The sequence below is a fragment of the Adiantum capillus-veneris genome, chromosome 17 (genome assembly GCF_014529385.1).
Source record: "Adiantum capillus-veneris isolate H3 chromosome 17, ASM1452938v2, whole genome shotgun sequence".
NCBI lineage: Eukaryota > Viridiplantae > Streptophyta > Polypodiopsida > Polypodiales > Pteridaceae > Adiantum > Adiantum capillus-veneris.
In genome coordinates this window covers 141,151,973-141,224,061 of record NC_140947.1, presented here as the reverse complement: position 1 = coordinate 141,224,061, position 72,089 = coordinate 141,151,973, and the positions used below count along the sequence as shown (strand labels likewise).

Here is a 72,089-nt window from a genome sequence, read left to right as displayed (position 1 = left end):
GGAGTGTGCGGGATTGCTTTCGATCCACAAGAGGCCGCTCCAAAGGTGCTACAGCAGGCATGTGGGCCCTACATGATACATCACACTAATAAATGACATAATTGTTCCTTGTTGCCACTTGTGTGCAGGTGAGTGAGTGAGTGAGAGACAGAGAATTTGTGTCCAAGATATTATTATTATGAGCATCAATTCTTCCTTGCAAAAGAAACACGTTGATTTACTTACTTAAAACAATTTGCTTATTGTACACCACTTTGCAATTGATTTAAAGGACTTTTTTTAGAGCCGAGCCTCGTTGTGTGCTAGTGAATTTAGTGAAATTATCAAAATCTCCTTGTTTGCTTTTAGGAAATTTGGAAAGACGGGATCCTTTTTATCATAAACTAGCTTTTCGAGGGATTAACGTGAGAGTAAGAAGACTAACCAACAAGAAATGGTTCCAACTCCTAAAAGAGAGGAGAAGATTTAGGGAAAGGTAAAGTGGTCACCTCAATAAGAAAAGAAACGTTTCGTGGAGATCATGCAACCTCATCCTTTCTATATTTTGACATTTTGGAAACACTCGTGTGCCTATGATTTAATGAAGTCAAGTTTTAAATTCATTAATCTTACGAGTGCAATGTGAGACTCTACTCTTAAACAATGAATGAAACAACATTGAAAGTATTGAAAACCTTCACTAACTCCCGTTGCACCCATACTTGGTGTCCTACAGTTGCCATTTTAAGACGGTTTTCATTATCGTGAGCTCATGAGCACTTTATAAAATCTTGCACCTGTCGGCTTTGTTGGCTCAATCTTATTTATCTATTATCTACCTACCATCCAAGAAGAGTGGAGAATTGAGGTACCCTTTGAAGTTCGAGATCAAGCATAAAAAATCCTCTCACAAAAGCCACCAAAGAACCTATGGGGAGAGAGAGAGAGAGTGTATTAAATATGGAGCTTGATTTATCTCTTGTAAATTTTTATTTTTAAAAACGCATATTTGCAAGGCCTCCGTGATGAGGAGAAGCCATCGTACATGAAAAAAATCACTCGTTGAAAAATAAAAAATTCATGCCCAGTCAAAAATATTATGGTCGGAAGATGACCAAAAAGTCCAAAAAACGATCAATCAATGGTCGGTAGTCGAAAGCCTATGGTAGGTGGCCAAATTCAATGGCCGGTGGTTGGTGTTCAATGATCGATGGCTGATCTCTAGGCGGACTTGTCTACCTAAGGGCTCATGGGGGAGTTCTACTTGAACTTGTCTACACAAAGGCGGCCAGCCGACTACACACGGGTGTATCTCATGAGAGAGAGGAGCCCATAGAGCCTACTTTTGGCCTATAAAAGGAGGCCTCTTCTACACAGAAAATGGTTGTAAGGTGTGGTGACGGTGTGTGAGGTGGTGAAAGAGAGTGAAGCAAGGAGAGAATTCCATTAAGGGTTGTTAGTCCCTTTGTAACTTACTTTTAGTTTGAAGTGCAAAGTCATTGAGTGGATGCTTTCCTGTGGACATAGCCCACACTTGTGTAAACCATGTATATCATGCTCTCTCTCTCTCTCTCTCTCTCACACACACACACACACACGCACACACACGCACACACACACACACACACACACACACACACACACAGAGTTAGGAATAAAGGAGTAGCTAAATAGAGATTAGAGTGGTTTACTCAGTGGAGAAATAGTTAGAGAGAGAGAGAGATTCGTCAAGGTAAAGATGGAGGTCAACAAAGGTGCCACGAGGTGAGCATTGGATAGTGTTTGGATTTTAAAAATGTGCAAGGTCAATGAGTGGGCACTTGTTGGAGTTGTGAGTTTGAAGAGAGCCACACGGAGAGAGAGAGAGAGAGAGAGAGAGAGAGAGAGAGAGGCAAGTAACAACGATGACGCTACCACTTACCAAGGTTGTTGACTTTGGGTTCTTGAGTAGAAATGAGATCCCTATAAGGGTCCACTACAAGCCCTCAAAGCTTCGTAACTAGTACTTAATATTTAAGGGCAACGGCTTTGCTACATAGCATCCAAGTTATCCAACTACCATTGTTCAATGGATCGGCCATATGCAAGAAATGTCACCACATGGCCAATCCAGAAAGGGTTTACTCGATAACACATATGAATGATCCTTTTGGCATGCTAGAGCATGCATGAGAGAAGGACAGCGAGATGTTCTTCTGTGTGTATATGTTTGGCTTTGCCTAGCCAAGGCTTATGGAATAACTCTCAAAGGCAATTCACTTTTCATTCTTGGTTATTTTCTATACTCTCTCTCTCTCTCTCTCTCTCTCTCTCTCTCTCTCTCTCTCTCTCTCTCCCCCCCCCCCCACAAAAAAAAGGAGCGGATGTCTATTACTTGAAAAAAACCCTCAGATGCCCAAACGATGCGCAAGTACATGATTGAAATTCATAGCAAGCCTGAAGACAAAATCTTAAAATCCATATACAAGTAGCCATACATGGGCAAAGAATGAGATAAAAGCCTGGGGAAAACACCTCTCCTCTAGAGAGAGGATGGCAGTGCCTCTGCATGAGAAGGACTTCCTATCAAAAGGACTCTCAATGAATGTATTCCAAAATCACACAATAAATAGAAGGCCACAATATTATCATGGAAAAAGGAAATGAAACATATGTCAGTAGCTCAATGCCAAGCGAAAGCCCACCAACTAGTACTATCTACAACCATGGAATTAAGGAAGCATAGTAGAAGGGTAATAGTCAATGATGAAGATGCTAGAGAAGAACAATTGGCATCGCCAAGAAAGCTATTGAGGGAGATCCAAAGGAAGAATCCTCAAGGATATTCTACAAGAACTTCCAAGAAGGCCTTAGAGCATGATAGAAGACAATCTAGTTGTTGAAGATGGCTCTTGTATCTAGATGTTGTTGAGGCTAGCATCAAGGAGATAATATAAGGAGCTACAAAGCTGACAAGAAGGTGTCTGCTACCAGATGACCTAGTAGAGAGAGTAGAGCTCAAACTTGAGCATGCCCCACCGAAGCCAACAAAAAGTAAAGGAGCCACAAAATTAAATCAAAAACCACAAAAAAGAAGGGTGAAAATAAAATATAGAAGAATATAAAAATGGAACCAAAAAGAAAACAAAAGCAAGCTTGACCCACCCAGCCACCCACACACCCAAAAGCAAGATTCAAAGCATGAAAACAAAGAAAAAAACACAAACCAACAAGCCCCATGCGCCCCGCGCCCACATAGCTTACACACCACCCCAAAGCAAGTTTGAATGTGAACATAAATTGCATACACACACACTACTACTTGTAAGAAGAGCATGGGAAACTCCCCCGTGTATTGACAACCCATTGGCAAAGGGCATTCCTTGGTTTGAATAGTTTTCTTGAATCATGTGCCCCCAACTATACCTTTTCATTATCTTACACTCCTCTTTCACGTGCTTCCACTATCCCACAAAAAAGTGATGATTTGCACGTATAGGGATGTGAACCCCCCACTTATCTACACGGATGGACCACTCCCTTCTTATTGACAACCACATCAATACATTTTTGAAGGAACCTCTATAATGACCAAGACCAGCCAACTTTGAATTCCCATTCTCATAGTTTGATGATATCTTGTGGATCTATAATGTATGTCCTCGCTTCTTCTTGTAGCAACATCCTCCTATCTATCCTCCCTATCTAGTCATTGATGGTAGTGCTATTTCACTCATAGAAGGGGTTAGGGTGCAAAAAAAACTTTTAAGCACGAAGCTAATTGTCAAGATTTTAAGATCAAGGGTACACAAAGAAGAAATAACAATGGTGTCAGTTCATTCACAAGAGTAGGAACCAACCAATCATTAGGTGCATAGAGTAATAGCGTAACTAGTCAAACCTATGTTGTTATTTTTGAGAATATATACCTACAAACTCTTATTCAAAAGCAAGAGAAGTTCTTGCCTTTCTTGATGGTGGGCATAGCTTCCTAATGGGGCCTAGTGCCCCATCAGTGGAGCCTCTAAAACCTAGTATGGATTGGATGGAGGGTTACACACACACACACACACACACACACACACACACACACACACACACACACTCCAATACTTGTAAGGAACTCCCTATGTGTTAATAAATGTCGTTTTTGAGGTGTTCCCTATCATTGGGGTATAGGGATCATCCCCCTACCTTGTATACTTGCCCTACCCTCATGTGCCTCTTCTCCTCCCCTATTAGCCTTGCCTCTCTATCGTACTAGCCCTATAAATAGGCAATGGCAAAGCTACCTACACGAAAAGCTGATGTCCTTAACACCACTTTTATGGTCTTAAAAATTCCATGATCTCTTACCTAGTAAACTATCAATGTAAGCATTTTCAATCTGTGATCAAATTTAAGGTATATGTGCAACTCATGAGCCATGCAAGTTATACAGACATGCATTGTGCAGTGGAATATGTGGAGAAAATTCTTAAGAGTAAGTGTTTGAAAGTACAAATATTTCTAGGAGAAAATTTTTACATGTAGCTCTACCATTGCCTCTTGTGACTGTTTGAACAATGTACACACTTTTTGTATATATAATAGAGAAAACAACAAACTTTTTTTGGGCTTGAATTCTATCTTCATTTAAGTAGTTTCTTTTGGTTCTGAGGTTCCCTATATTTACAATTCCTAATGGCTTCACCTACTCCTACTCGGTCCAAATTTATTAAGCGGAATCTAGTCAAATTAGTTGTTTTGTGCCCTTTGCAAACTAAATGCCCCCCCCCCCCTTCCCTTTGCCGCCATCATGTCAACGACGGCATGTGACCTGATGTACTCCTGCGATGCCCAGCTATGTTGCCCTACAAAAAATCCATCTCGTCCCTACTTTGAACATCCACGCCCTCCACAATCGCTTCTACTACACACCCACCGCTACTCCTCCATCAGCCAAAAAAGTGTATCTGTCAGCATCACTGTCCTAAAGATTTGCCATGCATTGTCGTCGCTGCTGCATAGGCATGTTCCACCCTTTGACGATTGCCCCTTCTAGGATCTCACTCTCTGCATCACTTGCTCACGACTTGGCTGCGTCCAACTCGACCATAACATTCTGAGGGAGCACGGTACACATGCAACAAACAAAAACATCTCTCTCTTTCCTTTTTCCCCCTCAAAATATAAGAGTGGAATCTCCATCTTTGCAACTTGCAAATGCAAATGCTTCTTCTCCACTCATCTCCCCACCACCTGCATTAGCATGGACTCAATTTGGCAACTTGTCGTTATCATTGCCTCTGTGTTGTCGCTAGCTCTGTGTTCTCTCCTTGGCCTTTCGTTGACTCTTTGCATAGACCACCTACCAAAGCCTCATGGTCATCGCTCCTTCTATACTGTCCACTCCCGTTTCCCCTTCCCAAAGCCTACCTCTACTTGAGAGAGAGAGAGAGAGAGAGAGAGAGAGAGAGAGAGAGAGAGAGAATTCCTCTAGATTGCCTTTGTCTCTTGCTCCTCCTGATGCACACCATCACTCTCTTGTAGCCTAGACACAGAGAAACAATCAACACTAGTGCCAGTGTGGCATGCTCGTTGTCCTCTACACGAGCGATACAACATTTATTAAAGAAAAAGAAAATTGTTATGCCTTCCTCCCTCGCATGCTCCGCGTCCCCTACAACTGGCATCCTCGCGCCCCAATCTTTTCTTCTCTTACATTAAATTTCAACTTTAACTTTGTTCACTTCAAGGTTAATACCTTTTACATCTCAGCTTTAACTCCCCCCCATCGCCTTCCCCCCTCCCCCCACCACCACCCCCAAAAAAGAATTGTTCAATCCCTTAAGGATACTTGTGAGCAAGGTTTTACCCTTAGTTTTACCCTTAGTGCAATTGAAGACTATTGATAAATGAGCCTTTGGGGGCGTAGGCTATGACCCTTGACTAGGGCATCTAGAGATTTTGAGTGGTTCGTGGAGAACCCTTGTTGGCTAGGGTTTAGCAAGCTTGTGTTTGAAAACTTCAAGTGTGTTGAGCATACTTTAAGAAACATGACAACTGGTTATTGAAACCAACATAACCAAACCAACATACTTTATCCTCTTTACATGGCCTCTTAACCTACAGGAAGCCTTGTTGCAATAAACTTGGCCTCCTACAGAGTCTTGCAGCAAAGCTTCTTGCAATGCTCTCCACACTATGGTGCTACATGACATCAAATGACTACCAAATACAGTGCATGCATGCAAAGAACATAGCTTTCCATTAACTAACAAGTCTAGCTATAATCATCGTTGTGAATCAAAAGCCTTGCAAGAAGGAGCACCAAGATTAAATGATGGGGACAAAATAATACAAGTGAAATGCAAGAAATGATCCTCCCAAGGCAACTACGTTTTCCAATGCCATTTCTAGTTTATTGTAAATGCTTCATGGATTTTAGTTGTAAATTTTTTATGGACTACATATTTAATTGGTTGATCACAATGCCTATTTATTTTTGCATGGTCATTACTACTGGTAGAATGTATTGTTACACTTTTTTAGAGAAGTTGAATAGAATTTCGCAAAACAAACTCTTTTATCTCATGATGATAGACATAAATTTGATCGTCTATAAGTGGTTTCATATAATTTAAAGTAGTTTATAAATTGCTAATTAGTATATTGCCTCAATAACATGACTTGCATTATTATGTTTGAATTGCTAATTATACTGCCTCAATAACATCTCATGTTGGGGTAAAAGCATGTATATGTGGTACCAAAAAGGAGTGTTTTCGACACTCCTTTTTTGAAAAAAGGAGGGGAGAAATGAGGTTGGCGTGCTTAATTGCAAGTGTCATGTTAAAAGGTAAAAGCCATTTTTATAAAAGAGAAGAGGGGGGGGGGGGGGATGAGGAGGGCTGTAATTATTTACAACTTCAAATTGTATTCAATGGAAATGTAATAACTTTAAAATATTCAGTTCTCTTGTGATGAACATGAAAACCATCCTATTGTCTTTCTTTTATAAAAGGGGGGAGAAATGAGATTGGTGTGCTTAATTGCAAGTGTCTGTTGGAATTAGGGTTGCAGAGAAATGCACATAGCTTGGAGAAGACAAAGGAAGCTCAAGGCACACAACAAAGAGTCTATTACTTAGTGTGCAATGGAAACATAGATAGCCCTAGAATGATGGGTGTATATACAATGCACGGGGGGAAAAACCTCCTAGTGAGGGAAAAAATGGGCCGGCAGTCCTAAGCATCACACATGTATATGGTAAAAAATCCCCCCCTGGAGTGATGTGGTGAACGAGAGCTGGCACATGAGTAAAGGAAGGGAAGTGCCATGCCCTAAGGACATGATCAGTGCACAAAGGGGATTAAACCTAAAGCTTAGCGAAAAGCTTCAAACTTCTCATGAGACAATGCCTTTGTGAAAAGGTCTGCAAGGTTGTCTTGTGTTGGCACATAAGCCAAGTTGATCTCTCCTGCTTAGAGCCTCTCCCTGACATAGTGGTAATGCACCTCAATGTGCTTTGTGCGAGCATGAAAAAATGGGTTCCTCGTTGCAACTGCCAATGCGCTCTGACTGTTAGTGTAGATAGTGTTGGCAGTGTCTTGTCCAAGACCCAAATAAGCCATAAGGCGTCTGAGCCATACACATTCAACCGTAGTTGTGAAGACTGCCTTGTACTCAGCCTCACAACTAGAAGTGGCCACAATAGGTTGCTTCTTGCTCAACCATGATATACATGAACTGCTAAGCATGAAACAAAAACCACTTCTAGACACTCACATGTCAAAACAACCACCCCAATCCGAGTCCAAAAAAGCATGTAATTCTGGCGGCAATGATCCCCCCTTGGGATAAAACAAGCCAAGATGTAAAGTGCCACTCAAGTAGCGGAAAATCCTCTTGACAGCCTGCCAATGCTTAGACCCTGGGCTGCTGACCTGTGAGACTGAATATCCAGCCTTGTGTTGCATACATAAATGAGGCAGCCAACAGCAGTTTGGTATAGAGTGACATCAGCAGGATCACCAGCATCATGTAGACTCAACTTCAAACCTGTTTCCATGGGAGTGGCAATAGGTTGGCAATCCTCAAATCCAAACTTACATAGCAATGTCTCTATGTAAATTTTCTGACACAAGGCAATACCACCATCACAATCTTAAACTGTATGCCCAAGTAATGATGCAACAACCCCAAATCTTTCATCTTGAAAGTAGCATTCAAATCAGCCTTAAATTCAGCAATATGTGCCTCATTGGGACCAGTGATAAGCAAATCATCCACATAAAGAACAACAATGAGAAGTACATCACCCTCACGCTTGACATACAACGTGATTTCTATTGGACTGTTACGAAAGCCTCGTTTGATCAAATGAGTGTTAGCCTTCTCATACCAAGCACAGGAGATTGATTCAACCCATACAAAGCTTTGTTACATTCGCACACCTTATTTTCTTGTCCTTTCTTGACAAAACCACGAGGCTGTGTTACATAAACTTCCTCAAATATGTCACCATTCAGAAAGTAGTAAAAATGTATGATTGATGTACATCCCCCAACCAAAATGAGTTGCTAATGCACATAAAAAACGCACAACAGTCATACGACAAGTGGGAGAAAAAGTCTCTTCATAATCTATGCCTTTTTGCTGTGCATAACCCTTTGCAACAAGTCAAGCCTTATAGTGATCAGTCTCACGATCTAGCTTGCGTTTCAACTTGTGAACCCATTTTGTACCAATGGCCTTTTTGGCAGGAGGCAAATCATATAAAGTCCACGTGTCATTTTTTTTATAAGTGCATCATATTCTGATTGCATGGCAGCCATCCAATTTTTGAATTTGTGCTTCATCAAAAGACAGGCTTCTCAACATCATGTACGCTAGACACAGCCAAAGCATAAAAATGTGATGCATAAGATGCATGGCAAGATCCTGAACGAGTACTACACAAAGGTGCATCCAAGTTACTGTCACGCAATGTATGCACCAACCATTTTGGCATACCTCTAGCTTGCTCATTTTCAGCCCTTTCCTCATCAAGTACATCATGTACATCTACATTAGTAATAGGATGATCTATAACATTTTCAAAAACCCCCATAGGCTGTACATTTGCCTCAATGGCATTTACATTCGAACTTCCACCACTGAAAAGAGGCAAACAAAGTTCATAAATGTCTTGTGAGCTGACGTTACTGTCTTTAGTACATGACAGCAAGGGTTGAACAGAATCTTCCACAAACACAACATCCCATGAGACCAAGATACGCTTTGTTTGCGGATGATACAACCTGTAACCTTTGCTTTCAGCACTATAACCAACAAAAATGCATTTGATAGCCTTATCATCCAAACAGCCAAAAACACGCATGTGCTCAATAGAAGGCTTTCTATCATGCCATACTTTATATGGAGTAATAGATTGCAAAGCTTTAGTAGGACACCTGTTTAGTACATAAGTGGCATACATGATGGCATCAAGCCAAAAACAATGTGGCAAAGCTTGACTTTTGACCATACATCGTGCCATTTCTGTAAGTGACCCGTTTTTCCTCTCATCAACACCATTTTGTTGAGGCGTATAAGGCACTATACATTGGTGTTTTATCCCACGACTAGCCAGAAATGCATTAAATTCATGAGACATATAGTCCCCCCTCGATCGGAATGGAGGGTGCCCATAGTACATTTTGAGACATTTTCAACCATAGCCAAAAATTGTTTGACGCACATAAAAACTTCGGACTTTGCTTTAAGCGAAAATACCCATGCATGCTTGGAGTAATCATCAATACAAGTCACAAAGAAAAGGTAATTGCCCAAGGTGGAGTTTGCATGGGCCCACAAACATCACTATGCACAAGATGCAACTTGCATGTGGCCCTAACTAAACCATCCTTTGGAAACTTCGAATGCTGCATCTTACCCAAAATACAACCTTCACAAACATGTTTGACAGGTGCTTCAAGAGACGGCAAAGAAGCAACCATATCGGATTTCTGCAAACGCAGCAAATTGGCAGAATTCAGATGACCAAAATGTGCATGCCAAAGTTTTTGCATCTGAAATAGCCTTTGAATCCAAAACTCCATTTGCAAAATTATCCACACTTGTCATACAAAGTGAGCTTATACAACCCACGACATATAATGCCAGATGCAACAATTTAATCACCAAAACTGAGATAATGAAGTGTATATATGTCATCCACAAATTTGACCACAAGACCAAGTCTAGCAAGTGCAGATACAAACAAAAGATTCTTCTTCATCCCAAGTACATAAAGTGCATCAACAAGTGTGAAAGAATTGCCATTTGCAGCAGTAAGCACAATCTTTCCAACTCCTTGAACCGAATAAAAGACATTGTTGGCACAAGTAACCGAATTCCCATGAGGGATAGACTCAAGAGAGGTGAACAAATCACAATGTGAGGTCATGTGCTTTGTAGCACCACTATCAGAATACCACACATGTGAATCTGCAGCAATTGACATGCATGCATCATGGACAACAGGATTATACGTACACTCTGCACTAAAAGCCCATTCTACATCAACATCAGCATCACAGTCTCCTTTCACAGAAGACTCAACAATAGCTGCAATTGTAGTGGAACCAGCATTTGCAGTGGAACCACCATCTTTCTTCTTAGCCTCTTTGGCCTTCAACTTAGGACATTGCTTGATCAAATAATCATTAGCTTTACAATAATGGCAACGCATCTTCTTTTTGCCCTTATCACCAAAATTTCCAGACGAATTATTTCCAGTAGAAGCATTAGGAACATGTGATTTTCCACTCGCAGAAGAACCATAAGAAGAGGCTGCATTGCTGTTACCACCCTTTCTTTGAGCAACAATAAAAGCCTGTTCAACTGCACGCTGTCTAGTCCTGTTTTTTCTGGAAAGTGACTCTTGCAACAGCAATGTGCATAATGCATCAAACTTGACAACTTCAGGATTTCCTTGGGCCATAAGTCCCCAAGTACTAGCAAAAGGATGGTAAGAATCTAGTAAGGCATCAAGAACTGTCTGCACAAGGAAACTGTCAGAAATGAATTCACCTACAAAAATAAGTTGCTCATTGATGTCCTTGACACCAGCAAGGAAAGTGTCCATATCATCTTCCTCATGCATAATCTTTGACTCCAGCTCTTTATGTAGCAATGCAATTTTTGCCTCATTGCGGCTTGCATAAAGACTAGCCAGAATATCCCAAGCCTATGTTTGTGAAGGCTGTATTTTGGGTAAGATGCAGTGTTCAAAGTTTCCAAAGGATGGTTTAGTTAGGGCCACGTGCAAGTTGCAGCTTGTGCATAGTGATGTTTGTGGGCCCATGCAAACTCCGTCCTTGGGCAATTACCTTTAGTTTGTGACTTTCATTGATGATTACTTCTACATGCATGGGTAATCAGCTTAAAGCGAAGTTCGAAGTATTTATGTGCTTCAAATAGTTTATGGCTATGGCTAAAAATGTCTCAAAATTTACTATGGACACCCTCCGTTTCGATCGAAGGGGGGAGTATATGTTTCATGAGTTTAATGCTTTTTTGGCTAGTCGTGGGATAAAACACCAATGTACAGTGCATTATACGCCTCAACAAAATGGTGTTGTTGAAAGTGAAAATAGTTCACTTACAAAAATGACACGATGTATGTTCAAGAGTCAAGCTTTGCCTTATTCATTTTGGCTTGAGGCCATCATGTGTGCCACTTAGGTACTAAACATGTGTCCTACAAAAGCTTTGCAGTCTATGACTCCATATGAAGCATGTCATGATAGAAATCCTTCTATTGAGCACATGCGTGTTTTTTGGTTGTTTGGCATATGCTTTGGTGTCACAAACGTAGCGTAGGAAATTGGATGATAAGGCTGTCAAATGTATTTTTGTTGGTTATAGTGCTAAAAGCAAAGGTTATAGGTTGTATCATCCACAAACAAAGCGTATCTTGGTCTCACGAGATGTTGTGTTTGCGGAAGTTTCTGTTCAACCCTTGCTATCATGTACTAGAGACAATAATATAAGCTCACATGACATTTATGACACTTTGTTGCCTCTTTTTAGTGGTGGAAGTTCGAATGTAAATTCCAATGAAGCAAATGTACAACCTATGGGGTTTTGAAAAATGTTACAGATCAATTTATTATTGATGTAGATGTACATGATGTACTTGATTAGGAAAGGGATACGAATGAGCAGGGTAGAGGTATGCCTAAATGGTTGATGCATACTTTGCGTGACAGTAAATTGAATGCACCTTTGTCTAGTTGTACTCCTTCAAGTTCTTGCCATGCATCTTATGCATTAGATTGTTATGCTTTGGGTATGTCTAGCTTACATGATGTTGAGGAACCTCTGTCTTTTGATGAAGCACATAATTCAGAAAATTGGATGGCTGTCATGCAATTAAAATATGATGCACTTATAGAAAATGACACATGGACTTTATGTGATTTGCCGCATTGTGGTTCTCTATGTAGATGATACGCTGATCACTAGACCAAATGAGAGACATATTGCTGAATTTAAGGCTGATTTGAATGCTACTTTCAAGATGAAAGATTTGGGGCTATTGCATCATTACTTGGGTATACAGTTTAAGCAGTGTGATGGTGGTATTGCCTTGTGTCAGAAAAGTTACATAGAGATATTCGACCAAGACAGTGCCAAGCACTCTGTTTTTTTCCAACATGCCTGACTATTAACATCATTGTGAATCCTTTTGCCGATAATAGCATCTTGCATAATTCCACACTCCTGCAAGATGCAAGCGTAGGTGATTGCAACTGGAGAGACATCCCTTGGGTTACATCTGCTAAAAAGAGCCCAAATCTTCCTGGCCCTACCGCTATTGGGCATATCCAAAAACCAATGCACTCAGAAGAGTTGACATCCCAGATAGTAAGCTCCTCAAGCACTTATCATGCTTTCTGAAGTGCACCACACCTGGCATACATATCACGAAAGGCAGTGCCAAGCACTACATTTTTTTTGAACAGCCCATAACAATTGCCACACCTTCAAGATGCAAGCATAGGTTATTGCAACTAGAGAGATGCCCCCGGTTTGCATCTGCTGAAAACAACCCAAAGCTTGCTGGCATTGCCCTTGTTGGTGGGTATATTTGGAAATCAATGCACTCCAAGAGATGACATCACGGACAGGAAGCGCCTCAAGCACTTTTGTGCTTTCTGGAGTAGACCACAATTGGCATACATGTTGACCAAGGCATTGCCAAGCACCACATTTCGTGAATTCTTTTACCCATGTCAGTGCCTTGCGTAGTGCCACATGCCTCCAAAATTCAAGCGTAGTTAATTGTACCTTGAGAGATGTCCCTCACTTCACATCCTTTGAAAAGAGCCCAAAGCTTCTTGACCCGGCCCCTATTGGGCATGTGTTGCAATCAAAACACTGTAAGAGAGGGTATCTCGGACATGGATCTCTTCAAGCCCTTCTTGTGCTCTCTAAAGTGTTTGATTTTTGGTAGACATATCGACCAAGAAATTTCCAAGCACGATGTGTTCTCTCAATAGCTCCTAAGTAACAATTTGATCATGAATTATTTTGCCCATATCAATATCGTATGTAGTAATGACTTCAAGAGAAAAGCTTAGGTTGCATCATCTTAAGAGATGTCCTCGCTTTACATCCGCTGAAAATAGCTTGGAGCTTCTTTGCCCCACCTCTCTTAGGAATATCCCTTAATCACTGCATTCCAATAGTCAACATTCCAGATAGGAAGCTCCTCAAGCACTTTTCGTGGTTTTTGAAGTGCACCATACTTGGCATACATGTTGACCAAGGCAATGCCAAGCACTATATATTTTTCCAACAGCCCTAACTATTAATGTCTATGTCAATTCTTTTGCCGATAGCAGCATCTTATGTAGTCCCACACCCATACAAGATGCAAGCATAGGTGATTGCAAATGGAGAGATGTCCCTCGGCTTGCATCTGCTAAAAACAAGCCAAAGCTTCCTGGCTCTACCTCTCTTGGGCATATCCAGAACTCAGTGCACTCAAAGAATCGACATCTCGGACAAGAAGCTCACAAAGCATTTTTTGTGCTTTATGAAGCACACCACAATTGGCATACATGTTGACAAAGGCAATGCCAAGCACTACATTTTTTTTGAACAACCTATAACTATTGCCACATGCCTTTAAGATGCAAGCATAGGTGATTGCAACTAGATAGATGCCCCTGGTTCCCATCTACTGAAAACAGCCCAAAGCTTCTTGGCCCTGCCCCTGTTGGGCATATATGGAAGTCAGTACACTCCAACAGAGGGCATCTTGGAGAGGCATCTTCTCATGCACTTTTTATGCTTTTTGAAGTAGATGTCATTTGGTAGACACGTCGACCAAGACATTGCCAAAGCACGATGTTTTCTTTCAATAGCCCTTGACTAACAAAATGATCATGAATTCCTATGTCCCCTGCGTAGTGCGACATGCCTTCAAGTAAAAATCATAGGTGGCTTCATCTTGAGAGATGTACTCACTTTCCATGTGATTTAAACACTTAAATATGCAATTAAGACTCACAAACACTTAGTCACAAACCACAACAAAACTGACAATGGTTACACTTGAATGAAAGAGCAAAGATAGAGGAACATAATGCAAGTTTTGAAATAAAAAACAAATTACCCAATCATCATTAAAAAGTTGGAGTAGCTTAGTCGCTTGAGTGTACGTTCTGCAGAGCTCCTTCTTCTTCTAAAGATAAGCCTCTTTTTGCATTAAAGTTATTGACCTTTATACCTAGGGCTTTCTAAATGGCGAGTGGCCGACTCACATGGACCTTTACAATCATCGTAAAAGAATTACATCTTAGGGAATTGACCTTCTACTCTAGAATTAGGATTTATACAGGAGTATCACTACACTAACTCGAAAAAATAATAGACTACAAATATGTTGTTCAGCTATGTGTCGAGCCAAGTGGACACCCGTTTGGTCAATCCACTAACATTCTCCTCTTCATAGCTCGTGTCGTCCCTTGACACGACCATGTGCAATCTTGTCATTAGGGTTGTCTTCAACTGTGTCTTCAAGGTTGATCTTTAGCTTTGTATGCTTTGTTGTTGGTGAAGCTGCCCCCTTCCTCGAGTGGTTCATATCTACTTGGCTATTGTTGATGCGTATTTTGGAATTCAATTGTCAAGGCAATGTTACATTTTGTGTAGATGCTCCTCGTTTATGCCACTTCTATCCATAAAGATGGATTTTCATGTGCGTGTTGTTGCCACTGACTTAATGATGGACCTACGCTTGGTATTCTACAATTTGAGTTGTCTACAATATGTTGCCAAGGTTGAAGCACTGCATGAGCTATTATGGTTGTTGTGGATTGCTCGCTTTTACTGAATTTGTCATTGCTTGTGGTTGTAGGCCATTCTTTAACTTGCCATTTTTTGATAGATCTTTATTGTCCTTGAATGTAAGATTTGCTCCCGATAAGCATGTTGTGATTTACAGCTATTGCTCCAAGTCGTTGATGATTGATTTGTGTAGTAAATTTATTATTATTGATATAGAAGGAATATATACAAGAAGATGATGAAGAGGGTTTCTAGATTAGGGTCTTAATACCTGGATGACCAAACGGAAAATGCCTGATGGAAAAAAAAAGTGCCTTTGGTATACACTCTTATTGGAATTGAGCATTAGAACTTGAAGTACCTATCATGCAAGGTGACTCGTTGGGAGAAACAAAGGAAGAATGACTAATGCAAGTGCCAATCATGGTACACTCTATATGCATATGAGAAATTTGTCAAACAAAAGCATGCAGTGTGAAAGAGGGATTTGATGGGTGCTTCAAGGAACAAATGTAGCACATTTGATATCAAAGGACGTCGCAATAGCTTTCACGTTTCCAAGAAGGGAAAATTTTCTTCGTGATGACACACCTCCTTCCCAAAGGAGAACTCAAGAGCCCCCACCAAAAGAACAAGAAAGAAGTGAGTCTCCTACCACCTCGACGGAGATGGCTCCACGAAGACGGCAGGCAAAACGCTCTTCATCACCTCCTAAACGGAGAAGACCATCGCACACTTCTCCACACCATAAATTCAAAGAGTAATGATAGAAAACAAGAGAAGAAAAAGGCGAGAAACAGGTCACCCTCTTCTCCATCTTCTTCAAATTCTTCATTTTTTAAAGAAAGTGATGGTGCAACTTTTGAACCATCAAAAAGAAGAGGCCATAGGAAATCCTATGCCGCGTGGAACAGATCGTCCAAGCTCAAGAAGTTAAAACAGGGAGGAAAGAGCATCTCTTTCCTTACCTATGATGGCACCTTTGGTGCTACAGAAAAAGTCTTGGCTTTCATCCAACAATTCGATACATCGTTTGGAGATGAGGGCTTCATGGAGTCCTCTAAGCTACGCCATGTAGCTATGCACTTTCAAAAATCCGCTAGGAAATGGTGGTCTAGCCTACGGGCAAACGGTGAAGCTCCACGAACATGGAAAGCTTTAAGGTTTTGTGCGGGCTAACTCAAGAAATGGCGGAGTATGTCAACTCCCAAAGGCCACACACTATATCTGCGGTGGCTTCACGAATCAATTTCCAAACAGGGGCTAAGAGAAATCTTAAGCCCACTGAAAACAAGGATTCCAATGAGCCTAAGGGGAAGGACAATGTCCAAAGTCTCCTAAGGGCAATTCCAATAACAACAAAGCTAAGGAGAAGGGAGTTTACAAAGGCAAAAACAAACTCTCTCTTGAAGAGCTTGAGTGTTATCTTGCAAGAATAACCGTTGTTTCAAATGCGGCGAGCAGGGGCGTGCATACCATGCTTGCCCCCAAAAGAACACCCGCCATGAGCCTCCTAGAGCTACCTTGGTCGAAATCCAAGAAAAGGAAGCTCACCACAAAGGATCTCCTCTATGCCATGCTTGGGGAAAGGTAAGAGAACATGATGCTTTTATTCTCTTTGACCCTGGTTCTACTCACAATTTCATATCCACAGAGTTGGCCACCAAGCTAGGCATCCAAGCCTATGAGATGGGAGATGTCCTACCCCGTAGATGGTGCTTTCAAGGGGCAAGAAGCTTTAGTCACTCCCTTAATCGGGAAATTGAGGCTCCTTGTCCAAAACTATGTGGACAAAGAGGACTTCTTTATTTGTCCTCTCAAGCACAAGGATGTAATCCTAGGGGCACCATGCCAATGTTAAATTCCCTGAAAGGAAATCTACTTTAGGTTCAGGGAAAAAGATATGCACATAGATGCCAAAGAGATGGGTAACACCATACCCATTGTACATACGCAAGCTTTCAATAAGTCAATAAAGAGCTCTATTTTTGTGTACATGATTTTTGTTAAGATGCTCAAAATGAATCTAATGGCGCTTTAGCAAAAGAAAATATAAACAACCACAAGGAACTAGAGTTATCCAATTTTCTCAAGGAATTTCAAGATGTTTTTATTGACGACATCCCTTGTGAACTACCTCCTAAACGAGGCGTTGATGACCATGCAATTTAACTTCTTCCATGAAGTTCACCGCCTAATAAACCTCCTTATAGAGTTTCCCAAGCTCAATAAGAGGAGATTATGCGGCAAGTGCATGAGTTAGTTGAAAGGGGCATGGTTAAGCCTAGCTCATCTCCATTTTGCTCACCCGTGTTATTAGTGTAAAAGAAAGACGGCACATATCGTATGTGTGGCGACTATAGAGCACTAAATAGGATCACTATTAAAAATAGGTTTCTTGTTCCACGGGTAGAAGACCTATTTGATAAGCTGCAAGGGTCAACCTACTTCAGTAGGATTGACCTAAAAAGTGGCTACCATCAAATAAGGATAGTTGATCAAGACATTGTAAAGACCACATTTCGCACTACATTTGGTCTTTATGAATACCAGGCACATTCAACCGCTTGATGGAGAAGCTATTCAGGCCTCACCGAACCTTTACTGGAGTGTTCTTTGATGATATTATCATCTACTCTGATTCACTAGGCGAACACAAGCAACACCTCCAGGTAATATTTCAAGTCTTTAAGAGAGAATAAACTTTATAGTAATCGAAAGAAAAGTGAGTTTTTCTTACAAGAGATTCAATATTTAGGTCACATGATCTCTCAAGATGGCATCCAAATGGATCCATCAAAGTTAAGAGGTAATAAAAGGATGGCCTAAACCAAGAAATCTTCATGAACTAAGAAGCTTTATAGGTATGTGTGCATACTATAGACGCTTCATAGAAAAGTTCTCACCAAATCGCGGGACCATTACATGACCTAACAAAGAAGAACGTTAGATATACATGGTCTACTAAGGAAACAATGCTTTTGAAAAGCTTATCTCTCAACCGTGCTTACATCGCCGGATCTCTCAAAGCCATTTGAGGTCCAATGTGGCGCTTGTGGTGATTGCCTTGGAGCTGTTTTGCTCCAAGAAGGGCATGCCATAGCCTATGAAAGTCGAAGGCTCGACCCTGTTGAGCAAACTCTAGGCATATATGAAAAAGGAACTCCTCGCAGTTCTACATGCCTTAGACTCATAGAAGCACTATTTACTGAGGACTCCTTTCATTATGCAAACGGGTCACCAAAGCCTTAAGCACTTCATGACGCAGACCAAGCTCTCCGACAAACAAATGAGGTGGACAAATTTCCTTTCTCAATTTGATTTTTATATTGCTCACATTGCTGGCAAGCATAATCAAGTAGCCGATGCACTCTCAAGACGGCCGAGAGTGAATACGGTTTCCATAGCAACTCACAATGATCTACCTTCTATGATAATGTGTATTCTATTGATCCCGATTTTAGAGATGTGATTTCAGCCCTTGCACTAGGGAAGAAAGAGGAACCATTTACTTTAAAGATGGTTAACTTCTCTATGGCAATAGACTATGCAATACTAACTCACTACGTGAGAAAGTAATGTATGAATCTCATGCTCCTCCTTATGCGGGGCATAAAGGGATTCAGTCTACTCAGATTGATACATATTTATATTGGCCTACCATGAAAGCAAACATACAAGAGTATGTTTCTAAATGTGTGGTATGCCAAAAGATAAAGTTTGATAGAGGGAAGCAACCTGGGTTGCTTTAACCTTTGCCAATCCCTAATTCACCATGGGAGAGCATATCCATGGATTTTATCTTTGGATTGCCTAAGTCTATCCATGGGAATACAGGAATATGAACGATAGTAGACAAGTTCAGTAAACAAGCTCATTTTATACCTGTCAAAAAGACTATCAAAGCCCATCAAATGGCAACCCTCTTCATATCACAAATCTTCTAGTACCATGGCTTGCAGATGTCCATAGTGTCGGATAGAGATCCTAGAATGACCAATATTTTTTGGAAGGGTCTCTTTGAGAATTTAGGGACAAGGCTAAACTTCTCTTCAGCCTATCATCCGCAAACGGATGGCCAAAGTGAAATAGCTAACCTAATAATTCTTGATCTACTAAAAGCCTATGTAATGGAAGTAGATCAAAGATCCCAATGGGAGAAGTACTTACCCTTAGTGGAGTATGCCTACAATAACACTGTACATACTTCCACGGGAAAAACACCTTTCCAGGTAATTGAGGGAAGATCAAAAAGTCCCCTACTACTTAAGGTACACGGGAAGATCTTCGCTATGCAGATGAGTATAGCCAAGACCTACAAGAATCTTTCCTATCTCACAGCAACGGCAAAAGGCTGTTGCTGATAAGCACAGAAGAGACCAAGCCTTTAAGGAAAATGATTGGGTCTTACTTAAATTTCCCAAGGCTTGACTAAGGCACACAACGGGCAAGAATCCTACAGGACACCAAAAGTACTATGCTAAGTTAGCAAAAAGGTACTATGGTCCCTTCTAGATTCTTAGACCAATCAATGAAATGGCCTATCAACTCAAGTTGCCCAGCCATTGGCTCATACACAATGCTTTCCATGTGAGCCTACTAAAGCCTTACAAAGGAGAGCCACCTCAAGAACCAACTATTCAAGACTCACCGGAGATTGAGGACCAAGAAGAGGTGCTGCAGCCCGAGTCCATTCTTCGACATGAAGACAAGGTATTAAGAGGTGGCAAGATTATCGGATGGTATCTTATTAAGTTTAAGAATTATCCTTTTGAAGATGCTAGATGGATGCAAGGCATACAATCAAAGGATAACCTAAACCTTGTTAATGCTTATAATGCTTCCCTAGAGTAAGCAAAGATACAAATGTTTAAGATGAACAAGGTGTTTGTCTTATAAGACTCTCTTTTTCTTTATTGTGCACAAATGTTAATTAGTATGCATGCTTAGAATCAAGTTTGCAAAGACGACGTCTCCTAAACACTAAGTAGAGCTTGTCACTCTACTATGGAAGATTGATAGGACTAATGTGCAGACATGCTTGCGGCAGCTTAGGCTCTCAAGCGCCAAATGGATTAGTCATCCATTCTGGAACGATGTCATAGGGTAAGATAGGGATCCTCTACCTGCTAGAAAAAGGACCAATCAATATGCTTTATCTTCTCTACCCCATAGTCGAGGACGATTATGATTTCAAGAGAGAGGTAATGTCATAATAGCTAACATCTAATTCTCCTAAATGATTTTCTCATGTTCAACTGATCATTTAATATGGGGAAGTACCAGGGGAGAAAAAGCTAGATTATTGGCTAAGCTGGCAGACCGGCCACAGTAGGGATCCAAAGGAGGGAAAATAGGGATCCAAAGAGGGGCCCATCTGCAAAAGAGCAATGTGTAACAATGGGCTTTAAAGACCCTAAGGTTCAGCCCATTAAGACTTCCAAAATGCTAAGGTTCCAAAATTCAAAGGTTGTGTCCAATGGTCAAGCTTAGTGAAATTGGATGCTTTGTGCACCAAAAAGTCTTCAAGACTCCTACATAGGAGGGGGCGAGCCATGTAAGTAGGGGATGAAAGAGAAACACACACACACACACACACACACACACACACACACACACACACACACACACACACACACACACACACACACACACACTCACAGGCTCCCTTTACACAAAGGGAATAAGGGACACATGTGAGCTCCCTAGGCCAGTGCCTACAAGCTGCACTTAAATCCTATTGGATGGCCATCGAGGTGGACCAATGAGAATTAGGCTAGAGGATGTCTAGTTTAATTAATTTAAAAACACTTGATAGAAGAACCAATAAGAATTAATCTCTCTAGAAGACTATTGGACTGTCTCCCAAGGGTCCAATGAGCATTCAACAACCCAATGGCTTGCCTGATTCCTATTGGCCAGGAGACAAAGGGGTCCAATGAGAGTTTAATTGATTTATTTAATTACCTAAATCTCTCACAAAAGGGAAAAGGAGGACACATGTCACAAGGCTATCACTTATGCTTCTCAATTTTCATTGGCTAAGCTTTGGAGGGTCCAATGGGGTGCCAACATGAGTAATTTGCAAGAGGGGTCGACCAAGAGAGAGAGGGGGATGATTTTGGCAAGGCATTATCACACACACACTCACACAATCTCATGTGTGAAGCAAGAAGACTCTCTCTCTCCTTCTCAAGCTTTAATGAAAAATCTCATCACCTACTCCAAGCTTGTGAGAAGGGAGGCCTACACCAACAACTCTTGGCTTTGTGAAGCAAATCCAACCAAGAGCCAAGCTTCAATGCATGCTCATCTTCTCTACCATGCTAATTTTACTAAGCTATGCTAAGCTATTATGGGTGATTAGGTGAGGAGATATACTTCTTTCTCGCAGGACTACTCCTTCTTACTCTCAATCTACTCTCATACCCCGCTAGCTCTCACCATCTTCGAAGGTGTGTGAGGTCTTGGGCTGAGACCGTGAGGGAATTGATGTTGCATTTTATAAGTGTTTGCTTAGTGCTTGAAGCTTCCATCTTCAGTGCACTAGCTAGTTATTGAAGGAACACAAAGAATTGTATTGTAAAATGTCTCCCTTGATGGGGGAAACCTATAATACAAAGCCTTTTGGAGGGGGACTGGCTCCATGTAAATCTAGTCCTCAATTGTTGTCAATAGCTTAATTTCTCTCTCTTTTGAAGTATTGTTCATGCCTATCTAACTAGGTGTTATGTTTTTTGTTGCTCTCTCCACCCAAGCACTCTTGTTATGCTCATTAGGAATCTATTCTAATGAAATGCTCACTATGTCTATGCTATTTTCCGCTACACACAAGTTACTAGGCCATATAAATGTTACATGTTCTTTCTCCTGTTTGAGTTGTTTGTCCTCCATCGATAGCTCGACCTTCGCTTTGTAGTACTTATTTTTTGAGGTGAGTAGATCCAAACTGTTACTTTAGGCTTTTTGGCCCAAACATTAATGTTTCCTTGGAAGTAGCCTTGAGCAATGATTGACTCATTTGATGCTACCCACCATGTCACTTTTTGTTGCTGAGATTCAATTTGTACCCCGTGTATCCAAATAGGGTCTTTGATTTGGATGTGCTCTTTGGATACCAACACTTGGTTGATTCTCTTCGGCTTCTGGAATTTGATCTTCGTAGGAGACAATCGATCTTCCTCGTTATCCTTGTTCTTATCTTGATCTGGCGTTTGTTAAATATTTGACGTTAAACTTTGAAACATTGCTCCTTCACCTGCTTTCATTCGCGCTTTTTCAGGAGTTTGCTTTTTTGAAACAGCTTTTGTTGATTCTTCAGGTATGTCGATGATGACATACTCTCGTGGTTTCTCTACTTCTTTTGTTTGCACTTTGGCATCCTGCTCCATGACGTGCCATCTATCTCACCTTTTTTGCTTTCATACTCACAAACTTTGCCAGCTTTGTTGAATACCTTTATCGTAAATAAGAGAGTTATTTCATAGCCATTTGAAAGTTTGTCTTCAACATCATGTGGAAGATACCATATAGAAACTTCTTCTACTGTCCATTTGCAATAGCTTGTTTTTTCAATCTCAAATTTTTCAAAAATACTTTTGGTTTCATGGACAGCGGATACCATTAGAAAGGGTCTTATATCGTAGCCATTTTCATCGCACAATCTGGTGTTGGTCACCTTATTTACACAGACATCAAGAGTTGCCATTATTTGATCCCATCCAAAGGGTTTAAATAAGTCCTCTAAAAATGGTTCCTTAATGTAATCTTCATCTTCTACTGAACGCTTTAGGATGCAATCTTCCTTTCTAAGACTCCCGCATTCTGATGCCCCGCACATCCAAATGTGAGCATCCTTCACTAGATAAGTAGGTTATTGCGTTCCGTCATTCGTAGTGACAGAAAAGTCTTCTATTGGAGTTCGGTTTACATCCCCATAACTATGATCCTTGGTGTTAACCTTGGTTGTGACACCCTTATGCCGCAAGTAAAGGTGATCATAGCCCCAATCTTGAACCATTTTGAGTTGATGCGTGAATGACGTCCCAAAATAACCTCAAAGTTGTTACATTTTCCAAAGTCTACTACCGCAAAGATATGTTCATACTCTATCCTGCATGAGGACACTATTACTTGTTCCAACATTCTCAAGGGTCTCTCCACATACCCGTCAGCTAATTGCAATTTCATGCCCGGTTTTTTGAGAGTTGGTCTTCCCCATTTCTCCTAGATTTATTTCTTAGAAATGGCTATTCCAGTCCCACTATCAAGTATGACTATTGTTTTTACTCCTTGGGTACTCTAAAGGTAAGGTGGTGTTTTCTTCCTCGCCTTCCTAGTAAGCACTCACCTTATTCACTGGTTCCAGCTTTGTCTATGGTTTCTTAGGCGAAGTTTCATCCATGTTTTCATCTACGAGTTGGTTGTGTGAAGGGATTTTCAACCCCATCTTTTCCAAGTGTGTGCCCATTTGGCCCCATAGATGCGGTCTAATTTTTAGCAACTATGAGAGAGAAAGTGTGCATTGTATAGGAGAAGACATCAATTCATGTAAGCTCTTTGTATCCATCACTTTTGGTGTGGCTTTCCACTGAGAAGGTACCACTCGAATGTCAGATTTTGTTTCATATTCTCCTATGAAAGATGGAAAAGTCTATAGAGAGTGTGCCTGTATCTTCTGTCACCTCTCCGTAGGCCTTACAATTTTCAACTAGATAAAGAGTTTCTCTAGTGTCTTGTTCAAATGTTGTGCATGCTTTCAAATGTAGGTCCTTTTTTAGAGTCTCATGTCTCAAGCCATTTATGAAGAGAACTGATAGCCTCCCATCTTGCGGTAGCTCTCTCACAGACATCTCTCTATGTATTGTTTGAAGCGAAGCAAAGCTTCTTTCACTCTCTCATTCTTTTTTTGTTTGAAAGCATAGATCCGTGACACCGTATTGTGCTTGATTCTCGTTTTTAAGAATCCCTCTGTGAATTCTTGCAAGAGTTGTGCTATGTTTGGAAAAATATCTCTGTTCAATGGTTGGAACCAAGTCAAGGCTGTTCCTTCCAGTGTCAACCCAAATCCCTCATACTGTGTATGGAAATCCGTATTTTTTAAAGCTCTCAAAACGGTCTTAGTTGTTGGGGTCTAGTCACCAATCTAGGCAATTTGTGGTCGCTTGGAAAGACGTCTCTCACTCTCTCCTCTCGTCTTGAACAAAATCCCGGTGGAATCCTCTCTGAATCGTACTTTGACTTTGTTTTCGGCTGAAAGTAAGTAGAGATCAAAGTACACTTGTATGTGTATTGTTCTAAGTCAATTGGATCAACAGGTTTGTACTCATGTCCATGCTTATCTACCATCAAAACTTGCACTCCATGGGCATCTGTATACGTGAATGCATAGAGGTTTGTACTCACGTCCATGCTTATCTACCATCAAAACTTACACTCCGTGGGCATCTGTATATGTGAATGCATAGAGGTTTGTATGATCCATCAACTCTCTAGCATAGGGTTCTACACACTTATCGAAGGTATATGGCTCTCCATTTGTGAATATATACAAGCCCTCATGAGCGTAATCCATTGGAACTCTCATGACCTCGTTTGTTTTGATGAATCTCACGTTCGCTTTATTGATTAGAGGATGCCTCTCCTCTAGGTATTCTCCCAATCCCATTGTTGTCGGCATTGCAACATTTCTTACGTTTTTCACGTCTCTTAGTGGAGTAGAAAACCCTGCTGGTGGATGATTTTTCATGGTGAAAGCTCACTTAATACTCTCAAGACAATCTCTAAGAAGTCCTCTTTGGCTTAGTGCAACATATCCCTCTTTGCCCCTGGTCAGGTCTCTCAAAAGTTTTGTCTTTGTGGTCCTTTGGTCTTTGGAAACTGGGTCTTGGGACACCCTAAAAGTTTGGATTTAGGAAATCGGTCTTGGATTTAGCAATTTTGGCAAACTGTACTTGAAACGGCACTCAAAACAGTCTCAGTACTAGGACACAAAAACTTTGGCTTATCTCTTGGTCTCTAGAAGGTATTTTTAGCTCAAACTTGAGATTTGAGATGTCCTTAAGTACGTCAATAAGCTCATCAAGTACGAAACCCCCACTATGCAGAGGTACATGGATCGCAATCCATGACCCCCTGTCAAAATTTTACTTGAAATTTTGATAGAATGTAAACAAGGTCATATGCAGACTTTGTATCAATTTTCATCAAATTCTGAGATTGGGGGACATGGATCACGATCTATGCTCCACATCTGGACTTGATCTCTTGGTAGCTTGTTCCTGACTATGTCCACAAGCTAAATTTCAACTCTTTTTTAATTTGAACTTGGTTTGATAGGTTAAATACTCAATACTTGGTTTGCAATGCTGTTTTCAGTCAGTCACTTATTTTGATGTCTTTCGACCCAATTTTTCTCAGTTTTTTTCAAAATTGGACTTAGGGTAATGTTTCTTGTCATAAAATCTAATATCTAACTAACCCAAATGATTTTCTCATATTAAACTGATGATTTAATGTGGGAGTATAAAAGGGAACAAGAGTTAGAATAGAGACATGTTCTTCTAGACCTATCTCAGCAGGGGACAAAAAGGAGAGATGGTTGCATCTCAATAGGGGTCCAAAAGGAGACGATCTATCAAAGAGCAATGTGCAATAAGTGCTTCTAGACTGATCTCAATAGGGGACCAAGAGGAGAGATGGCTACATCTCAATACGAGTCCAAAATGATGTAGTCTATCAAAGAGCAACGTGCATCTAATGGAGCTTAGAAGACCTTAGGGCCAGCTTCATTAAAGACCTCCAATAGTTAGTGTTAAAAGTCCTTTGACCCAGGCTGGGACTGAGCTTGAGGTGGGAACCCGACCTAAGCTTGAGGTGCTTGTCATGCTTGCTGAATAAGGTGCTTGAGGTGCTTGTCGTGCTTGATGAGTAAGGTGCTTGAGATGCTTGTCGTGCTTGATGACTAAGGTGCTTGAGGTGCTTGTCATGCATGATGAGGAAGGTGCTTGAGAAGCTTCCTATGCATGGGGGATAAGGTGCTTGGGTCAAAAAGAGACCCTACAAAGGAGGGGGAAAGCCCCAAAGTTAGGGGAATATTTGACTTAACCTCCCACTCACCCAAAGGGCACCCTTTTCTCAAGGGGCACATGGGACACATGTCAGACTCTTCGTATGCTTAGCTACATGGTGTGCTTGAATGGTATTGGCTGGGCTAAAGAGGGGTCGAATGAGCTTCTAGTACCATTCAACAAATATCTAGATATTTTCAAGCTCTCTCTCTCTAAGGGATAAGGAGGAAACTTTTCCAAAGACTACCCATGTACTTGAAATGTATGGTGCATATGATTGGCTAGGGGGAGAGGGGTCCAATGAGCTTGAGGCATGTGGAAAGACTAGAACTCGCCCCAAGCAAGCAAGGGGTGTGCCTGGGGGGGTATACACCACTCACACACTCATTTTGTGGATTCATTCTCACTTGGTGAAAGTAGAGGAACTCCATCACTTTCTCCAAGCTTGTGAGAAGTGAGAGCCTACACCAACACTCTTGGCTATGGAATGCGAATCCAACCAAGGGCCATGCTTCAATGCTTAAGCTTTCCATCTTCTCCATCTTCATTACTATTCTATTATGTATGCTAGCAAGAAGAGTGATGATAAGTGAGGAACTATTTATTTCTCCTATGGAATGTTTCTTCTTCCTGTTCCCTACCCTCATTCCCCGCTAGCTCTCTCCACCTTTGAAGGTGTTTGAGGCCTTGGGATAATTAATGCTTTCTATAAATTTTATGTTATGCTTGTGATGCATGAAGCTTTCCATATTCATTGCATCACCAAGGTCACAAGGAACATAAAGATTGTATTGTACCAAGTCTCTCTTGATGGGAGAAACTATGATACAAATGCCTATTGGAGGGGGGATCGCTCAGTATGAATCCGGTCCTCAACTGTTGTCATGTTCTTTAAACTCTCTCTCTTGCAAAAGTATTGTTCGTGCCAAGTTAACGAGGTACCATGTTTATGTTGCTACCATCAATTAAGTTCACCTGCTATGTTCACAAAGTAATCTCACAAAAGTGCCTTATCTAATTTCCTAATTCTGCTACTCTCAAAGTTCATAGGCCATTTCCATTACATTGGTATCAGAGCATTTGGTTTCTCTTTTCTTGCTTAAGAAGAGAGGTCCTTAAGTAGCCTATTAATGGTTGAACTTGTTAATTATATTAGGGTAAGTGGGACTGGGATCTATTATCAGCTTTGTTGAGCCCACTATTATCAGCTTTGTTGAGCCCACTATATGGGATATGGTGCACACCTCGAGAGCTTTGGTCTTAATAATGGAGTCTTTTTAGACTTTCCTATGGCTTTACCATTATTGAGCCATAAGAAGTCCAAAAGGAGCTATCCCTCGGCAACTTTGCTATGTTAGACCCACTCCACTACTCTCTATAATTAACCAATTCGAGCCGTGGGTGTAGATGCTTAAGTACTCATTTTCAAAGGCTAAGAGGAGTAGCAACTAAGGTTTTGAATAAAGAATACACTAAGTAAACACACAAATTTTGTTAACATGGCTGACAATAACCAAGGGAGTAGAATGAACATTGACAACTTTGATTTTGCACATGAAGGTGCTAATGATGATGCCCCCATGTTTGTTAATTATTTTGTTACTAGGTTGTAACAAGATATGGGCAACCTTGCTTTGCAAGCCGAAGTTACTCAACAACTTCGTGCTTATGGGATTTCCGTTCCTCTTCAAGGGGAGAGAGAGCTTAGGAGGCCTCTTGATGAGACTCCCAAAAGAATACTCTCTCCCATAAGAGAGGACGAATCCAAAGAACGAGAAAGTAATGAATCCCTAAGTTCCTCCGAAAATGTGGCTCCACAAAGACGATGGACTAAACGATCATCAACTCCTCCCAAGAGGAAACGGTCAACCCATAGTCCTTCTCCTCGTCACTCCAAAACGGAAGAGAGGAAACAAAGGAAGAAAGGACATGAAAGAGGTCACCCTCTTCTCCTTCTTCTTCTCCCTCCTCCTCTTCTGACGAAAGCAATAGCTATTCTCCTAGAGAATACAAGAGGGGAGGACATCCCAAATCTTACCCTGCATGATGAAGGTCACAAAGCTCAATAAGTTCAAAGAGGGAGGAAAGAGTATCTCTTTTCTCACCTATGATGGCACCTTTGGTGCTATTGACAAAGTATTGGCCTTCATCCAACAATTTGATGCGGCCTTTGGAGACGAGGGCTTCACAGAGTCCTCCAAGCTACGCCATGTAGCTATGCACTTCCAAAAATCAGCTTGTCAATGGTGGGCTAGCCTTTGTGGCAATGGTGAAGCCCCAAAGACATGGAAAACTCTATGAGTTTCCATCGTGAAGCAATTCCTTACAAGCAATGCAAAGGACAAAGTGCTCACCAAATGGCGGAGATTGAGGCTTCTCTCTCATGAGTCTATCCACAAATATGTGGACAAGTTTTGGGATTTACATCTCAAGGCTATTGTCTTTCAAAAGATAGGATTTTTCGTGCAAAAGAAACAATTCTGTGCGGGATTATCCAAAGAGATGGCCGAGTATGTCAGCTCTCAACGGCCTGGTTCTATCACCGAAGTAATCCACCACACCATGGTTGCTTCGTGCATCAATTTTCAACAAGGGGCTAAAAGGAATGCCAAGCCCATGGAAAACAAAGATCAAAATGAAGCAAAGGGGAAGAACAATGCTCAAAATTCTTCCCAAGGCAACTCTAACAACAACAGTAAGCTAAGGAGAAAGGAGTCTACAAGGCAAGAATCGTCTTTCTCCCGAGGAGCTAGAGTGTTATCGCAAAGATAACCGATGCTTCAAGTGTGGGGAGCAAGGACATGCCTCTCATGCTTGCTCCCAAAGAAACGTGCGCAATGAGCCTCCTAGAATCTCTATGGTTGAAGCTCCAAAAGAGGATGCTCATTGCCAAGGATTTCTCCTTTCCTATGCTTGGGGAAAGATGCAAGAGCATGATGCCTTTATTTTGTTTGACCCTAGTTCAACTCACAACTTCATTTCCACGGAGTTGACCACTAAGCTAGGCATACAAGCCCACGAGATGGGAGATGCATTGAAATCCGATGGAGCTATCAAGGGACAAGATGTCTCAGTTACTTCCTTAATTGGAAAATTACGGCTTCATGTCCAAAGCTATGCGGACAAAGAGGATTTCTTTATCTCCCCTCTCAAACATGAGAATGTTATTGTTGGGGTACCATGGTTTAACCGTATGGCTTTCGGCAGGAAGTTCCTTGAAAGGAGAATCTACTTCACCTACAGGGAAAAGAACATGTACATAGATGCTAATGAGTTGGGGAACACCATATCCTTGCAATAAAAGGAATCAAGAGGAATTAGATTTGTCTAATTTCCTAAATGGATTCAAGACATTTTAATTGATGACATCCCTAGTGAGCTACCTCTAAAATTAGGGATGACGACCATGCAATTGATCTCCTATCAGGAAGCTCACCGCCTAACAAGCCTCCTTATCGAGTTTCACAAGCTCAACAAGAGGAGATCATGAGGCAAGTGCATGAATTGGTGGAAAAAGGGATGGTGAGGTCTAACTCGTCTCCATTTTTTTCACCATTATTTTTAGTGCAAAAGAAAGACGTCACATATCACATGTGTGTTGACTATAGATCACTAAATAAGATCACTATCAAAAATAGATTTCCCGTGCCGCGGGTAGAAGATCTATTTGATAACTTACAAGTTTTGGCCTGACAAATGCTCCAGACACATTCAAACTCATGATGGACAAAAATCTTCAGGCCATTCAAATTCTCTTGAGAAGTATAAGCAACACGTCCAGGCAATCTTTCAAGTTATGAGAGAGAATATGCTTTTCATTAATCAAAAGAAAAGTGAACTTTTTCTACAAGAGATTCAATATTTATGTCACATTTTCTCTAAAGATGGCACCCGTATGGATCCAACAAAGTTATAGATAATAAAAGGATGGCCCAATCCAAGGAATCTACAGGAGGTTTGAGGTGCTTGTCATGCTTGCTGACTAAGGTGCTTGAGGTGCTTGTTGTGCTTGATGGCTAAGGTGCTTGAGATCCTTGTCGTGCTTGATGACTAAGGTGCTTGAGGTGCTTGTCATGCTTGATGAGGAAGGTGCTTGAGAAGCTTCCTATGCCTGGGGGATAAGGTGCTTGAGTCAAAAAGAGACCCTACAAAGGAGGGGGAAAGCCCCAAAGTTAGGGAAATCTTTGACTTAACTTTCCACACACCCAATGGACACCCTTTTCTCAAGGGGCACATGGGACACATGTCAGACTCGTCCTATGCTTAGCCACATGGTGTGCTTGAATGCTATTGGTTGGGCTAAAGAGGGGTCCAATGAGCTTCTAGTTCCATCCAACAAATATCTAGATATTTTTAAACTCTCTCTCTATAAGGGGTAAGGAGGACACTTGTCCAAAGACTACCCATTGACTTAAATGCATGCTGCATGTGATTGGCTAGGGGGGAGAGGGGTCCAATGAGCTTGAAGCATGTGGAAAGACTAGAACCGCCCCAAGGAAGCAAGGGGAGTGCTGGGGGGGTATACACCACACACACACACACACTCATTTTGGGATTCATTCTCACTTGGTGAAAGTTGAGGAACTCCACCTCCTTCTCGAAGCTTGTGAGAAGTGAGAGCCTACACCAACACTCTTGGATATGGAATGCAAATCCAACCAAGAGCCATGATTCAATGCTTAAGCTTGCCATATTCTTCATCTTCATTACTATGCTATTATGTATGCTAGCAAGAAGTGTGATGATAAGTGAGGAACTATTTCTTTCTCATATGGAATGTTTCTTCTTCCTCTTCCCTATCCTCATTCCCCGCTAGCTCTCTCCACCTTCGAAGGTGTTTGAGGCCTTGGACTGAGTCTTGAGATAGTTAATGCTTTCTACAAAGTTTATGTTATGCTTGTCATGCATGAAGATTTCCATCTTCATTGCATCACCTAGGTCACAAGGAACACAAAGATTGTATTGTACCAAGTCTCTCTTGATGGGAGAAACTATAATACAAATGCCTATTGGAGGGGGGACCGGCTCCATATGAATCTGATCCTCAACTGTTGTCATGTTCTCTCAACTCTCTCTCTTTCAAAAGTATTGTTCATGCCAAGTTAACTAAGTACCATGTTTATGTTGCTACCATCAATTAAGTTTACCCGCTACGTTCACAAAGTTATCTCACAAAATAAGACTCAAGCACCTTCCCCCCCATGCACGGGAAGCTTCTCAAGCACCTTCCTAATTAAGTATGACAAGCACCTCAAGTACCTTAGTCATCAAGCACGACAAGCACCTTAGTCATCAAGCACGATAAGCACCTCAAGCACCTTAGTCATCAAGCACGAGAAGCACCTCAAGCTTAGGTCGGGTTCCCACCTCAAGCTTAGCCCTAGCTTGCCTAAGGTCAAAGGACTTTTAACACTAACCATTGGAGGTCTTTAATGAAGCTAACCCTAAGGTCTTTTAAGCTCCATTAGTTGCACGTTTCTTTTTGATAGACTACCTCCTTTTGGACCCGTATTGAGATGTAACCATCTCTCCTCTTGGTCCGTTGTTGAGATAAGTTTACAAGCACTTATTGCACATTGCTCTTTGGTAGACCGTCTCCTTTTTGACTCCTTTTGAGATGCAACCATGTCTCCTTTTGGTCCCCTATTGAGATAGGTTTAGAAGCACATGTCTCTATTCTAACTCTTGTTATGTGCAATAAGTGCTTCAAACTTATCTCAACAGGGGACCAAGAGAAGAGACGGCTACATCTCAATACGAGTCCAAAAGGATGTAGTCTATCAAAGAGCAACGTGCATCTAATGGAGCTTAAAAGACCTTAGGGCCAGCTTCATTAAAGACCTCCAATAGTTAGTGTTGTTAGAAGTCCTTTGACCTAAGCTAGGATTGAGCTTGAGGTGGGAACCCGACCTAAGCTTGAGGTGCTTGTCATGCTTGCTGACCGAGGTGCTTGTCGTGCTTGATGACTAAGGTGCTTGAGGTGCTTGTCATGCTTGATGAGGAAGGTGCTTAAGAAGCTTCCTATGCATGGGGGATAAGGTGCTTGGGTCAAAAAGAGACCCTACAAAGGAGGGGGAAAGCCCCAAAGTTAGGGGAATCTTTGACTTAACCTCCCACTCACCCAAAGGGCACCCTTTTCTCAAGGGGAACATGGGACACATGTCAGACTCTCCCTAGCTTAGCCACATGGTGTGCTTGAATGCTATTGGTTGGGCTAAAGAAGGGTCCAATGAGCTTCTAGTTCCATCCAACAAATATCTAGATATTTTTAAACTCTCTCTCTCTAAGGGGTAAGGAGGACACTCTTCCAAAGATTACCCATGTACTTGAAATGCATGGTGCATATGATTGGCTAGGGGGAGAGGGGTCCAATGAGCTTGAGGCATGTGGAAAGACTAGAACTTGCCCCAAGCAAGCAAGGGGTGTGCCTGGGGGGGTATACACCACTCACACACTCATTTTGTGGATTCATTCTCACTTGGTGAAAGTTGAGGAACTCTACCACCTTCTCCAAGCTTGTGAGAAGTGAGAGCCTACACTAACACTCTTGGCTATGGAATGCAAATCCAGCCAAGAGCCATGCTTCAATGCTTAAGCTTGCCATCTTCTCCATCTTCATTACTATGCTATAATGTATGCTAGCAAGAAGAGTGATGATAAGTGAGGAACTATTTCTTTCTCCTATGGAATGTTTCTTCTTCCTCTTTCCTACCCTCATTCCCCACTAGCTCTCTCCACCTTCGAAGGTGTTTGAGGCTTTGGGACTGAGCCTTGGGATAGTTAATGCTTTCTACAAAGTTTATGTTATACTTGTGATGCATGAAGCTTTCCATCTTCATTGCATCACCAAGTTCACAAGGAATACAAAGATTGTATTGTACCAATTCTCTCTTGATGGGAGAAACTATAATACAAATGCCTATTGGAGGGGGGATCGGCTCCGTATGAATCCGGTTCTCAACTATTGTCATGTTCTCTAAACTCTCTCGCTTGCAAGAGTATTGTTCGTGCCAAGTTAACTAAGTACCATGTTTATGTTGCCACCATCAATTAAGTTCACCCGCTATGTTCACAAAGTAATCTCACAAAAGTGCTTCATCTAATTTCCTAATTCTGCTACTCTCAAAGTTCATAGGTCATTTTTATTATTCCTTATGTAAGCACTAATGATCTGGAAAATTTTAGGTCAAGCTGTCACTATGGGGTCATGGATCGCCATCCATGTTTGGAACCTAGATTGACTTTTCTTGGTACCATCATAATGAGCATGACTAGTAGTTCCTATGGTATCATAAAATTTTGAAAATGGACCTCTAGATTGAAAGTTAGGTAAATTCTGGCACTTTTTCAGAATGCTTGACAATTCTGGGCTTTTGGCTTGGTTTTTTAATATCCAAATTCAGTTTTGCAAACACCACTAGACTTCCTGTGGTGTGCTCTAGCTAGGGTATAAGTTTGGTCTCAGTCTGTGAGACAGGGGGACATGGATCACGATCCATGTGCCCTTGTGTCAAGGTGATGAAACTTGACACAGCTTGCCCTTGGTCTCCAGATGCTAGCTGTATGGTTTTTTTGTGATTTTGACTTGATTAGGTCAAGTAAAAGTCAATCCCTAGCTGTATTTTAGGGTTTTTACCTTGAACTGGCTTTTGCCCTTTTGACCACTTTTTGAACTGTTTTGACAATGCTTCTTCGGGAAGTTTTGTTCACAATTCTCTGTTATGGTTTTTGTCCAAAATGGATAGGCAATCCATGTTCCATCGATCTGAACACCAAATTTGGCATGTTGATTACTGGCAGTATCAATAGTCTACTCCACCACATTTTTTTTTTGGATTTGGAAAACTTTTCGCAGTCAAAAGCAAGTTTTTCTGTCTGCCCTGCGGTTTTTGACTAGTTTTTGTGTTTGGCTATTTTGACCCACTTTTTTTAGTTTTTTGCTATGGTGCCTTTTGGCAAAGTTGTTCCGAATGGTATCAACTACCCACCTTTCAAATCTCAGCCCCAAATGGTCATGGGGGACATGGATCGCGATCCATGTTCCACCACTTCTGAACATGAAATTTGGTCAGTAGTATGTCTGTACTCTATGGATGTTAGATTTTCACTTCTTTTTTGATTTGGATCCCAAAAAGTTAAAACCCCCTAAATTTTGTGTCTGAAATGCGTGTTTTGCTGTTTTGCCATGTCAACCAATTGTGATGCGATTTTTAAGTTTTTCATTCAAGAAAACTTAATCAGAGCTATGTCCCACTGATGCACAATGCCACTGATCACTTTCATGCAAAAATGGTCTCTAGGGGTCATGGATCGCGATCCATGTTTCTCCACAAAATCTGGTTAGACTTTCCAGATTGCTTCTAGAGAGTCTGCCAATGCTCTTGATCCACAACTTTTTGAATTTGGATCACTTTTCAGGTCTCTACCATCAAATTTTCAGAATTTCAGAGTTATGGTCGTTTTTGCCAAAATATGGTTTTCAATAGTTTTTTCCTTGATCTTTCAACCCAAATTTGATGGTTGTACTGTCTAATTACCCTACTCCCAAGTACGGAAATAAAACATAAAACGAAAACAAACAAAATGGTACAAATTGAAGTCAAAATGTAAAATGATACAACACTATGACAGTAACAAGAAAATCGGAGAATGAAATGCTTTTGGCTATCTCACTCACAACCCCTCTTTACCTCTCAAGAATAGTCCTAGCAAGTCCTTGACTTCTAGACTCTACCAAGCGCTTCACTGATAAGGTGCAAATGGAATGGAAAGACATATCTTCCAAAAAGAACGCTCTAAATACGCACTAGGTCACTCACCATCTAAGGATCATTACCCCCGGGGCAGCAACACCAATGTTAGCGGATCGCCGCGACATCTGTAGCATAGCTATCTGGCACTAACATAATGTCAATACTTATGGAAGTGACTCGGATGGGGCACAGAGACTCTTTGAGGTTGTCAATCTCAAGAAGTGAACCTAACAAGCAAACACACCAACTCAACAAGCAGGCCACCACTCAATGATCAGAGAAATCTGCCTATGTCCATTCTCACCGCTCTAGGTCGTCACGCCTTTTCAACACTCGAATGAACTTGAAATGCAACGAAACTTTAGGTGGAGGTCTACGACACCTAGGGGCACAATCCGACCAAGTCTGGTCGAAAGGTATCAAAATCACGATCCATCAAAAAAAGGTCTTGAAAATTGCAACAAAACATACCAAAAATGTCACCCTATTGTCTAAGAACACTCTCATATGGTCAAAACATCAAAAAACAAAGATTTAAACACTCAAATCTATAATTAAGGCTCACACATGCATAGTCGCAAACCACAGTAAAACTGGCAATGCTTACACTTGAATGAAAGTGCAAAGACAGAGGAACACAATGCAAGTTTTGGAAAAAAAACGGATTACCCAATCATTAGGAAAGTTGATCTACAAGTTGGAGCAGCTTGGTAGCTTGAGTGTACATTTTGTAGAGCTCCTTCTTATTCTAAAGATAAGCCTCTTTTCACATTAAAGTTATTGACCTTTATACCTAGGGCTTTCTAAATGGCCAGTAGTCGACTCACACAAACCTTTACAATCATCATAAAAGAATTACATCTCAGGGATTTGACCTGCTACTCTGGAACACAGAGTACACTAGCTCGAAAAAAAAATTGTGGTGTCCGGCTACTGTCCGGCCAGATGGACACCCGTTCGGTCAATTGGCTAACACATAGGCCGTCAAGATAGATAATTGCAACAGGAGAGACGTCCCTCAGTTCACATTTGTTGAAAATAGTCCAAAGCTTCCTAGCCTTGCCCCATGTTGGGCATATTTGGAAATCAATGCCATTGAAGAGTTGACATCCCGGACAGGAAGCTCCTCAAGCACTTATCGTGCTTTTTGAAGTGCACCACACCTGGCATACATGTCAACAAAGGCAGTTCCAAGCACTACATTTTTTTTGAACAGCCCATAACCATTGGCACGCCTTCAAGATGCAAGCGTAGGTTATTGCAACTAGAGAGATGGCCCCGCTTTGTATCTGCTGAAAACAACCCAAAGCTTCCTGGCCCTGGCCCTATTGGTGGGCATATCTAGAAATCAATGCACTACAAGAGAAAAAATCACGGACATGAAGCTCCTCAAGAATTTTTGTGCTTCTAGAGTAGACCACAATTGGCATACATATTGACCAAGGCATTGCCAAGCACCACGTTTCATAAATTACCCATATCAGTGTCTTGCATAGTGCCAAATGCCTTCAAAATTCAAGCGTAGTTTATTGCATCTCGAGAAATGTCCTCACTTCACATCCTTTGAAAATATCCTAGAGCTTCCTGCCCCTGCCCATGTCGGGCATGTCTTGCAATCAAAACACTCTAAGAGAGGGCACCTTGGACGTGCATTTCCTCAAGCACTTTTTGTGCTTTTTGAAGTGAATGATATTTGGCAGACATATCGACCAAGGTATTGCCAAGCACGATGTGTTCTCTCAATATCCCCTAAGCATCATAAGTTCTTTTACCCCATATTAGTATCCACATATTGTGACATGACTTCAAGAGAAAAGCATAGGTGGCTTCATCTTGAGAGATGTCCTCGCTTTCCTGCCTATATTAGGCATATCTCTTAATCAGTGCATTCCAAGAGTCGACATTCCGAATAGCCCAGAGCTTCCTGCCCTACCCCTATATCGTGCAATCAAAACGCTCCAAGAGGGGGCATCTTGGAGAGGCATCTCTTCGAGCATTTTTTGTGCTTTCGACGGAAGTAGACGATATTTGGCAGAAATGTGGAACAAGGCATTGCCAAGCAGGATATCTTCTTTCAATAGCCCCTGACTAAGGTTTCATGACATTTACTTACAGGTTAAACAAATCTACCTTGAGAAATATGTGCACGAGTAGAAAGGGATGGTCCATTGCCAAATATGTGCTCTGTTGCACTCCCTCTATCCCTCTTTGTCTCTCTTGCTCACAAATGCTCTTCTTCGCTCACTCACATCGCCATGTCTGTCACCCTCCTCTCTCCTTGCTCCCTCTCCCTCCCTCTCTCCTTCGCTCACTCGCATCGCTATGTCTGTCACTCTCCTCTCTCCTTGATCCCTCTCCCTCCCTCCCCTCGCCCAATCGTCCGAAGGACAGGTCACACACTTGTATTGATAAGTCCTTCTAAACTTAGTCAATTCTTATTGGTAATTTTATTGCATACTGTTCATTATCCCAATAGGTTGTGCCAATTTTTGAAGCAAGTCTAATTAGTGCAAATCTCCCTAAAATTCTTCCATGCTTTTGAGGAGAAAATCGAAGGGAAGGATGCATGCAAGATAAAGAGAAGGGGGGGGGGGGGGGGGGGGGGGGGGGGGAGAGAGAGAGAGAGAGAGAGAGAGAGAGAGAGAGAGAGAGAGAGAGAGAGAGAGAGCTATGATGTGGCAGTGCAATGCTCAAGTGACGTAGACATACTTTTTTTTAGCACGAGGCATTCTAGACCCAAAGGTGGATAGGGCAGACAATAACGAGCCAACGCAAGGCTGGGCACTGCGGCGACATGGCAGGAGGATGAGCAGCGGGCACATACATGATAGGGGAGGGTAGTAGTGCGCAAATAGGGCAAGGGACAGGAGACTCTCTCTCTCTCTCTCTCTCTCTCTCTCTCTCTCTATTTCTCTCTTTGTCCCATTCTGCTTGCGCTCTTTGTGGAGCCACACCATCCTTGCTTGAGATTAGTAGGTGCATACATTGACGTTCAGGGCGAGAAATTGTGGCCTTAACCTTGGTGCAGACCTAGCTAGGATAGGATGCAATGGGCGTGAGCTTGTGGCCACACCGATCACAATCTGATTCAAGCGAAGCTTGATGGACACAATTCTCTCTCTCTCTCTCTCTCTCTCTCTCTCTCTCTCTCATGAGCAGCAAGGATGCAGGCAATGCATCGTGTGCATATAGTGGTGAACGTGGAGGGCGCGGTTGGAAGCGAAGGTCGAGAGTGCGATGGTCGCGAGGTTAGGAGGCAAGGGAGTAAGGTCTCCATGGCAGCTCGTTTTGGGGGGTGGGGGGTTGATGTGGCGTGAGACTTTTGCCTTTGGAGCTTCATTCAAAAAGGAATCTTTCCTTCAAATTCTAGGCCTAGAGATAAACAAAGGTAATTTGGCACCATGGATATTCAAAACGTAAGTTTTTTGTTCTTACAGAAACTTACGTAAATTTTGATACAAAGTGATAGAAACTACTTTATAGCTTGTCCCATATTAGTCATGTGATCACATGTATAAAGGTTTGTCAGTTTAAACAACACCGATCAACACTAAATTTATCGACTCGTGGAGAAGGTATGATACATAATGGGGAAGCCAAAGTAACGGCCAATCCATATTTCTCTTCAAAATCCACAATAGGAGAAGTAGATGGGAGCTTCCAATCAAAGGCTTGTACGAGACTAGCAACAAAAAAGTGAACACTCAAAAGGCCAAGCGAGAGAGCAGGGCACTTTCTCTTACCAGAGCCAAAGGGTATCAATTCAAAGTGTCGCCCATACACATTTACATGTGAGTAACTTCCCTTTTCCATGAAACGATTTGGATCAAATCGTGAGGGATTATCCCATACATTTGGGTCTCTGCCGATGGCCCACACATTCACAAGTACACGTGTGTCAGCTGGTATCTTGTATTCACCCACTTCACATGCTTGGCTCGATTGATGTGGCACAAGGAAAGGACCTACAGGATGAAGCCGCATGGTCTCCTTTACTACTGCTTGAAGGTAAGGCAAGTTGGTTAGATCCTCTTCTTCCACTAATCTTGTAGTTCCCACTACCATATCAAGCTCATTCTGAAGAGCTTTTAAGGTAGGTGGATTGGCAAGAAGCTCAGCAAGTGCCCATTCAATTGTAATCGCTGTAGTGTCTGTACCTCCCATAAACATATTCTACAAGAAATTGATCAAACAAAAAATGATTTAGAAGCATATGAGCTACAATTTACTTCTGAATTTCACTAAGTTTTTTGAGACTTTGAAATATGTAATGTGTAAGTAGCAAAAAGAAGGAAGAGACCGAGAGATGTGAAACTACCTTTATGATGCATTGCATAAACCTAGACTATGTTTCAACTAGACAAGCAAAAAAGGACATAGCTAGGATGTTGAATGTTCGCTGATGAAAAAAACACCAAAGGCCAATTTTTTTATGAATGCTGATATGTTTGAGATAGGACTTGCACTTTTTGAACAACATTCATGGTCGAACACGTTGCAACGACATTGGATGTGCCCACTATTATCTTTCAATGTTAGGTTTATGTAGTACCCTGTTAAAGAAAGAAGCAACATAGCTTGCTTGCCTCTTGGGAGACTTGGGTATCACTCTTAAGGATCTAGTTTCACGTTATGATGGTTATAGTGACAAAAATTTTGGTTTTTTCATGTAAAACCAAGTACATTGATGTGAGATATCACTACATTTCCGGAGTTCTTAAGGACAAGCACATCCAACTTGCCAAGATTCTTATAGTGGTGACCCTACAAATCTTCTAACAGTTTGCACACTATTGAGTGCTTATGGGCATCCAATAGAGGAACTTCCATCGTTCAATCATTGCATATACGTCCATAGTTTCACATAAGGAACAATAATTCTTAAGTGGGAGGTTGATGGGTACAAGCCACTATGTCTGTAGCAAGACATAAGCGGCTTCCCACAACTAACGTTACTAACTCACTTATTTTTACCCTCTTGTATACAATAAGGAATTGCATCTTTTGCTATCACTCCACCCCAATCTATCATGCTCTTCTATCATGCAAAGCTGATACTAGTGTAATTGGTTACGTGGATGCAAATTCTGTAGGAATTGTGGACAATAGACATCCACTTTGGGCTATGTCTTTACCCCCTCTTTTCAATGATTGTGGTCTTTGAGGGTTCATAAAAACCTTTTTAGGCTTATCAAGTGAAAATAAGTTTGTTTCTAGAATCTACTCTCTCTCTCTCTCTCTCTCTCTCTCTCTCACACACACACAAGAGATCTTGAGTTCAAGACTCCTTAGTTAGATCTTTGAGGTATCTCTGGGAATCATTTTCCACGACATTGAGACTTCTGATCTACTCTCTCTCTCTCTCTCTCTCTCTCTCTCTCACACACACACACACACACACACACACACTTTTTTGTACACACACACACACACACACACAACTCAAATGCAATTGAAACAGACCTTTGACGCCACAATTGTATTTTCTTTTTTCTTAATACATTTTCAATTTCTAAAAATCGACCTTTTCGAAACGTCCCCCCTCTCACACACAAACAACGACCTTGGAAGGTGCTTGCAAATTGCGCTCTCTCTCTCTCTCTCTCTCTCTCTCTCTCGTTACCGCTATCACTCCCTTGATATTGTCGTCCGTCAGTTCCGGCAATGACAACAGCACATCCAGCACATCAGTCCCCATGGCTGAGCTGCTGCCACTATGCCTCCTGTCACCTTCATCCGCCCACCGTCGCTCGTCAAGAACTCCCTGCAGAAGACTGCCCCACTGCTGCGCCACCGCTTTCAAGCGCCTTTCGTAGCCCTGCAAGTCCATACAAGCCAGCCAAGGTATGAAGTCCCCCAAATTGAAGACGCCCAGCAGATGTATCACCTCACTCATGAGGTCCGTGGCATGGCAAGACACCCGCGATAGGCTCCGTCCGATGGCCATTTTAGCAATGATATCCAGCATCGTGGTTAGCAGCGCCGGCCGCAGCTGCATGGGGCTGTCGCGATGGGCGAGGATCTCAGAGAGGAGGGATCGAACTCCAGCAGCGCGCATGGGCTGGAAAGAGAGGATGCGCTTGGGGGAGAAAAGGTCGGACGAGCAGAGCTGGCGCATGCGGCGCCAGTAAGCGGAGGGAGGAGAGGTGAGGATGTCGGAGCGGTTAAAGCCGAGGTGGAGGGTGGCGGCTGAGCGGTGGCGGGAGGCGAAGCAGTGGTCGTGGCTTTGGAGGAGGAGCTGGGCGGCTTGGGGCGTGGAGGCCACGATTGCGAGGACCGAGCCCAGGTGCAGAGACATGAGGTTAGGCCCGTGCCGCTTCGCTAGCTCGGCCAGCGTCTGGTGTGGCAGCGGGCCCAGAAGATGAAAGTGGCCTATTACTGGCCACCTTCCTGGCGGTGCCGGAGGCAGCTGCCATTGCTCTTGTCGCCCGCTGCTTTCGGCCCCCCGCCTTCTTGTCCACACAATGCCCGCTACCAGGCACGCAAGTGCCGCCGGTAGCAAGAGAAGTGCAAGCGCTGTAAGCATCTCTGCTCTATTGCCCAGCATGTTCAGGTTCCACCGTCCAGCTTTTTCCTTATCTATACTATATATCTTCTATATCTTATCTATACTGCTTGAGGAATGAGAAGCATCCATGTGTCGCTCACTGTTTCATTTGAATCTTTATTTTACAAAATGTTTCATTCTTATGAAAGCTTGGAATCTGTGATCCTGTTCAACTTTCAACTCTCAGCCTATCAAACAAGGTCGTCTATAGTCGACGACTTTCAACTCTCAGCCTATCAAACAAGGTCGTCTATAGTCGACGAGGGCACTGCCTCCGATATTAAAAATTGGAATTGCTAGTTAGAAATGTTATTGAATTGAACATGCGAGAAGTTAAATAGATGTAATTTATGCTTGGTGCTCGACAATAACAAGTAATATAACTTGTGATCTTAAAAAAACACTAAACTTTGACTAGTAAAAGTAATTGAATTACAGAATATTGATAGTTGTGAACTCTAAGCAATAATATGTAATGAATTTTATGCTTCTATCCCCAAAAAAAAAAAAGTAGTAATGAACCACATCAATATTTCAGGGAAGAAAGAAACAGCCACATCGCATCTTCCTTTTTACTTCGTTAGCGAAGTGTCAATGTTCCGCTCCTTGGCCCCTCAGCAGCCCACGTGGCTGCAGCGCTACTGTAAAAACAGCGCATCAAAGCTACTGTAAAAGCTACTGCAGCGTTGTACAGCGCTAAAAAAAACGGGTCACGACCTCCCGCGAAAAGCATAGCATAGCAGGTGGCAAACGCAGGCAGCAAGCAGGCCCTTCTGTGAGGGCTGCGCATAGATGACAGTCAGCGCCCTGTAAGGGGCCAGTTGGAGCCGCAGGTTGGAACCGCGGGGAGCAGATCCCGTGTGGTTGCTTGTGGCGTGCAAGACAGTTCGGACAGTTGGCAGGTCTTCGGGCGCAAGGCCCCTATCTTATGTTTGGTTACTTGTCGGTGCCCGCAGTGGGCTGTGGATTGGAATTCACCCGCAGGGGGTTGTGGATCTTTTGCTCTCCGCCTTGTGTGGCATTTTTGCATCTCCACCTGGTCTCTGCTGAGCCAGAGTGTCGAGCCGGTTCAGAGGCTTTCGGCTGGTCTCTCGACAGAGACTCGAGCCCATTTTGTTGTATGCCATTCGGGTGAGCGTGGGGCGTCGAAGGCGATTGTATTCCTTTCTTGGATTTAGCCGAGTTGGCTCCTCTAGTGACGTCGACCACTATAGACCCGGCCATAGTGTTGCTCTCGGGCTTGCAAAGCCCTCATGTATTGATCATAGCTGGAGGATTGTGGGTTCCCCGTTGTATGAGACATAGATGGAGCTTTGCGTACAGGGTTGTGGCAATGGTTGGAGGTTTGACGGTGCCTCCATGTTGTCGAAGAAATTGTCTGGTTGTGCAATAAGTGATTGCTGGCATTTTGACGTGGGACATCGTGAGAAGCCTTTGGAGAATGAACCTCTAGCTGGTCTGCAGCTGAGCAGTGTTCTGGGGTTCTAATTGTTGACACATTAGCAGACTTTCTGCCAAGAAGGAAGTCAACTGGCGTGCATCGTGTAGCAAGGTCGTAGTCTGTTTTCAACTGTGACTATTACGGTGAAATCTTGATCATGGATTTAGCAGCTTTGCGTACAGAGTTGTGGCAATGGTCGGAGGTTTGACGGTGCCTCCAGGTTGTCGAAGAAATTGCATGGTTGTGCAGTAAGTGATTGCTGGCATTTTGACTTGGGACATCGTGAGAAGCCTTTGGAGAATGAACCTCTAGCTGGTCTGGAGCTGAGCAGTGTTCTGGGGGTTCTAATTGTTGACACATTAGCATAATTTCTGCCCAGAAGGAAGTCAACTGGCTTGCATTGTGTAGCAAGGTCGTAGTATGTTTTCAACAGATGCCAAGCGAGGGCCTCTCTCCAGATGCAATCACCTACGTACTCCAACTTCAATCAACTAGCGTGCATCGTGTAGCAAGGTCGTAGTCTGTTTTCGACAGATGCCAAGCGAGAGCCTCTCTCCAGATACAATCACCTACGTACTCCAACTGCCTCCAGGATCGGGATGGGATGCGGTCTCTTGGTATGCACTTATTGTTGCACGACATGTGCCAAATGGGGTGTATTCAAGGGAGAGCCTATGAAATCACCTATGCATGCATCTTGAAGGCATGTGGCACAAGATGATGATATGGACACAAAAAGATGTTATGCTGATATGGACACAAAAAACAATTATGTTGTTTGTCAGAGTCTGTTGGAAAAAGTTGTCATGCTTGGCACTATCTTGATTGATATGTATGTCAAATTTCGTGCGCTTGAGAAAGATGTCGTGCTTGGCATTGCCTTGGTCGATATGTATGCCAAATGTGGTGCACTTCAAAAAGCACAAAAAGTGCTTGAGGAGCTTCTTGTCTGGAATGTCGCTTCTCGGAATGCACTGATTGGGGATGTGCACAACAATAGTAGCGCCAGATTCCGGAGTGTGGACTCTTGGAATGTAGTGATTTCAGGATGCTCTAGATTGTTCTCAGCAGATGCAATCACCTGCGCATGCATCTTGAAGGCATGTGGCTCTAAGCACAACAAGAGCAGGGCTAGAAAGATTTCGTGCTTGGCAATACCTTGGTCGATATGTATGCTAAATGTGGTGTGTTTGAGAAAGCACAAAAAATGTGTTTGAGAAGCTTTCTATCCGGAATGTTGTCTCTTGGAATGCATTCAGTGCCGGATACACGCAACAGGAGCAGGGCTAGAAAGCTCTTGGCTGCTTTCAACGGGGATGCAAAGTGAGGGCGTCTCTCCAAATGCAATCACATAAGTGTGCATCAAGATGCTGATATTGGCCTAAAAGATCACTATGATATTGTTAGTCAGGGGTCGTTGCCAACAATTGCCATGCTTGGTAATGCCTTGGTCGATATGTATGCCACATGTGGTGCGGGATGTCGTCTTTCGGAACACACTGATTGTAGGATATGCTCGACAAGGGCACAGGAAGCTGTCGTGCTTGGCACTGTCTTGGTCGTTACGTATGCTTAATGTGGTGCACTTGAGAAAGCACAAAACGTGCTTGAGGAGCTTCTTGTCCGGAATGTCACCTCTTGGAATGCACTAATTGTGGGATGCGCGCAACAAGAGCAGTGCCAGAAATCTCTAGGCTGTTTTCAGCGGACGCAAAAGCTAGCAAGCGTATCTCTCAAAATTCAGTCACCTATACTTTCGTCTTGAATGCTACGCTTACATCTTAAAGGAATGTGGCTCTACGCAAGTGCTCGAGAAGATTCCTGTCTGGAGTGTGCACTCTTGGAATGCACAAATTGCAAGATTTGTCCCACGTAGGCAGGGACAGAAAGCTCTAGTTTTTTTTCAGCAGATGCAAAGTGAGTGCCTGTCTACAGATGTAATCACGTATGCATGCATCTTGAAGGCATGTAGCTCTAAGCAAGATGCTGATATGGGCACAAAAATTCACAACTGTATTGTTAGTCAAAGGCTGTTGAGAAAAGATGTCGTGCTTGGCACTGTCTTGGTCGATAAGTATGCAAAGCAAGGGTCTCTCTCCATATGCAATTACCTTTTTCACGTACCTTGAAGGCATGTGGCTCTACACAAGATGCTCATATGGGCACAAAAACTCAGAAGTATATTGTGAGTCGGAGGCTATTAAAGAAAGATGTCGTGCTTGGCAGTATTGTCTAGGTCGATATGTATGTCAAATGTGGTACTCTTGAGAAAGCACAAAATGTGGCTGAGGAGCTTCCTATCTGGAATGGCATCGACCATCCAACGGCAAGTGCTTGCTCGCTTTTTTTATGACCTTCATCAGCCGCCTTGTCAAGACGTATAGCTATTGAGCTATTCATGCTCTAAACTACAATTTCGGCCCTCTGGCGTCTCTCTCATCGCAAACTGAGAAATCGTCAGAATTACAGCCTTTCAATGCAAAAAGGGGATCAGCTTCCTTTCTTCTTTCTTGGTACCTTCACAGAAAAACCACAAGATGGGTAATCACTTTGAATCGATGCAGGATGTCGGCAAGGAAGCTCGTCAAGGCTATTCTAAGCATATGCAAGCAGAAGGCCTTTCTCCAATGCAATCATCTATGGAAGCAAGCACCTATGCTAGCATCTTGAAAGACTTAGTAATATGTTGACATGGGTGAGAGAATTTATGATGAGAGTGCTCGTCAGTCACAAGCTATTCAAAAACAGGTATGTGCGCAAACGAGAACATGCCAGAAAGGTCTAGGCTGTTTTCAGCTGATGCGACACGAGGGCCTCTTTCCAGTTGCACCTCTCTTTAGATGCAATCACCTATGCGTGCATCTCGAAGGCAAGTAGCTCTACGCAAGATGCTCTTATGGACACAACAACTGAGACTGATATTGTTAGTCACGTGGTGCTTGGCAATGCCTTGGGCGATATGTACGCCAGATGTGGTGCGCTTGACAAAGCACAAAAACTCCTTGAGGAGCTTCTTGCCAGGAATGTCGCCTCTTTGAATGCACTGATTGTGGGATGTGTGCAACAAGTGCAGGGCCAGAAAGCTCTACGATATTTTCAGTGGATGCAAAGCATTGGAATGCACTTTCCCCATCATACACACAACATGAAGCAGATGCAAACGGAAGGCGTTTCTACAAATGCATTCACCTATGCTTGCACCTTGAAGGCTATTGACCTTATGCAAGCTTGTTGTGCGGAACGCCGCCACAAGATCGCAGGAAGGGTCTCTATCTAGGCGCAATCAACTACGTCTACATAGGAATCTGGAAGGCATGCGGGTCAACAGATGCAATCACGTACACAGCCATAGATATTAGAATTCAAGATGTCAACGTTTGTTGGGAGTACGATTTCATGCTTGGTGGTGGTTTGATCGATATATATACAAATTGTGGTATTCTCACAATAGCACAAAATCTTCATTAAGGATATCCTCCCTGGGATGTCGTCTCTTACAGCGGGTTAAGTGCAGGAGATGCCCAACATCGTTGATGCAAGGAAGTCCATTGCCGACATACATTCAATCGCGGTGAGTAAGCATTATCATTTTCTAATTTTTGATACTGAGAATGCAGTTAATGAACACACTGAAAATTGCACGCTGTCGTGGGAATGGCACGTTCCCTCGTATTATAAAAATTGGGGAGGACTCTGCAAACTCCCCCATGCAAGGAGACTTGCATGTTTTTTTTATAAAAAAAACATAAAAATGGAACAACAAACAATTAATAACATTGAGATCTTGTATGATCATGAACATTGAGCTTGACAAAACTTTTAACACTCCTTGTGGTTTTTGGCGAGGTACCTCTTTGAAGCACTACAATTGGTAACCAATTTATGCGGAGGTACACCACTAAACCACGACGATCGGTATCCCAAACACTCTCAGGTAAAAAAATCTAACACTCTTTCATGAAATCTCTCTCTCTCTCACTCTCTCAGTTTCCAATATTTTGTTCGATCTCAGTTCGATGGAACATAGCTAACAAAGCACTCTAGTTTTGAGCTATACAGCCCCTTCATCAGATTAAGAAGAAAATCAATAATTAGAAAAAATAGCGGGTTAAATTTTGTGAGGGGGTAAAGAAAAGGAGTTACCCGAGTATGGTGGTTGTCCTTGTGGCGTGAAAATCTTGGCAAATTTGAAGCAATAAGTGGATATCCTACGGTTTACGAGGGAAGATATATTTCTTCACGTGCCTTTTGAGATGATGTGACTTGCATGATGATTGACTTCTCTCTATTTTGGACTTGTTTATAGCCAGCTGAGGAGCAAGTTCTTGAGCTTATGTGACCAGACTTAAAGAATGTTGAATATTTTTTTAATTGGTTGTGTTTCGATGTCTTCCATTATATCTAATGCATCTTGGAGGCCCCTCCCACGTGGCATAAGGAGAGGGATTGGAAGTTAATGCAAAGAACGAAAGAGAGGGAGGCCCTAACGTGGGGAGTTGGGAGTGGATTGGATGCCAAGAAAAGGGGCCCTCTTGTTAAAGTTACAACATCTCAAGTGAATAGCCCAATGTGATCGCAATATTTGTTTGGCTTTAGTATTTATTTCACGTATTTGTCAAAGTCTTGCATAGGATAATTTATTGAAGGAGGTACTTAAGGGTCCCCAGGCTAGTATATAAGGAACACCTTATCCCTATCGATTTCATTGCCTAGTTGATTGGTTCAACAATCTCTCTCTCTCTCTCTCTCTCTCTCGCGCGCGCGCGCGCGCGTGTATTCTTCCTATTGCTCTACGCCTCCGTATTGTCGACTTTGGCATGGTATCAGAGCCTTGGTGGGAGAACCAGTGTGTGTAGGAGTAGTTGTGGACGTCCACATTTTAAAAGCGCAAGACAAAAAGTGGGTGGTATTCTCTATTGCAGCGTTCTAAAACACTAGAGCAAGAGGCCCATTGCATAGATGATAATGACTGTCTGAAGAGAGCGCGCCTTTTCTCCGCCTGCCGCCGCATCGACAAGGATGTTGTTTTGGTGCATTTCTAGAATATGATCGGCGATTAGCTCCACATTGGGACGAGTGAGAGGAGGGTAGAATGAGATAGAGAGGAGGATTCTTGCATCTCAGTTCATATTTGGGCTACAACTTCTGTCTCATGTCTAGCTCTTCGATTATCCCATGCATATGCCTCAAGGTGGCCCAAGGGGTTGAGACTCTTTGGGCAACCCTCCTCGTACCTTTTAAGTCCAAAAGCAGACACCCTAGCATTTCTTGCATCAGGAACAACAGCCAAGAGAAGAGGCACATGAGGAAGGGGAATTCCATGAAAAGCTGCCTGCATCGCCATTGGATCGTCAGGTTTAGCTTGGGGAAAATCCATGTATGGCTTCACTAAAATACATAGAGCTTCTTCACAATGGGAGCAATCTCTGACACAAGTTGTAATGAACTAGCTCCGGTGCCAATCATAGCAACAGTCTTGCTTGCATCCAAATGCCATTTTCTCAACATTGAACCGAAAGAGAAGGTAACATAGGATTTTATTATACCACACCAATATCTACATTCTCATTATACATTCTTTTCATCATGCAAAATGCTGCATATATATGTGAGTCTCAGACCTCTTTCTTGATGTTCCATAGGGCAACATTGTCATCCCAAGCAGCGGAGGGAGCGACCGAGTTGAAGAAAATAGAGGGAGGACGCTATGATGGGAAGCCAAATCTTTGATGTAGCACTAAATTTCACTTCCGTCTGCGTAACAGAAGGGTTTACGATTGAGGGAGGAGTAGAGGTGGGAGGAGACATTGCATCGGTAGCGGTTGATGAGCTAGGTGCCTCCCACATCTACATGCTTGTCGATCAAGACAAAGGAGGTGTGGCCTGCTTGCAAGAGCTTGATGGCCATGCAAAGGCCAGAGAAGCCTGCACCGATGATCAAAACCTCAACATCTGTCCATGAAGCTCTCTTGTTTGCTCGATTTTTATTGTATGTTCTTAATAAGCACCCGTCGAGCTCATCAATCACCTTCGCTTTAAAACCTGTCACATTCATCCGCCTGGTCATGTACTCCCGACACAACGCTCCAAACCTACATATGTGTTTGGAGAAAATAACCATCTATATGCTTTTTCACGGCATTTTACATAGGGTTTTCACTCTGTGTTTCTCCGCTGTCTTCTAACATTTTGATGAGCATTTACAGACAATTGAAACCTCCATCAACAACGCAAAGATCTTGGGTAGAGCTGGCTCCATAGACTTGAGAGTTGCAACGGGCTTCCACATTGATCATAATCTTGGTGTTGATGAGCTTGCTCGCCTCAAGAAACACAGTGAGCTTGCTCGCCTCAAGAAATACAATGTTATTTTCTTTGAACATACTCCATGCACAGAGAGAAAGAGCGCTACAAGACATAAAAAAACACAACAGAACGCTGCCGCAAACCTGAAATTTTCTTAGTCAAAGCAGTTGCAATTTGGGTGTGCCTTATATTCAGTTGAGTCGTGCTGGAATTGGGGTTGAAGTGGCAGGCTTTAAACACAAAATGAAACACAATTAGAGGTAGACAGGATGCAAAGATGATGCCTTGCTAGGCGTGTGCAGTATGGATATCGCCTAGATTGCCTCTGTACAACCTACGGCTCCCTCTCTCAATGAACATCCGCTCTTCAACTTTGACGCCATAGCATGCATGCAGGCTCCTCCAAACATAATGAAGCAAATACATGTGCATTGCCACAAGTTGACAACAAGGTGATTCTTAGCTTTGAGCGGGGACTCATGGACTCTCATGAGTCTCACTTTCGTTTGCACCTTTTCCTCCTCGTCTCGTCTACATTAATCCCGCATGGGCTGTTGCTTGCTGTCGTGCTTGGCGCTCTTCTCTGCTTCCTGCTGCACTACCGACCCTTAGCCAAGCGGCACAAGCTCAAGCCAAAGAGAGCTATACGTACTCGCCTCATTAACCGACAGACAAGCAACCCTCAAAATCTACCTGTAAATCCCCAATTAAAATAGAAATCGCATGCATGTCGTCCACCTAAAAAAAACACCCTTGCATCGCAAATCTTGATTGGCTACAGCCCCTATGGCCATGCTAGCAAAATTCCTCCCTATAGACCCTGCCTTACGATAGTGCCAATAAAAAACAAGATCGTCTACACTAGACAAAGACACTCTTTTTGATTGAATAAAATTTATTTACAATATCCCATATAAAAAGGTTTTGCTTTTTATTGAGTAGATTTATCTACACCATTCCATAGAATAAAAAGAGGAAAAGTTTTGTTTGGTTTTTTTTTAATTTTGATATTTTTGTTGTAAGCATTGCTTCTAATTTTTTGAGAACTCGTCCCTTTGTTGGAGTACATAAGTAGTCCTTAGTGAAGGGTGGATTTTTGGGTGCAAATCTAAACCATTGGAAAAAGCTTGCCGATTAATGCCACATAAAAAGTTAATGATAATAAATTTTATTTTAAATTATTTCTTTTAAGCACTTGTGAGAGGGTTTTTACATTTGTGTACCTCTCTTTAAAGAGAAACATTGAGTATTGCGTCAAACATTATTTTTTATGCTTTTGTACTATATTGTAAACTAAACAATTTATTGTTGTCACACTTTTTAGCAAAAAGAAAACGTTATCTTCTTTTGGTGATACCACATGTTCAAACGCTAGTGTCACTAGTGTCACTTACTGTTGTTTCCTCTCACAAAGAAGCCTTTATCATGAAATGCTTCTCAATAACCTTATGTAGGCCGTAGTGAATTTTCACCTTGTTTCTACTCGATAAAACCTTAAGATACATTAGTAATCTTGTTGTTTCCTCTCACAAAGAAGCCTTTATCATGAAATGCTTCTCGATAACCTTATGTAGGCCGTAGTGAATTTTCACCTTGTTTCTACTCGATAAAACCTTAAGATACATTAGTAATCTAGGACAGAAACATGGTCATGTTATTCATTTTGTTTGAATTTTGGCAAAAGTTTAATAAGCGAAATGCCAATGTATGTCTAGGCTCTAGGCAAAAGAAGAACTGTTGTAGCCTTAAAGTCAATTAAGATTATAATGTCATGATGTTCTACCAAATTATTGTGAAGCAAAATTTGACGCAAGATTGTGGGAATAAAATGAACACACACAAATGAGACAGACATAAATTAAGACAGCAGGTCTCCAAAACGAGGTTTTTAGAAACCGTTAATTAGTTTTTGGTTTTTGGGGGGGGGGGGGGGGGGTTGTTTTGTTTTAGTGCTCAAGGGATCCCCTAAGGGCAGCCAAGGCGGATAGCTTAGTGGTTAAGCTTTTCTTTATCGTCTCTACGACTTGAGGTCAAATCCTAGACATTAGGAATGCTTTTGAAGCTAATTAGAGATGCTGTGTATTGAAAAATAGCCAAGGTGGATAGCTTAGTGGTTAAGCTTCTCTTTATCGTCTCTACGATTTGAGGTCAAATCCTAGACATTAGGAATGCTTTTGAAGCTAATTAGAGATGCTGTGTATTGAAAAGTGAAAATAGAGCCATTAAGCATGTCTCTCAAATCATTTTTTCATTTCTTTTAGTGAGAATCAACCGAGATTCGCATTGGAGTGAGTGAAGAAGAAAAGAAAAGACAAGCCTTGTTTTCCAAACAAGGTAGAATCGTGTGTTGTCCAAACTCGTTTTTTGGTTTTAATTTTTTTGAAAGGTTCTCATTAGGATTTGTGTGGTACGTCGCTCGCACGTGGAAGAGAGAGAGAGAGAGAGAGAGAGAGAGAGAGAGAGCGCAAAGCGATAGGGTAGATTTTTTTCATTGTGAATTTGTGGGTGAGCACGATCGCGAACTATTTGCAATGGTCGTGCTGAGTTGCGATCCGAGGAGAGACACAGACATTCGACTCGGTTCATGGTGATGCACAGAGCAGATGGTTGCCTCTTCTCCGGTAGTAGCATGGTCTCTCTCTCTCTCTACATGCTCAGAAACTAAAGTGTGATGGAGTTGATGAAGAGACGAGGGGACAAGAGTTGATGGGCTGATGAGGGGGTGAGGGGCAAGAGCTAGTTTGGTCCTTGCTCGCGGAGTATGGCAAAGGGGTAGTGCTGTAGGGGCAAAATAGAAGGGGCGGAGGGGTCTAGGAGCTGCAGGGGTCGGGGACGGGAATGCAGTGGCAAAACATAGAAGCGGCGCAAAGCACGGAGACCATAAGCTGATTCCAAGCTATGTGCAGCAGACCTGGCGACTGCGCATCCCATGTTTGTTTGCCAGGCGAGGTGGATCCATTGCTACGAACACCACCAAGAACAGTAGTGCAGTCGGCAGGGGCGAGGGCGAACGCAGCGTGGAAAGTAGCTATGAGAGAACTTTTGCTTTTGCTAAGACGAACAGAGGGAATCTGCTTGATTAATTAATTAATCAAATGCAAAAGGACCCAGTATGTAAATCAAGCAAAACCAACTCACGTGAGACAGACATAAATTAAGACATAAATCAAGCAAAACCAACTCATGGATTAATGCTTAATTGTTGGATCTCAAGGTGCTTCCTGATGCTTCTCATGTGAGATTTCTAAATCCCATGCAAGTCCCACACTTTGAACTTAAGACCTGACAATGAGCAATAAATCGTTGCCTTGAATCATCTCTCGTCACGGGCTCCGTGCTCAATGCGCAACATGCTTCATATAAAAAAAAATAGCCTCACCGTTCCAACCTCGCACACGATAGACGACGTTTCCTTGCTTTGTCTCCACCTCGAGTGAATCCACGGCTTGGGGAGAGAGAAAGAGACTTTGATTTGAAAACAACCCCTTCACTTTTCTATTTTTTTCCCTCAATCCTCAGCTTGGCATATAGTGTGATTCCATCTACTGTAAACGTTTGGACTACCTATTTTCTTTGAACCTGGACAAGTGAAATAAATCAAAATGACAGCTAAAGTCTTGAGGAAAGATGAACCTAAAAGCGTGCAAGCCCAAAACAAACGAAAAAGAAAGAAGGCAACTCATGTTTGCATCATCTAAAGGCCAATGCTAGCCCATAGGAAAAATCCTATATATCTTTTGAGATTATATTCCAATTCAAGTGCCAATGGCCTAGCAAAAGAAATAAAACCACAGAAGAAATAATCTTTACCGTTTTGGTATTTCTTCTAATGTTTTGACAAAGGATGGAAACAAAGTGCTGCCTAAATTGACTACCCTAGGGTAGAACAATGACCTTCCAACACGTTTTGAGCACTTTGGGCTAACTAAGTAAATCTTAAGCCTTGTTACAACGAACCCGCTCGGACTAATGTGCACAAATCCTCTCCTTTCCAAACATTTTTTACCTCTGATTAGTATCGTGCTGCAGGGGTGCGCCAAACACGTGTAGATGTTTGCTTGAAAAGGAAAGGAACACCTATCTTACCTAGCTGAGCCCTTCCGGATATGCAGCTGTGAAGGCTTCTATGTATGCGCGCATCTAGATCTTTTGCAATTCTGTGGCGGGTCGATTACGGTCACTACATGGAGGAGGAGGATCACAAAATGACAACGGACCCACGATTGGGCATGTCTGGGCACGCTTTCATTATGCTTGCATACGTAACATGTTTGGAGACTCGTCCTCCGCATACGTTCGGTTGAATGATGCAAAAGCCTCTTGACAAAGCCCAAGTTGAGTGTATCCTGTGATCAAGGTTGTTCATAAGATGACATCCTGCTTGCACACACTCTTGAAGACTCTGCATGCATTTTGCATGCTTCTAGATCTCATGTAACTGTGAACGAGGGCACTATTGACTTGGAGAGGGATGTCAATACCGACCTCAATGACATGCAAATGTAGTTGCTTAGTCTTGTCAAGGTTTGCAAGGTTAACGTATACCTTAAGCAATGTAGTGATGTCCTCAATTTCTGGCTTCCAACCATCTTTTGGACATTTCTCTGCGTAAAGATGAAGCTGTCTCTTGTTTTGGCAGCAAACATGCATAAGCACCATTTTCATGGTGGTTTCTTGTTCCAAGAGACTATTCCTGCATTGATACCGAGGAGAACATTTGGAAGGTATAGGAGAGCGACTTGATAGTTGACAAGTAGGCCAAAGCCCACTGCATCCTTGTGCAAAACAAACCAGATATGGCTTACAACAATGGACTGCAGCTTGACAAGGCAGCTGATGTCTTTGAATTGAATCCCAATGTTGAGTCGCAACACCACCTCCAACAATACCATGTGCACTTGATAGGGCTGTTGCGAGAACTCTACCCATTATTCTCTATGGTTGGAAGTCCATGGTCGCACGAAAACATTTCTGGACAAGGCTTTATCGACAACTAAATCCCATGATCAAGTGGGTACTTGTAGAGGCACATTCTCTGGTCGAGAGTTGTGTGTGAGAAGAACGCATTTGCCGTGTCCGATGAAAGCGACCTTGAAGAAAGACATCAAAGTTGTTCCATCAAATTCTCTTCATAGCATAGCATTAGCACATTGCAGAAGTCAATTATAAGACTAACCTATGGTTGCTTGACACCAACAATGAGACCACAATCTGAGAGGTTTGAACGTCATAGTTGATGCACTTAGTGCAAGGCTAAACCAGCTGATGCATTGATATATGAACAACATGCTAGAGCTGTGCATAGTAGGAGGGGGCTATCAATGGAGCTCATCGCTCCCATTTGTTGCAATTGATCTCACGCTTGCTACCCAAAATTTCGTTTGCAAGATAGGATTGCTACGCGCAGAGAACGAGGAAAAGCAAAACAATCAAATCAATGGACATTCCATGAATCACATTTTGGGGGGTTTGAGGGGGGGGAGAGAGAGAGAGAGAGAGAGAGAGAGAGAAGAGAGAGAGAGAGAGAGAGAGAGAGAGAGAGAGAGAGAGCGCTGCACCTCATCAGGCAAGACTGATCCACGGCCTTGTCAGTGGTCGACACGATGACCAACAGATACGGGACACCTTAAAGCATTTCCTAGAACAAAAAAAACATTTGCATGCATGTTGTCCACTTAAAAAGTAACACCCTTCCACGACAAATCTTCATTGGCCAAAACCCCTATGGCCATGCTAGCAAAATTCCTCCCTACAAGCCCTGCCTTAGGACGGTGTGAATAAAAGAAAAGCCAATTGAATTATTTAACTGTGGCTCAATTTTGCTTTAGAAAGTCAACGGCCATAAAAGTTCAAAAAATAAGAAATTGTTCATGTGTACACTAGCAAAATTTTGCTAGTTTATTTCCAGGCAAACTTGAAATTTAGCTAAGATTTTGCAATTAATACAGTAAACCCCAATTTTAATCGAATACCGATCTCGAATAACCTCAAAATGGAAGGATGCGCATACGTGTGTGTGTGTGCCTGAGAGAGAGAGAGAGATCTCAAAAAGAGTGCCAATCTTTTTTCCTTGATCATTCTAAATTAAATCTTTCTATTCTATTTCTTTATGGAATTCTCAAGCTCTTAGCTATGCCACAAGTCGAAGAATAGAGCACCTCTCGAACGTGTGCACAAACGTAGTCGCTTTATGGTAGCAAGAGCTTGGAGAAGCTAACGCAATTCTGTGGCCTTCCTAGGAGTAGGAGTAGGAGAGAGAGAGAGAGAGAGACAGAGAGAGAGTTGCTCGGCATCAATTGCAAACATGGCAACACACTCCAATCAAAGCATGTGTGTGTGTGTTTGGGGGGAGGGGAGAACAAAGAGAGCACCTCCTTGTGTATTGAACTTTTCACACCTTCCATGTAACGTGCTAAAGGCTCTTTTACTATACCTACAAAAACAATACCATGCATTTTCCAATACTATTATAAATTTAAAAATCCCTATTCATATCTCAACTTCAATTTGATGTTCTACTACAGAATCTCTGCTATCTAGAGTAGATCATTGTAGACACGATCACCTCTTAGGATCTATAAATTAAAGCCACCCAAAAAAAGATAAAGGCCAAGGATGATGACACTCCATTGTTCAAGAATCTTAAGCCTTTTGCCTCCTCTTTCTTTTTTTAATCACAGTTCAACATCCTAGCTTTTGCACATGTAGACGCATAGTTCCATTGCATGGCCAAACCACAAAAAGAGGCAGAGACAAAGAGAGAAAAGAGTTCTTCTCTTTCGTAAAAACATTCCAAGAGACCCTATAGGTCTATCAACATCAAGTAACATAAGGTGCATATTGTTTGTTTGTGTACATTTGGGCACAATTGGCACCTTAAAATGTGAGGGCAATGAAAACAAAAAATTTCACTCAATCGTTTCTCTTTGCAAGAGTTTTGGGCATCATGCTAAAAGAAAGGGCGTGCTGCAAAACACACACACACACACACACACACACACACACACACACACACACACACACACACACACACACACACACACGAAGCACACATGCATGTTATTCTTTGAGAGAGAAGACTATATTCAACCATTCACATGCTTTCCCTTACCCATATTTTATACCATAGCAACCATTTGGCTTAGATCCCACTCCCTTAAATGTGAGACAAAGCATTGAGGCACTACATGGATGAGAGTCTCTTTTTGTATGCGAATTATATCTAACAATTTGACAGTGCAAGCATCATACCCTACATGAGTGTTCTACTTCTGATCACATCAAACTTGCTTTACCCACATTTTAGCCCATACCATGGCCTACATACCTTTCTCTCCTAGCCACCTCATGGATTCAACTTGCCAGTGGTGGCCACCCTTATAGCCATAGTCTTCAAGCATGTTACATATGTTGTACTCGATGCCAAAGGTCAATTTTGACCTTTAAGGATGATCTCTCCCTCCCTCCCTCTCTCTCTCTCTCTCTCTCTCTCTCTCTCTCTCTCTCTCTCTCTCTCTCTCTCTCTCTCTTTCTGTACTCGATCTAACTGTGAATTGGATCTACCACATTATAACTTTTTGGCTTGATTTGGCCCCATTCAAACATTTAACTAACATTTCTTTGCTTTTTTCTATATCTTGAATCATCAAATAGGGAAGTGCCATGCTTTCATCTGATGATTGGGATAAAGGCTACCACTAACATGGTGGTTTTGGGGAGTATAACTGAAGAAAAAAACACTTTGGCCCACCACATGGCATGAGGTTTACGTGTATTGAGGGAATGTGATGCCAAGTGAATGCCTAAAAGGGATTTTGGGCGGCAGCTGGATTCTGAAAGACTCATTGTTTTAGGCTAATCATTTGAATGCGCTATTCAGTGTGACAAAGAGGTAGCACATCCTCTGGGTGCATGCAGACTTCAACCACCGCTCTCTATATTGGGGACCCATGCAACTGGAACCGCCACACAACCTAAGCACTGGTGGTAGGGGAATCAAATGCAACTTGCCTTGATCAATCTTCTTCGGAGTGGGCTCTGCGGCCAGCTGAAAGAACATGCAAGGTGTTGGCAACACTTTATAAGGTGAGCTTGATGCTCACTTAGCTTTCATTCAGCAAGAGTCACCTCTTTTCTTTTTTTGCATACGCTACATCGGTTGTGTGTAAAGGCTTCAACTCTGCAATAATTTTTGAGATGGCCCCCAACAAAAAGACTCCTACCAAATCTACAGAGGTACTGTGCACTGTCTGTATTGATTTATGGTCTTTTGAATATGGTGTGGTATGGTATATTGGAAATGAACTATTGGAATAATGTTGGGTAATCCAATGCTATCGATTACACTTTTTTAGACAAAAATAGGCGATACTCATTAACGAAACGTTCTTGAATTCATCTAAGCTAATGAGGAATGAGAGAGGATATGTTTTTGGGCTGTATTACAACACATCCTAGCCGATAATAAGGCCTGGAAATGCCCTTCTCTCTTAGAATGCCAGGTGAGGTTTTTTTGGGATGCCAATCTTTGACTCTAATCTTTGTTTTGCAATTGGATGGCGAGTAAGGTGGACTAGCCATGTATCTAAATGTTGGATGGAATAAGTTTTGATGTTGTACTTTGAGTTTATAGTGGAACTGCTAATCGGTTCCTTGCCGTTCAATGGTATGGCGTATTCCTTACTGTCCCCTGCTGGTCCTTGCTGTTGCCAATTCCTTGTCTCTGATTTTACCAGATATTTACTATAGAAACTTATAGAATTGATTGAAGCCTTATCTTAAGTACTAAAAATTGCACTATCTGGATTATACAAGCCGTATTTGGCCTTGGTATAAGGTATAACTTGGTCTTATGTCTGAGTTATTTGGATTTTCGTAACCATATACCTATGTTCGTACTCTCTCTATCTGGCTTGTACGGGTTCCTTTGTCTGCCTGGGATTTGATAGAACTCTAAAGTAAAGCCGGTTGGCATACTAATGCTACTCTTACGATGGACTGCTCATGACTAACTCTTATCTTGATGGTTTTGCAGCACTAATGGTATTACCTGTTGTTGAGTACTCATTTTAAATGAGTGTACCAGCTTTAGACTATTTCAAACACAAATTAGTTTAAGGTTTGGTTTGGGGATTGGAGTTTGAATTAATATGGTACATATGGGCTCTTTTCGGCCTTAGATAAAGGATTGCGTAGCCTTTGTATCTGGCTTTTACATCATTTTTTCTCTCTGAGGTATCTGGTCTATATGGCTCGTTTTAGGCCTGATGGATGACGTAGCTGGACTACGGACTGGTTAGCCCTCGACTAACTCTTAATTTGATGGTTTTTGCAGCACTAACGGTAATATCTGTTGTTGAATATTCATTTTAAATGAGTGTACCAACTACAGACTGTAGTAAAATCACATATTAGTTTAAGGTTTGGTTTGGGGATTGGAATTTGAATAATATGGTATATATGGGCTTTTTTTGGCCTTAGATAGTGGATTGCGTAGCCTTTGTATCTGGTTTTTACATTAGTTTCTCTCTGTGGTATCTGGTCTATATGGCTCGTTTTAGGCCGGATGAATGGCATAACTGGACTATGAACTGGTTGGCCCCCAAGAGATTCTTTTTGCCACCTAATAACTCTGATCATGACCTTTTGCAGATCGAGGATGGTTTCAAATGTACCGTGACTTCAATATTGCCTAAACTTATTGAAATATGCTTTCTAATGAAAATATAAGATGGCGGAAATGCTTGTGGGGCTGATAGCCGTTCTTGCAGTAGATAAATAATGTTGGACTGAACTAAATTGAGGCTTGACTTCATAGTATCATAAAAGAATATTGCTGTAGCATGAACTTTGTTTTGGTTTCAAACTTCACTTTAAGGTATGGATGGTACGAGTGGAAAAGAGTCTGACTTGAACTAAACACTATACTGTGGGGTGTTTTTCAAGTTTTTTTCAATTTTATTTTATTTATAAAAACAAACAAAGGGTTCTACTTTATGGAACTCATTGCTACATATCACTATAACTCTAGTAGTTCGATTTTTCTCTTTTTGGTACCTTGGTGACATGGATGACAACTAGGTCACCCCAGTTACTTGCAATGCTGTCTGAAAGCTAACCGAAAGTTTCTTACTGTGGATGAAGGTAAGATAGCCCTTTTCTTGGATGCTGAGTGAGAAGATGAAGTGCTGTACTATTAACTGTCGAACTAAAACAGGACCATCTTACCTTTTTATGGCCTGTAATTGAGATGTATTTTTTGGGTATACTGTCTAAAGGAATACATTATTTTGTACTACAACTGTAGGCCAAGGTCTTTGTAGAATGTCTCATGTGTTATATATATTGTTAATAGTTTAAAATCTCTCTCCATAAGCACATGGGTGCTTTTGGACCTTTTTTAGACCTAGCGCACCAGGACCTAGTCTACAGGATTTCTATCCTTAGGAGGTGTGGTTTGCAACCATATGTTCTGGGATAGGGGTATCCCACACAACCGCTATGACCTTTGTCTTGGTTGTCTTTAAGATGGAATACTTACCAAATCCTCTTATGGATTTTACTAATACTCATATTTTGACTTTAGATAGTCCCTGTCTTTGCTGATCTTGATCTTTCTACCTTGCCCTTCTCTTCGGCATCCCTGCTTGTGGTTAAACTAAACCGAGACTCTTTGGCCATTTCTCTCCTAAACCAACACTCAAAGGTAACAGAGACCCACAACTCTATCATGAATTTTTTAACCTTCAACGACTGGGTGTTGATCCTCACTAATCTAGTTGCTGATACAAAGGAAGGATTACTTCATCTGCAAAAATTGGCTTCCAACCTTTCTGCCATTGAAATGAGTCATAAATCAGATCTGTTACAATTTTCGGCTAAGGGAGCCGACCTGTCTAGCTTTATCAGGAAACTTCGTGGCCTTACTTCTTGTTTTGCTACCACTAAATCGTTTGATCCTGCTAAGGCTCGAAAAAGGCCTTTTCTCTAGGGATGACACAGCTTTGGAAGTAGTTAAAAGCTTTCAACAAGGACTCAGCTCGTCAAGTGAAACATCTCTAGTTGATATGGTTCCAAAAGTCTCTAAATGTTTTCCTTTCCTCCATCCTAGGCATATTGCCATTGAAGGAATTGAGCTTGACCATCAGCTTTGGGAACTTTAGAATAAAGCTTTTGTTGCACCCATCTCTATTGAGACTTGGGTTTTTCTTGCAGCTCTACCAGCCTCTACTAGTGAAGACTGCCGATTGGAGACCCTCAAAGGAGTTCAGTTCTTGGACAAAGGTGATGTCATAAAAGCACCTTTCAGTATGCACTTCTTGGATTCTAGGAAATGCCTTGTCTTATCTGGCATTTATGTCAGAACCAAGTTCTTCTACACCTGGGTCCTCTGAAGGACGTAATAAAGCTAGAAGCTATGTCAAAGGAAGAGGAAAGAATCTCCCTATCAAGAAAATGTTTAACTCTTGATTATATTGCTCTTTCATATCAAGCAAACTACTTCTGGAAAGCTGTTTCTGTGCAAAGAAGATTATCTAAAGAAGCGAATTTTTCATTGCCATTTTACGAACCGGATTTTTGATCTATTTGAACCAAAGTGTTTAATACAATATGCTTTTCAACAAGTGTTTGGCAGTACATACAGGTTAGATGAACTGACTTTTGGTTGGATTTTTGACCCTCCTTTGAAGAATTATGTGTATTCTACAAAATTTTTGACGTCTGACAAACAACCATCTTATATGTGTTCTCCTTTTAGAAACTATTGTTCTGATTTTGATAATTTTGGACAACACGTATGCACTACAGATCTGTGTTTAATTGGTTCAAAATAAATCAAAGACCTATTAAGTAAAGGTCTAAATCATATCCCACTCCAACCACTAAACCCACACTTGGCTTTTGCCGCACTACTTACCTGCTTGGCTGACATAGCCAAGGTATTGAATTTAGATAGTCTACAACATGCTATACTTTTTGATTCATTATTCTCGTACTTTCAAACATGTATTGGGTCAATCCCACCTGCATGGGTGAGCTAGGAAACAACATGGCTCTCTCCTTCACTGTTTTCTATGATAAATAAACTAAAACAAAATTGGTTTGTGGTAGGACTTGACAAAGCCCTCATATACCCACTTTTATTTGCAAACACTTAGCCAAGATAGCGGCCGTGTATAGATTTAAAGGACCAAAATTCTTGCTATCGGGAATGTGTCCAGGAGAAGCCATAAGATACCTGGGTACTTCACTTAGTCACTTTAAATTAGACACTCATAGTTCTAAACTGTCCCTACTTTTTCCCACGTATAAGAGTCACAAGCACAAGGTTAGGTGGATTTCAGATGCCTCCAATTGTATTATGTTACACCACCACAAATGTAATCACTGCCTGCCTCAATCTCGTTCTCACTGATTTCAATAACATTTGCGAAGAAAAATTTACAGCAGTGAAAAACTTCACGGGACTTTAAGTGAATAACTTTTGGCTAGTAAAACACGCGATTGAGGTATTCATTAATCTTCCACAGTGCATCTTTTCCATATTTTCAGCTGATATCACACAATCTATGAAAACATATCACTTTTTGAGCCTTCTGGGCTTCTTTCTGTCCTACAACAGATTATAAAATGGTTTTTGGAAGGAGGAATGGGGTGGGGCATCATGCCATTTCACTTGCTTGGAGTCCTAGATGGGTAAAAAACACACATAAGGGACCACCTACTCACTATAATCTATGTGATTTAATAAAGATTATTGAATGGCGATTTCAAAATTGCTTTGTTTTGCTAGAATGCTTTCAATAGATCCATGGTATCCTTATGGGATTCTCATGTTCACCAGTCATGTGCAATCTTTACCTAGCCTTTTTCAAGTATAGATGGATACTTAAACAGCTAGAGACAATGGACATCACTATTGATCTAACACTGTTTCGACATACCTACAGGTATATGGATGATTTATTGAGTTTAAACAATCACATTTTTGCACAATGCATACCACTGATCTATCCCGACACTCTTAGGATTGAACCTACCTTTATGGAATGCATGAATAGAACCGAGAATAATGTTGTTGTTACTAAAACAATTTTTCTGAATATAGAGCTATCACTTCTTTCTCCATTAATTGGAAGGTATGTCACAAAATTCTCTTGGAAAAGAGACAATCTGCACCTGGACCTGATTGAATAGGTCAAAAGGAAGAGTAATCGTCCGCATAAGGTAGCATTAAAAACCTGTCTTGGCATGGTGTATCTTATTATGTACTCGTCCTCAAATCGTTCATAGCCTTTCAGGCAATATGTCACCTATTAAGAAATATAAAGAGAATGGGTTTACCATAAAAGAGCTACATGGCAGTATTAGGGATTTTCTCACTAAAAACTCTTGGCCCTTATGCTCGGCCAACAAGGAGATTGTTATTGTACTTCTAAAACTCATACATTGATACACTGGATGTAGGGGAGGTCTCACCACTTGGTGATGACCCCCCTCACCAAGTGGAAGACCTTCCCCTGGGTAATGGTGGGCCTCTGTGTGTGTGTGTGTGTGTGTGTGTGTGTACTGGATCTAACTGTGAATTGGATCTACCACATTATAACTTTTTAGCTTGATTTGGCCCCGTTCAAACATTTAACTAACATTTCTTTGCTTTTTTCTATATCTTGAATCATCAAATAGGGAAGTGCCATGCTTTCATCCGATGATTGGGATAAAGATTACCACTAACATGGTGGTTTTGGGGAGTATAGCTGAAGAAAAGAACACTTTAGCCCACCACGTGGCATGAGGTATACATGTATTGAGGGCATGTGATGCCAAATGAATGCCTAAAAGGGATTTTGGGTGGTAGTTGGATTATGAAAGACTCATTTTTTTAGGCTAATCATTTGAATGCGCTATTCAGTGTGACAGAGAGGTAGCGCGTTGTTGGGGGATATGTGTTTGAAACTTGAGCCAGCCAGGCTGCTGGCTGTGGAAAAATTGAGAGCTAAGAATTGTTGCACCGCACAATACAGTAGCTATTAGTTACTTGGTAATGCTATTGACGCACAAAAATTGCTCAAAAATTGGTAACACCGACGAAATTGACACAGTTATGAAGTAGTGCCATTAACGACACCATCAATTAATGCAAATGATGGCTTATGAGTTTAAGCTCCCCTTACAGATTACTCCGGGCCGTTAACGGCTCCGCGATTCATCAAAAATATTTAACTAAATAAAGTTGTCGCTCTGACAAACAAGAATCCTATTGTGCCAGTTTCCTTAAATCAATTCTTCTTCAGCTTGATATGTCTTCAATTACCGTCTTCGACTTCCTTCTTGCCCCTTCTTTAGCTCGAGAACAAGAGAGAGTTCCCCTTTGTCTTGCTCGATAGACTGAGAGCACTTGTGTTGCTCCCGTTACTTTACTGCAAGCTCAAAGCACCTCCAAAGCACCTCTCCAAAGCATGAAGAATACCTTGCTCGTTCGCCAAGTTGGAAGCACCCGAGATTGCTCAAAAGCGAGAGAGTGACAGCTCCTTGTCCAAGCTCGAAAGAGAAAGAGTGAGACTCTCGACTCCAAGCTTGCCGCCCTCCCTTGCTCGTTCACCTCTCCTTTGCTTATCTCCTGCAACTTCCTCGCATGCTATAATCTCCTACTCATGTAAAAGAAAACTCTATTAATAGCCCCCTCCCTCCCTTAGCAATGATGGCGCCGTCGTTGCTAGGGAGGCATAAAAACCCCCTGCTGACATGGCAACCCGAATAAGTAGGAATTTAAGCTAAGAAATCACAAAGTAAGTATAGATGGGTAATGGGGCATCATTGCTAAGCACCTAAATGCATTCGGGGTTAGAAACAACTAAGTCAAAATCTCACTACTGTTAATAATTGCATTTTTTGTACTTCATCAAAAGTGAGATTTGAGACCATAAGCATGTGTGCTTAGGTTTTATATACTTGTCCTACAAGTTTCATAGCATTCGGATGTCGTTTGATGCTATAACAATCATGGTTTGTTTGCCAAATAGTGACCAGATTTTGATGACTTAGGTCATTTGAGTGTAGCTTGTGTTAGATGCGAGTTGTCTATTGTTTTCCAAGAGATTGAAACCCTCTTGTAGCCTCCATGCACTAGTTGAGTCAGCTTTGTCCCATGGATTGACAATTATGTTCGTGGTTCTTGCTATGTCTGCAATAAGATAAGAGTGAGGTTAGGAAACCCATCCACAATGGGTGTCAATGGGATGAAAAATCTTAAGAACTATTCATTGGAGTGAAAGAAATCTTGTGTCATCTACCTACAATGTGTCCTCCCAACCGAGAGGACAATGTTTACATTGCTATGATGGTAGGTAGTGTGGCTGTTGGGGTGATGTTGCTACAAAAGGTGGGAAGAAGCTACAAGCCTATTTACTTTGAGAGTAGGGCCATAAGTCCTAGAGAGGTGATCTATAGTGAAGAGGAGCAATGGGTGATGGATTTAGTCTTTGTGTGTAGAAAGCTCAACATGTATCTCATTGGTCGTAAGTTTTATGCGTTGATGGCTAAAAATTTATTGCCTGAAGTGGTGTTGCACTTAAAGCCAAGGAAGCAAATTATGAAGTGGGTGATAGAGTTTTAGGAGTTCAAGTTTGAGTTGAAGGGAAACCATACGAATCGGTCTCATTTGATAGATATTTTTGTCAACAAGGAAGTCAAGTTGCTTGTTTATCCAAGGGTGGTGCGAGATGAAGTTAAAGAGGAGTTGGACTTGGAACATGCATTTACTATGTGGTTTGATGGTGCATACAAGAGGGTGATATAAAAATCAGGTGGAGGTATGGTGATACAAGACCCACATGACAAAGTGATCTTTTCAAAGGCTTACGACTCGGAGGGTGTCCACACCAACAATGAGGCAAAGTACCTAACTCTGCATTTGTGTTTGAGGCAGTGCATGGAGGTCGGCATTTCAAGATTAGTTGTGGTAAAAGGTGATGCTTTGTTGGTCATCAATAAGAAATTTCTAGTCCAATGGCAGGTAAAGTGGGATTCTTAGAAACATTGGTTTTTTGCCATTAAAAAAATGTTGAAGTTTTTTGAAGCGGTTCAATTCAAGCATATCAATAGTAGCCAAGGATTTAGAAACAAGCTCATGTGGGCTTCAGTCGAGAAGCTGGGCATTCAACATCGGTTCTCTTCGGCCTGCCATCCTCAATGCAATGGTCTAGCGGGGAGTGCTAATGGGCAGATCATAAGATGGTGACAAAGTATGTCTACAACTAGAAAGCAGAGTGGGGGGCTAATCTCAAAAAGTGTTCATGGGAATACAAAACATCCTATAAAGTGGCTACAAATCTCACTCCGTTTGAGTTGGTATATGGTAAGGGAGCAGTGTTGCTAGTGCATACATTGTTAGGGGCTTTGAAGGGAATGTGGCGAGTCAATACCACCCAAAAGGAGGTTTTGCAGAATCAAATTGTTAATCTTGAAACTTTGCAAATGGATAGGGAGGTAGCAACAGACTACTATACAAAGCAGCAAGAGAAGCGGGTTGCCAAGTTTAATCAAAGCCTACCATACAAGAAGATAGAGGAAGGAGACCTAGTGATGAAGTGTGAGAGCTACTTGGATTTTACTGTCTAAAAGAATTTCAAGAAAAAATGGATGGATCTGTACAAGTTACACATGGCCTTTCCTAACGGGACCTATCAGCTAGTGAGGGCAAATTGTAAGCTGCTTAGAAATATGGTGAATGGCGTGTGGCTTTAGCTATACTTTGACAAAATATGGTACATGACGTACATCAAATTGTAACGAGGGGGGTTGGACAACCCAAATAAGAATAACAGAGTGCAGAGGAGATGAAACTTTGTATATATCTTGTACATATGGCTATGTTTTTTGTCATCTTACTTAAGTGATACCAGGGTGTTGCAATTTTCAAGTTCAATAAGCCTGCTTATGGTTGAACATCAGTGCTCAATATGGACCTAGGAAATGATGGCATAACCAAAGTTGGTCAATGATGGGAAGTGTGTTGTGCAATGCTATGGCTGCTAAGCTGGAGTGCTAAAGTAGACATCGAAGGCTTGGGTAGGCAGGGGGTAGTTGAAATGTATGTTTAATGTGGTTTTTTAGACCAAAATAAGCTCCAAATAGACTAGTTGGGATGAAAGGTCCAAATAGTTAAAGTGCAAGAATTATGCCTTGGAATGTAGTGTTTGAGGTACTCTAGAAGTTGGTCTAGATAGCTCCTCAAACGAAGCTATAGTGCAAAAGTTATGGTGGTTTGCAAGGTTTAGCATATCCTCTATGGATAGGGCAAGTGATGGCAAGTGATTAGAGCTAGAGTGAGCAAATAGGGTTGACGTGTTTGAGCTGTGGAGCATGCCGATTTATTTGGGTCATCAATTGGGTCTCAAAGAATTATGCCTTGGAATGTAGTGTTTGAGGTACTCTAGAAGTTGGTCTAGACGACTCCTCAAACGAAGCTATAGTGCAAAAGTTATGGTGGTTTGCAAGGTTTAGCATATCCTCGATGGATATGGCAAGTGATGGCAAGTGATTAGAGCTAGAGTGAGCAAATAGGGTTGACGTGTTTGAGCTGTGGAGCATACCGATTTATTTGGATCATCAATTGGGTCTCAAATGGGAAAGATATGGTCAGTTGAAAGTTTGCGGATGGCCGATTATCGGTGAACTTGATTGAATTGGAAGGCATGCCATCTGGTGCTCTTTTGAACTCAATACGGTTCCAAAAGGTGGAGCATAGCATGTTGAGTTGAGAAGGAGTGACGGCTTGTCCATCAGATTAGCGGTCAGTAAGATATGATAAGATGAATTTGGGGTCCATTGCTGAGCGAGTGGGTGCATGTGCTTTTTTGCCAAGTTTGGGCACTCGGCTTGAGGCCTCAAAGAAGTCAAGATGCAGCAAGAAGGGGGGATTTTGAAGTTGGAGATGAGAAATTTTGGATGGAAGTTGCAGCCTGGTCACTCAATCTCTAGGCTCCAAATGGCAGATCACCAAATTGGTAGGGACAAGATAAGTTTTGTCATAACTTTATGCGGGAAATTTTAGAGGGCTTAGGAGTTTGGGCTTTGAGGCGCTACCACGTGGCCACCAACTAATCCCATAAGCAATGAAGGGGGCCTGGTGCTCATTGTATATATAGTGCACCCTGGGAGGACCATCAACATCACAAGGAGCTCCCTTGGGAGCTCATGGCTCGTGGCTATGGTTGCCCTGTCGGGCACTGCATATGGCATTCACGGGCGAGTGTGGTGCTGTCTTGCATTGTCGGGTGGTGTTTTTTTTGCCAAATGGCACAATTTGTGTCAAAAAATGGCAACATGGTAAAGGTGATGACATGGTAGACAGTCCCATTGGGGGCGTTCTCACGATGCCTTAAAAGGCCTGGAACTTTTTATTGAGGAGCATGTTTCCATAGAGGGGTTGTCACATCCCCCCTCAAGATCAAAGAGGAGGGCCTCACACGGGTCCCTTCGGCCAAGCAATCCGGAAATAGTAAGAGAAAGTTCACACACCGTGTTACTAAAGGAAGTGGTGGATAAAGATAGGAAGTGCTAAAAAAAGCTATACACACCCATAGAGGGCTTTTAGAGAAAATTAATTTTTTGGGTTCTGAGAGTGGAAAAGGAGGGCAAGATAATATTTACCCTACACAATACACATGGATGATTGGAACCATTTTCTTGGAAGAAAAGGTTGCCATTTCTCAGCATTGTGTCGATTCCATGTCCCCTCTTTCTTTTTGCTCTTTTGCTTTGCTCTATGGTGCCGATGTTGACGTGGTTGTGTGTAACCCCAAACCGACGTTGTGCTAGAGAGAGAGAGAGAGAGAGAGAGAGAGAGAGAGAGAGAGAGAGAGAGAGAGAGAGAGAGGTGTTTGTGTCTGATTGCGGTGTGGAATCGGAGTTTGTGAGTGCATGGTGTGAGTGTGAGCTTTCTAAGGCATATATGTGTGTGTTGGTGTGATAGGGTAGATGTTTGCAGGTGATATTGTGTTGTTTTGAAGGTGAATTTGAATGGATAGGGGTTCTATGCATATCTTGGGCTATAGAGAGGCCCCAATTTTGTGTTCTAGGTGTGTATCCATTTCCCCCTTTCCAACAAGCCTTGGGTCCCAAGGCAGCCGAAGATAGAAAAAAGTTTGATCACATGCAAAGGCGGAGTTAAAAATAGAAAAATTTGACAAAAATATAAGGGACTCTCCACGCCCTATAAGGGCCACATTTGTTTGCATTTTGAGGGGGTTGCTTGGTTTTTGAAGAGCAAGTAGGAGAGTGCTGCATCACGAGAAGAAGAAGAACACATTGTATCCAAGTTTGGGGTAATCAAAGCTCACCTTTTCCAAGTGTTGTTGATTCCCCCCATCCCCCCTTTCTTTCTTTTCTAGTATGTTGCTTGCTTGTGTTTTTCGGTGTTGGTGTGGCATTGTGGTGCCCCAAATTGTGTGCAATATGGTGCACACACACACACACACACACACACACACACACACACACACACACACACACACACACACACACACACACACACACACACACACACACACACACACACACACACACAGAGAGAGGGAGAGAGGGTTGTTGTGTGGATGCAGTGTGTATAGTTGGAGTTAAGGTTGTGTGGTGTGAGTTTGAATTCTCCAAACTGTGTTGGTGCATGTTTGCATGGTGCGGTCAGGTCTAGGTGGAAAATTGTGTTGTTTTGAAGGTGAATCGGAGAGGAGTGGCATGTAGTGAGTACCCTGGGCTATAGAGAGGCATCTTTGTGTGTTTTCAAGTGTGTTACCCTCTCCATCTTCTGGTTCCTCCACTGAGGAGGATCTGATAGCTCCAATTCTAAGGTGAAAGTAGGGTCTTGGTGAAGCCGGATGTGCAAATTTTGAAAAGCAGATATTGTGAAAGATGGCCTGGATGGGCTTTTCTATTTTCAATGGGGTGGAAGATGTGGAAACTTGGCTACATGATTATGGTCTATTTTTCTTGAAGAGAAAACTATCAAGAGAAGAAGGTGCGGTTCAAGTTTTTTCGCTACTGATTCGTGGTAAAGCAAAGAGATGGTACAATGGATTGCAAGATGAAGAAAAAGCAAAGTGGATGAATTTGAAAGCGGATTTTTGATGCCACTTTGTGCCAAATGTGTAGTTGCATGAAGTAAAGCGGAGGCTAGATAGTCTAAAGAAAAGCCTAGACGGAGATTTTCAAGCGTTCAAGTGGGAATTTGAAGCTCTTAAGAGACATCTAATGAGATAACTGCTGCAAAAAGTGTAAAATTTTTGAAGTCGAGAAAATTCATGGATTTCTTGCATGAGGGAGTCCAAGATAAAGTCAAAGTGGATGGGCTTGTGACGTATGCTAAAGCAGTTAAATTGGCAAGAGGCCAAACCAAAAAAAATCTTGAAGAAGCGACAAACTAGGTAGGGTTTGTCAAACATTGTGGTGTCTAGGTAGGTCAATGCGGTTGAAGTGAAGCCAGGGTTGGTGCCAAGGGAAGTGCTGGTGCAAGAGGAACCAAGGGTTTTATGGCTGCAAAGAGTTGGGGTTGTTAAAGATGCCAATTAGGAGGCTGTAACCATGGAAGAAGTGAAAGTGTTTCTAGATCGACAAGAAGGTGCATAGGAAACGTCAAGTATGGTGGTTCAAACTTCATTGGTATGGGCTAGAGATCAAAGAGTGTAGTTTTCAAATGATGTTGAAGCGGTGAAGGTAGAGGAAATCCCTAATCTTGAGACAGATGAAGAGGTGGAAACAGATGATAACAGCTCTATGGATGCTGACATGACATGTGAAACCGATTCATCCCACTCTAGTTATGAGGAATTTTACCTTTTGCATGTGGATAAGGATGCAATCAATATATATGAAGAGTAGGAGAAAGTGCAAAACAATGTGCCAGATGGAGTCCAAGTAGAGACGCCCAGGTGTACAACAGTGGACATGCATGTAAAGATGGTATGTGGTGCCATGCTGATGGCCATGCTTGTGAAGGTTGATATAGAATGTGCTATAATGGTGCAACAGGTACATAGTTTTGTCGTGAAAGATGAAGCATGCTTGTCTACGGAAGGAAAATCTCAGGGTGGCCATTTCTAAAGAGGTATGTACTTCATGGGTACAAGGTATGCTAGTAAAGTGCAACTATGTAGTGTGTTATTCGCTAGATACAGGGCTCTCTTGAGGGGATCTCTTCTTTGTATGGTTGGGAGGCAGGGTCAGACAATGTGTTTGCAGATCCAAAAATGTTTAGGAAGCAGACTGACGTTTGAAGAGGTGCAAATGTGCTATGGGATGATTATGTGCATTGATGGCTATGTGCTTGGGTAAAGCACTACTGGAAGTTGATGCAGATGGATGGATGTGCACAAAGACAAGTATTGGATACAGGGGGTCAAGCTATGCAAGGGAGGGGCCAACCCACTTGAAAATAGGCAACAAAAGCAGGAGTAAGACATTGTACATATGGTAGTGTTTCTTTGGTGTGTTCACAATGTTTACTGGTTTTCCAGCTTTTTAGTTCCCATAGTCATGTTTTTGGTTGAACATGAATGTTCAACAAGGGAGTTGGGCAATGATTGTGTGGCTAAACTTGGTGATGCTACAAAGAGTGAAATGCAGCGTTATGCGGGCTCTCAATGAGATGCCGAAGTGATGGAGCAGATGTGGAGACCAAGAGCAGCCAAGGAGCAGCAGATATGTATGTCTTATGTGGTTTTTAGAGACAAAATGCTATGCTAGGTCACCTATCAGAGATGCATTGTCAAAGTGTGCACAATGAAAAAATGGGAGTGCCAAGGGTGGCCCTCAATATGTTCTATGAGCCAGTCTAGACGGCCCCTCAAATCGAGCTATGGCGTGAAAGTTATGGAAACTTGAAGGTCAAAGTGTTTTGCAATTTTGTGCTGGTTGTAGATGAAGGATTAGTAGTGAAGTGAATACATACGCCTAGCATGCTCATCTTATGGTGCACATCGGTCTTTTTAGATCGGCAATTGAGCTTCAAACAATGAAGATATGATCGATTGAAGTTCAGTAAGGGCCAACTATATGCCAGATTGGTCGCCTCAATCAGTGTACCATCTGACGTCTTCTCACCCTTGCCAGGGTTTGTACAAGAAGTATGCGGTGCATGAAGACCATAGGAATTAACAACACATCAATTGGAGTTTTGAGGGCGAATATATGGCTTGTTGAAGTTGGCAGTGGTCACAAAGAATCTGGCAATTTTTTCCAGTTGTGGTATGCGTCGTTCAAGGTCATTGGATAGTCAAATGCAAAGCAAACATGTGGAGTTGAAGTCTAAGGTGTAGGTTTTCAGTGGGTTCTGATAGCTTGACCATCGGATTTGTGAGAATAAAGTTGCAGGGCATTGAAGCAGAGGAAAAAAAGGAAGTTTTTTGATAGGGTTCCTAGAGGGCCAGGTGAGGGCGAACTATCACACGACACCCATCAATCCATATGCGCTTGGGGGGGGGTTGCATATACGAGTTGTAGTCTCCTTAATGCATCAAGTGAAGGAGAGAGAGCTCCCCTTGGAGATCATGGTGTTGGGTGGCAATGAGCATTGCACGAGCGCATGGGGTGGTGACCTAGCAGCTTGCACTATTCTAGTGGTGGAGGTGGCCACATTCACGGCTTTGCTCAGTAGCGTTTGGGGGCAATGCCCAATAGTGATGATGTGGTAA

At 42.0% G+C, this 72,089-nt stretch overlaps 1 protein-coding gene and 2 pseudogenes across 1 annotated transcript; 1 reads left to right on the top strand and 2 right to left on the bottom strand.

The window, feature by feature from the left end:
- Positions 1-38,613: 38,613 nt before the first annotated feature.
- Positions 38,614-41,673, bottom strand: LOC147438202 (flavonoid 3'-monooxygenase CYP75B137-like). Its single transcript, XM_086487507.1, has 2 exons — positions 40,731-41,673; positions 38,614-39,280 (listed from the first exon to the last, which is right to left on the bottom strand). Exons 1-2 carry the CDS (start codon positions 41,652-41,654, stop codon positions 38,633-38,635), a joined length of 1,572 nt encoding a protein of 523 aa, XP_086343633.1. The 5' UTR covers positions 41,655-41,673; the 3' UTR covers positions 38,614-38,632.
- A 1,340-nt stretch (positions 41,674-43,013) lies between these two features.
- On the top strand, positions 43,014-45,224 carry LOC147438201 (uncharacterized; annotated as a pseudogene).
- Positions 45,225-53,763: 8,539 nt separating this feature from the next.
- Positions 53,764-54,506, bottom strand: LOC147438200 (uncharacterized; annotated as a pseudogene).
- Between the last annotated feature and the right edge of the window lie 17,583 nt (positions 54,507-72,089).

What these genes read in the sequence shown, in the direction of transcription:
- LOC147438202 (XM_086487507.1), bottom strand. Translation starts at nt 41,654, where the DNA reads ATGCTGGGCAATAGAGCAGAGATGCTTACAGCGCTTGCACTTCTCTTG. An exon ending in ATATCAAGGGAGTGATAGCG is followed by an intron (nt 39,281 to 40,730) that starts GTAACGAGAGAG and finishes AATTTCTTGTAG; the next exon opens with AATATGTTTATGGGAGGTAC.